Here is a 72,089-nt window from a genome sequence, read left to right as displayed (position 1 = left end):
ATCTCATATTTCTGAAACAAATAAAAATTTTGTTAAAATGAGCATGTTCTCCCACGTAACTTGACTGATCTTTAATACATCCAGTTATTACCAAACAAACAAAAGGAATAAAGATAACCTTGAATGCCAGAATCATAATGTATCTATCTCGGACTCTTTTTCTTGCATATCATGTTCCCATTTGACTTCCATCCCAATAATATTAAAATAAATAAATAAATAAATAAAAAATTAACTAATATTTTATTATATTCAGCCTCACCTCTGTCTCTGGAAAGGTGATGGAACAGCTTGTGATGGATGCCATCTCCAGACAATTGGAAGAAATGGAGGTTATCAGGAGTAGTCAGCATGGGTTCACCAAGGGGAAATCATGCTCAACCAACCTGGTATCATCATATTATCATAGTATCGTGCGAGTTGGAAGGGATCTTAGAGATATGCCTTCTATGAGATATCTTAGAGATAGCCTTCTATGATGTTGTCACTGGCTGGATGGATGGGGGGAAGGCAGTGGATGTAGTCTACCTTGATTTCAGCAACGTATTTGATACTGTCTCCCATGATATTTTTATAACAAAGCTGAGGAAGTGTGGGATAGGTGAGTGGACAGTGAAGTGGGTTGAGAACTGGCTGGCTGGCTGGCAGAGCACAGAGGGTCGTCATTGCTGGTGCAGAGTCCAGTTGGAGACTTGTAACTAGAGGTGTCCCCCAGGGGGTGGTGCTGGGTCCGGTCTGGTTCAGCATCTCCATCAGTGACCTTGACAAGGGGATAGTGGCCACCCTCAGCAAGTCTGATAATGATACAAAGTTGGGAGGATTGGCTGACATGCCTAAGGCTGTGCTGCCATTCAGCAAGTCCTGAACATAGTATCACAGTATCATAGTATCGTGCGAGTTGGAAGGGACCTTAGAGATCATCGAGTCCAACTCCCGGGATTCGAGTCCTCTAGTGTAGCAGAGCGGCAGTTTTACCCCTTGCGCCACAAGGGGGATTCGAACCCGGGCCCTCTGGTGTTGCAAGCGGCAGTTCTAACACCGTGCGCCACCGAGGGCACACATGCTGGAGGACTGGACGGTAAGAAACCAGATGAGGTTTAACAGAAGCAAGTGTAGAGTCTTGCACCTAGGGAGAAATAATTGCATGCACCAGTACAGGTTGGGGGGTGACCTGCTGGAGAGGAGCTCTGCAGAGAGGGACGTGGGTGTCCTGGTGGATGACAGGTTGGCCATGAGCCAGCAGTGTGCCCTTGTAGCCAAAAAGGCCAATGGCATTCTGGGGTGCGTTAAAAAGAGAGTTGCCAGCAGGTCAAGGGAGGTGATCCTCCCCCTCTACTCTGCCCTGGTGAGGCCTCATCTGGAATACTGTGTCCAGTTCTGGGCTCCCCAGTACAAAAAAGACAGAGATCTCTTGGAAAGAGTCCAGCGGAGGGCAACAAAGATGGTGAAGGGCCTGGAGCATCTCCCCTATGAAGAAAGGCTAAGTGAACTGGGTCTGTTTAGTTTTGAGAAAAGAAGATTGAGAGGGGACCTGATCCAGGTCTGTAAATATGTAAGGTGTGGGGGGCAAAGTGGTGATGCCAGACTATTTTCATCAGTGTGTGGAGACAGGACAAGGGGAAACGGCCAGAAACTGGAGCATAGGAAGTGCCACACAAATGTGCGCAAGAACTTCTTTATGGTGAGGGTGATGGAGCACTGGAGCAGGCTGCCCGGGGGGGAATTGTGGAGTCTCCTTCTCTGGAGACATTCAAGCCCACCTGGACACCTACCTGTGCAACCTGCTGTGGGGAACCTGCTTTGGCAGGGGGTTTGGACTTGATGATCTCTGGAAGTCCCTTCCGACCCCTACGGTTCTGTGATTCTGTGAACCTGTGACTGAATCTGCATAAGTCTATATCTAAAATGAATTACATAGATTCTTATCTCTATAAAATCAAACATTTAGTACAAAATTAGCCTATATTTCCTGTTCTGTTTGAATATGTAGTGATCAAATAAGGGTTAGTTGGTGGATTTTTGTTCTTGTTTGTTTTTTACATGGATACAAAACTATAATTAATTCTGTTTCACAAGTAGAGCTAACACTAAAAGTTTATTGTGTTATGCATGGGAAATACATGCCCTTTTCTAGGTCTAGAGGTCTTTGCTGTTTAAGCTGTGGAATAAGAAACAACTGTACAGACTGCCCCCTTCCTCCCACAGCTTGGAGCTTGAAATGCTGCCACATAAGAATCTTTCTCATATTTTATATGGGCTGTGGTTCAACTGTCAGTGATCTAAGAAGTCACCAGCATGAAGGTTAAAATACAATATTTGGAATAAATCCATACGCAGTATAAAACCTGAGGAGCAACAGCTTGTCTATTTATGCCTTTTCAATACTTGCAAATGCCTTTAAGTTGTCAGGAAATATGCCCTTTTTAAGGCTGATGATCCCTGAAATTTGACCTTGATTTTTTCATGTTAGTTGTCTACTACTTCTCTTGGATCTACACAAGTAGGTCTAAGCAGGACTTACTCAATAGAGAACATTTCTTGGTTTTATTTTACCCCTTCAGAAAGATATGAAATCTGAGCGCAAACCAAAGCACATGAAACAGCCATCCAACCTCCCATTGCCCAGGGGATCATTTTTTGTTGATGTGTCACGAATACCACAAGAGGCACAGAAGAAAGAATCATTCAGAACAGCCATGAGAAAAAAAAGGAAGAGAGCCATCATCTTGACAACAATGAACCTAGTCTTCAGACGCAGGCCTGACAACACCAGAACTTGTAGGCTTCATATTCTTTTTATGTAGACATGCAGAAAGAAATAGAATGTGCTCAACATTTTACAGCATAGGTGCCTAGGACTGGGCTCTTAAGATGAGTTCACACATACGAACTCCATTTTCATGTTTTTTTTCACCTGCAGATTCAGTCTGAGAACAGTAGCAAATAGGTCTTATTGCTGCACAATGCTTGTTACATCCTCACTATACTATAAGATCAAGGATGCAAATACTTTTCTTCATGCCATCTGGATCATGCTTTGATAGTCAAAATATATTTTTGGAGGCACACCCAGTCATACCACAAACATCAGGGAGCTTCAGTGATGGCCAGCCAGACAGTGTCTTATCTCAGTTTCTGTGACTGTCCCTTGGATATCAGAGATTTAGCCAGTGGGAAAAGAGAGCATCTGACTTGCTCTGCAATTTCTCTGCGCCAGTGCTGGGGCTCCTAGTCTGACCTGTTTGGCAGTAAGCTCAATTAAAAGCTGGGTTTTTGTTGTTGTTGTTGTTGTTGATATTTTTGTTGTTGTTGTTGTTAATTTGTTTGGAGTTTTTTTGTTTTTTTGTTTTTTAATTTGTATTGTAGTTCTCCAAAGAGGATGGTGGTTTAGCCTGTATTTTTGTTGGAATATCCTGGAAATAAGTCCATGAAAGAGCTTCTGAACAGGCATAAATCTCAGAATTATGGCCTGAATTATTTTTTTTTTCTTCAGAAAATCAATCATTTTCCCCTGCAAAGGTCAAAATGTACTTGAATATGGCTGAAACAATACTTTTTATCCGAATACATCTTTACAGTGAAACTGAGTTATGCAATGAAGTTCTTAAGAAGGGAGACATGGTATATTATCTATATTTTCAGCTTTCAAGATGACATGATTAACTATGTAATTAGTAGAGTCATTAACAAAGCTGGAAGAGATCAGTCACAAGTGTTTAAAGCACTTTGATCCAATATAGCAGAGATCTTTGGAGGGTAATGAATGGGTATAGAGAGATGCTTACACAACCTTCAAGTTTAACTCTTATTCCCTCTCATTTATGGACTATGATGAATTTTATTTCTTTTCTTTAATTAGCCAGGTTACATGCCACTGAGGCATATCTGCAGGAAGGGAATCAGTGTGTAAACAATGTAATTTGATAGCAATGTGGGATATTCTAATTTCCTTCAGTAAATTCCTTAATGTCATTTCAATATCTGTAAACTAGATGTTGGAACGCTTTCTGTAGAAACAAAACTCTGTTTAGAGCCAGAAAGGTACCGTGTATTTAGGGTTCTTGCTTTCCAGAACAAGAACACAATTCTTACACAATTTCTTTTCACAAACTTTGCAATTATGATAAAAATGTAGTGTTCTGAGGTAAAAATTCAATTATAAACAAAATCAATACATTCTTACTACATTGTTTTCCCCAGCCAGCATCCATTATTTGTTGCATTTTAGAACCTTGCACCCTGCCATGTCCAAATTATGTTCAACTGCTGGTTGCTGAAAAGTTGAGACAATGAGGTCTAGGTTAGCTTCAGCTTCTTAACAGCGTTCCAGTTTGTACAGTCACTTCTTTTCACATCATTTGATTTCAGAATGGAAAGGTCACTGTTTACCAGCAGAGGTAGAAAAGCAGTTACATATTCCTGAGTAAGTTATTGAATATCCAGAAATACTATACAATATCCATAAAGCTTTACCTTTTACACTGCCTTTGTGAAACTGAAAATTACAAATGGATGTGTGGGCTGTGTGCTGTAACAAAAACAGAAAGGATGGATGGAGTTCTTCCTCACTCTAGACTGGAGTGGTGCTACCACACAATTTGCACCAGATTTTGCACTTTATGACATTCATTTCCTGTGGAAAGCAGCAGAGCCTGCGCCTCTTCTATGAAATTCTGCCCACTGATATATGCTTTCCATATAATGTACTACAATGACTCAAATGACAATCTTCATCCTTCCTACCCTGGGAGTCTGTACAACTAAATAAGAGAAAGATGTCAGGCTGAGCCAAAGTTGCTTTTTTTGCCACCTTTATAGCCCCCAAAAGCGTGGCAGAAGGGTTTGAATTTTCAACTTTTTTCTCAGTCAGTATTCATAGTATACTGCAACAGCAATGATGGGTTACATAAATAAATAAATTGATGTCTGCTCATAGGAAAAATATCTCTTTTATGAGAATTATTGATACTTTTTCAGACTGACATTGCAGGGGAAGTTTTATCAACCAGAAAGGATTTTCTTCAGCTGCTGCTGATGATCTCAAAGCAAATATGAAATTATGAAACTGACAAATGTTGCCTCACCTGCACTCAGAATACAAATTCTTTACTGAACTCTTGAAGGTACAAAGAACAATAAGTACCATACAGATATTTAACAGCTTTTTCAAAATAAAGGAAGACAACAAGTAGTAGAATAATGAAGGGCCTTGGACTAGATAATCTAAACAATTCTATGGTTAATATACCTCATATCTCCAAAAACTGAGGTACAAATACATGACCTGGCTGCAATGAGTCTCAGGTACAAAGGACAGCTGTGATATATATAATAAGATGATTTTCTTCTGCTGGTTCACGAAAGAAAAAAAAAAAAAAAAAAAAAAAAGTACAAATCAAAGCAAATCTTTAAAAAATATAGCTTGAAAACTTTTAGTGTCAAATGTTATTATAAATATATGACTAATGTGTCTATATTAATATCTTTAATTACATGCTCCATTTAGGCAGAATTAACTGCAAACTGTTCACCTTACCAGAGAATGATGCTGACAGCCATGACGGCCCTCCGTTTGGTGAAGCAATTCAAAAGCTAAAGTGAGTTGATAGAATGTAAAAATTGCTCTGTGTTTTGTGCTGCTGGCACCTGGAAACTGTAAAATCTCCTCTTATGTTAACTTACTTAAAGAATCAGGTAACTCTAATGCAAATGAATATTCAAGCTGGACTTACCAGCCTGCACAGTACAGATGAAGAGAAAAACAGATATAAAGCCACCTACAGAAATGCTGATGGACTTTTGTTTATATAAGTAATTATTTGTGTATCTTGGTACCTACATTCCTGAACAAAATAAACAAATAACGATAAAATAAAATAACGATCAAAATATCAACAAACAAGAAACAACCACTCAACATGTTCGTTCATTCTTTATTTCCAGGAAGAGAAATATCAATCTCACAGGTAGGATGTGCATGTGTCCTCATCTGATATATAAGTAAGAATTATTTATTCATCAGTTGCCACTGGCAGACTATTCCCTGCCTTCTTTCCATGGACAGATTAGTAATCATAGAATCAAATGCTGTAAAGAGATCATTCAGTCCAACCCGTTGCTAAAGCATTAAATAAAGAAGTAGCCAAAGAGACAATTGAATTTTGTATAAGCTGTCCTTTGGATACGCACAGTACCAGTTCAAATAAAGTCAGGTTTCCAGCAGATTATAAAAAAATGAGTTTGAGTTTTACATTCCACATATTATCTTGGGACTTGAAATATTTTCTTATTTTACACCTAAACTACCTTACTGAATCAGCAGAGGAGCAATACCGTAAAACATGCATGAGTGAATGTATACCAAAGACCATTATTTTCCACTTGGTGAACACAGTGCACCAAGTTTTACAACATACTTGACTACTGCCCATTTCCTACACTATATACCATAAAAAAAAAAAAAGAACCACAGAAACTCACTGAAAATGTACACATAGGGAAATAATGATCTAGCTAAATATTTGGCTAACTAAAGCAACATTCAGATTTGTGTTCCTCTATGCCAGAGAACTGTGGCAGCATACTCCCTCCTAAGGCTTAGATATCATACTTATGAAGACTAATACCTTTCAACACATTAGTTAATATCTGCTTCAAGGAACAATTTAACATTGATGACATTTTCTTAGGTACACTGTAGGAAGTATTTAAGTCTCAAGATGCAGCAAATAGTATATTGCTTTATTATTTTGATTTTGTTTTGTTTTGTTTTGTTTCGTTTTGTTTTGCAAGATGCAGGTTTGAAGGGGAAATGTCTGGTGCATAAGAAATTAGCTGGAAGGTCACAGCCAGAGGGCTGTGGTCAATGGCTCTGTGTGGAGGTGGAGGCTGTTCACGAGCTGCTTCCCCAGGAGTCTCTCTTGAACTGGTACTCTTTAACATCAATGATATCAGTGACAGGATGACATTATAACACAGCTAGCATTCCTAAGGGAAGTAGTTTAGATTTCCTTTGAATAATGTTTAAATCAGAAATGCTATATGATCAGGAACCCCTTCACACTCACAAAAATGAAAGAAGTTTTTGTTCTTAAAATAGATTTTACAGATGAAGCTAGTGATTTCCTTCTCAATCTATCTGAATACAGCACTCAGTGTTTAGACACCTTTGAAGAGTGCTCAAAAAACATCTGTTTCACATTTATGTTTCTATATAAAAACCTTGTATACATGATGATATACATGAAACAATAGGCATTTTTCTATTTTTCCTTGGTAAATTCCAACTAGTCCTATTCTGACCCACTTTTTTTCTTCTTTTCTTTTTTTTTTTTTTTTTTTTTTTTTTTCCTTCATTGATTAATTCTTGCTACAGATGCAAGAAAATGTCATCAAGTTTAACAAGAGTTAAGCTAGGTAAAGGCTTTATCTCATCAGCTCATAGTGAAATGCTCTTTAAAACTTCAAGTAACAGAGTATTTCTTGGAAAGAAAGATGATATATGCAGTAATTGGAAGAAAGAAAAGTAAAAAAAAAATAAAAATCACACAAAATATTACATGCCCATTATTTGAGCACGAAGGCCAAAATTCAGGCAAATTCTTAGAATCATCTAATCACAGAATGGCCTGTGTTAAAAAGGATCATAATGATCATCTAGTTTCAACCCCCCTGTTATGTGCAGGGTCACAATCCACTAGACCAGGCTGCCCACAGTCACATCCAGTCTGGCCTTGAAAGAGTAGTGTTAGCGGAGTAGCTAACTTGCTCTGTTGGAGGTAAATGTAAATCTCATTGAAAATGTGGTCCAACTACATATCAAAATGTTTTACCAAAAATTCTATTAGCGACTTAAAGTAAGACATCTGAGATAGGCTGACATTGCAAAATAATATGAGATCTATATTTTCTTTGAGTCCTTTTTATATGGCTTTCTAGAAAAACTGCGTGTAAATACTATCATTTTTCCAACCATATTCATATAATGCTTTTGTGTACACATTCAATCCTATAAAACAGAAGTGTGTTACATTTCAGTGGTTTTGTTAATCTGCATATCCTTTCTGTAACTACTGAGGCTAATCAATATATTATTAGAAAAAGCATTCTGACTTGGAAAAATGAAGAATGGAAAACCAACCCTAAATCCCCTAAAATAATAGTGTGAAGATTGGTAAGGTACATGTATTTCCTAATTTCTTCCAAAACTAGCAGACTATCAACTTTTTAGGATTACATGTTTTTGGTGAGGGTTACTAAAATAGAAAATAAACAGAGGATATAATTCTGCATAAATCTGAGATGAGATCTGAGGAACAGCAGCTTCACTGTGTAGACCAGGATGAGAAAGAATGAGGATGGAAGAGCCACTAAGAATCTGGTATCTGTTTGTGACTGGGATTTAAACTGAAAACTGCGGCCAGAATTCATACATATGACAATTTTGTGAGTCCATATGGAATTGACAGAGTACAATTGCTCATCAGGAAAAAATGTCTGGTTAGGAAGTTTTTATCTTTCCCCCAAATCACTGAGTCAGGTAAATGCATAATTACTGGCTTATTAAAATGCAAACAACTTGCCTGCTAAGCTGCATTTGAGTATGGTCTACTAAAAATAATTTTTGTTTGCAACTTTCTATTGACAAAACATATTTATTTACTGACAGTTCATAACTCTGTTAATTTTCACAAGCATCTGAATTTTAAAATTATTCTATTTTAATCAAATGTAGCATTACTAATACTTTCAAGAACCCATTTGTTAAAAATGCAATTTTAATGAAGCAAAAGTCAAATCATATTTATAAGAAATGTTTTTGGAAATGCTACAATTATTTGTTTTGATTTTAAACCTTTTTCTTTGGGAAGCTCTGAATTATTTTGGTTTTTTGTGGTACTCCAGAAATTATCCTCACACAAGTTTTTAAGGAGAAATCTGAATCAGATTTAATATTGACAGTCTATAGATGTTCTGGATTTGCTATGAAAATGTCCTTGCTCTTGTGTTTCACCATGGGAGTTTTTAATGGAGCCTGAAATATTTTAATTAGTTCAAACCTTTTTCTGTAACAACCTATATATGAAGGCTTCTCTGAAAGTAATGCTTCCTATTTTTTTTTTTATGTTGGCCCATGATGACAGAGGTATATGTTGGTGGTATGGCAGTAGGGGCTAAACCAATATTCTGTTACATGTTGTTGCTGTGTGAGAGATGGCAGCAGAAGGGCAGTCTGACAGAATGGTGTCTGACATGGAAGTGCCGATGAAGAAAAGGTGTGTCACTGAATTCCTCCATGCGGGAAAAATGTCATCCACTAACATTCATTGGTGCTTGCTGAACATTTATGGAGACCAAACAGAGGATGTGAGCGCAATGAGGCTGGGACCAGTGGGTGGTGCATTTTAGCAGTGGCAACAGTATCAGTGGATCACCTCCACCAGTGCAGATTTTAATAAGTGCAGTATGCAGGCTCTTGTTCATTACTGGTGAAAATTAATAGCTAATAGTGGTGACTATATTGTAAATTAGTATTTTGTAGCTGAGAATTTGCTCTTATTTGCTCTATCAAGTAGTGTTATTGTTCTCTCTGTATCTGTTGTAGCTCCCATGAAAATAAGAGGCATTATTTCAGAGCAACCTACATGATCTGTCAAAAGTAAAATCCTAATTATATTTCTATTTATTTAGTTCTATCAGATTAAAGAAAACCACAAAATAACCAAACATAAAACTTATTTTAAAGACTGATAATCATTTCATCATCACTTAACAAATATACCACAAAATTCATCAATTAGCTTGCACAGACATGAATGCAACTCTGTACAATCATTTAAATAACAAGGAGTGAGCGTAACATAATGTGTGGTTAACATAACATGTGGCAACATAACATAAAATGGAAGCCTCTGGACAACCTTGACTTACTTTCTATACTTTGCAAAGATTTTCAGGGTTCCCTTGTACAGTATAATTCAGAACAAAACTATGAAATCAGAATGTTTCTTTATAATTTTTTCAAACATAAAAAGGAAGCATTTTTGATGTTCTACTCAATTGCTCATTAGAAGCAGATGTTTCACAAAAGGCATAATGCAAAAATTCATTTGAGTTCTACTCATATACTGCTCTTCTCTGTTCAGTTTGATGTGCATTTAGATTACATCTGTACCCTATTATGCAGCATTACTTGATACCCAAGTACACATTCAGTAGCGTGGTATCTTAACAACTAGCAGCAAACTCCTATAGAGTTCACTTGAGGACAAATATTAAGATCATGTTTTGTGATGAAATTTGTGTACAGTTCCTAAAATGAGATAGTGATTGTTAAAAGGTTGGAATAGACTTCATAAACTCTGCTAAGTATGCTTATATCAAACTAAAAAGTGCTAGGTAGTAGATATTCCTTTCCTGTGGTGTTGACTGGTGTTTTTTTCCTTTCTGGCTGGATGTGTCTGTTTTTAGACCTCCTAGGCTAGATGTTTACATGTAGTTTTCCAAATAAACTACTCTTACAAAAATAGTATTAGTTACAGCAAACAGTACTAACAGTAATAAAATATATCTTCTAATTCCTAAATAATTTAAATCTCATCATAGTTTTCAGCACTTATTGTCAAGTAATGATGCAATAATTTAAATCAATGGATGTGTATTCCCCACACCAGAACGATATTTGCTGCTAAGGAAGAGATGCAAAAATTCTCTCTATTCTTTTTTTTTCTTCTTATTTTCCTGACTTTAGCATAGTAGTCATTTTGGCAAAAAAGAACCCATTTTGGTAGAAAAGTCAAAGTTGTTTTATGATGTGGAAAGTTACATCTACATCTTTCATTTAAAAGCATAAGACAGATTTTATGCCAGTTATAGTCAGTCCCTTTATGTAGCCTGTACTGCCTGTCCTGTTGAAGATTATTTTCCTTAGATTTTTTTATACTAAAATCTGCTGTGTATGGAAAATATTGCACATGCTATGCAAAAATCCAGAAAACTAGAGCACATTCTGGAAAAAACAGCAGTCCACATTCAAACAGTAATATTGCTGATGTTTTATGGAAACCAAACTGTGGGCGTGAGCCAGTGAGGAGGTGGACTGAGTGTTTCAGTGGCAGTGACAGCAATGTGAAAGACAAGCAGACAGTCATGCACAGCTGTCAAACCACAAAATGAAGAGATTCTCTATATTTTAATCCACAAAATTCAGCTGCTCTTTAAAGAAGATGTGCCTTGCTGCTTGGAAGTAACTTGTAATATGCAAGGTCACTCTTTTTGAGACCGGGAAAGATCTATCACTGAACTGCTATGCTAAAGAAGTTGCTAATTGAATAGCTTCTTACTATCTTCCCGTTTCCATTGTAAAGTTGTAACTCTGCTATCCTCATTCAAATTACCTAGTCTTTTTCACTATCAGCCATTTTATTTTCAAAATTCTGTTGGCATACATAAAGACAGTGTTGCTTTTCCATGTGGAAGACAGTTTCTGTTATCATTCTCACCATTATACATCTAGAGCAATTCTGGAGTTCTGACAGGTTTGAAGATTCCTTTTGTTTTTATTATTAAACTGTGAAAAGACTGTTATTGTTTTTTTTCATGTTACCTATCAGGAAAATGTGTTAGATCTCCTACATATTTGGGTAATCTGCACAGTAACTGTAGCTTCTAGTCACAGCACTTGTCTGTATTCAAAAAGTAATCTGCATTATCAAGGAAGCATTTGAAAAGAAGTTAACTGGTTCATTTTCTTCAGATTACATTTTAATTAGCCAACCCCTAATTTCCAGTGTTCCAACTTCTACCTTAAAGTTTTCTGTGTTTTTAAGAGTTCTGTTATATCCCTTCCATAATTTTGTAATCCTCACTGTATGGGAATTGCTAAGTTACAGCCTGAACCAATGATTGAGCACCTGGTGAAGGGACACAGCCAGCCCTAGGAGCACAGGCGAAAGCAATTCACCTGTGCAACCAAAAAGGGTGGAACCCAGTTCCTTCCTTAGGTCTCATTTAAGGGCTGGCTGCCATGGGGAAAGGTTTTCTACCTGGATATTGTGTCTTCTGAATTATTTAGTGAGCTCTGATCCGTGGGAGAGGTAAGCAAATCTTTCTTTAACTGGTTTGTGACCATCATCCTTTTTGGGTAACTTAGAACTGGTTATCTCCTGTCACCTTTATCTACACTCACATAGACCTGAAAGAGTAAATATGAAGTCCAGAGAAACCAATGGAATATTCTTTTTATTGGCTGGATCCCCAGATTATGTAAGATGGTTTCACAAGTGATAGTGGTATGCTTATTTCTTTTTCACTGTTATATCCGCTGAACAAATACTAACAGAAGCAACTTTGTGAGTAGAACTGACTATGTCACTAAACAAGGATCTTTTTCCTCTTGAATGATAGTATTATTTACAAGAATCCTTCATCCAGGTGCATCAGAACATGGACCTACTCCAGAAGATTTTCTTTTGTTTACATCTTATCAACATAATAAGCTGTCATAAACTGAAATCTGAAAATAATTTAGTAAATATTATAACAACATCAATAAAAGTTAATAAAAAGACAAGTGCCATTGGAACAACTAGACTGTCTTGAAATTGTTACTATACAAACTAATTTAAAACTTCTTAAGTTTTTTATAATCTTAAAACAAAGCTGGTGTATTTTTAGGGCAGTTTTTGGAAGGAAGAAGCATTGTATGTCCGTCCCACAGGACTTATGTAGCTAGTGGCTTTTATGTGCCTGTTCCTGTGCTTGGTCCAAGATTCTCTGGGTCTGTTCCACTGTTCATTACAGAGCACTTAGCCGAGGCTTGTTCTGTCAGCTCCTGGTGGTCTGATTCTGCCCCAGCACAGATGGCTGCCTTCACCCTTGTTATACAGTACATGAGACCTTGACACCATACAAATCAAGTTATTTTCATAAATCATGGGATGTGTATTGTCTCTAAGAACAGACAGGTTTTATTCCTGAGCTTTCAAACAAACAGATGAATAACACTGACATGAAATTTTGGACAGCAAGCAGCACATACAGAGTCATCATAGTGCAGAGTATTGTTTACAATTATAGGAGTGGTCACAACTTAAAAAGAAAAAGGTTAAGCTTCCTTATTATTATAATCACTGTGGTCAATATGATAGCTTTTGTGGTGATTTCCCAGTTTGAGTCACCCCGAAGCTCCTTAATCAAATCTTGCTATCTGAGAGGATTGCATCCCTTCCATTCTTAGCAGCCTCATTTATTAAGTAGATATATAATTTCAAACACACCATGGTACTTTCCCATCTGCAGAATGGCTGAGCTCATAGTCCCTGGATCTTGCCTGAAAAGCAGACTCCTTAAGCCAGGTTGCACAGGCAGGTGTTCATCCAGGTCTTGAATATCTCCAGAGAAGGAGACTCTACAACCCAACCTGGTTGCTTCTTGAGATGAAATCACGTGAGAGGATGTTTATTCATTCCCAAGTCTAGCTCTACTATTTTGCTATTCTAATTATTTATTGAATCCTCTTCAGAATTTCACAATCACATTTAGGAATGGAGATTTTTTTCTTATTTCCCAAGTGTTCTGTGACCATATTTCTTTTAATTTCTGCTTCAAAAATGTAATTTTCAAGTTCGTATCACACCAAAGAGAAGTATGAAAAGTAAACCCTGAGTTCTTATGGTACATCACTGGAAACAACCTTTTTAAAAGTTACACTTCACCCTTATATCACTTCTGCTTCACAGCTGTTGTCACATTTTCTCACGCATAGGAGGTCTGTTAGTATTGTTAGCATTGCCCAGTCAATAATGCTGAGGGAGAGAGAATCCTGCTTTTTGCATTGTCAGCAAAAGCAACAGCTATACTACAGGTGCTGAACTTTTGTTTTTTAAACTAGAGAAAGAAAGAAGGTTACCTATACTATAAGTTGATGTAAATTTCCAGCATTTTTTAAGACAAACACATTTTAAAAATTGTACTGAAATTTACAATCTAGACACGCTTATTTCCTACCTTTTTTTGATTCCCACATATTCTGTCTCTTTTTTATTAGAAATGTAGAGCTGGCTCAGCAACCTACATTGTCACATAAATTGCATTTCATCTTTAATGACTGTGACGTTACTAATGTTCATTCTAAACTTACTGAAAAAAAAGTTCTGTTTGATAAGACGTCTTAAAAACCTAAGTAACTAATATAAATAAATTTCTACTCCAAAACACTACTGAAGACTTAAAAGAGACTCTAATTCCTTAATATTCGAACTCTGACATTCCATGTCAGGTGAATACATTTCTTTAACAGAACTGAAATATACTCTGTTAGACCATCTTGGAAATATTACCTAGCTACCGGTCTGGGCTTGCAGTTGGATGGAAATAAGCAGCTGGAAGAGTCTCTTCCAGCAACCTATGCTGGTGCTCTGGTGCTTCATAGACACAAATCTGTCTGAGTTGGGTGGTCTTCCATAACTCGTCTAGAGTACCAGCAAAGGTGCTTGGATGCCATTGTATTGAATACTTATCTCCTAATTTTGCTTCCTGGGCACACAGTCCCATTATAAAAGCTAATGTTCTCAAAAGCCATGTGCACAGACAAATTATTCTGCACTCCTCTGGAGTGTGGTGCTTCTCTGTTCCTGTCACCATCCAGGGAAGCAAACCAATTACCAATCAGTTATGGAAAAACAAAATAACTGCTTTTTACAGTTTCATTTTCAGAGTCTCATAGAACCACATTTTATATGACAATGTAGTCTGCTTCAAAACCAACACATCTTCATTCAAAGTTGTCTAAGCTGTAGGAAAAAAAAAAAAAAAATAGGAAGCCTTGCTATTTAAATTATTTTATTATTATTATTTTATTTCATATACATTACTACATACTAGTAGGTGAACCAATTCCACTGGAAAAAATACAACAAAGCAGCCCATTCCTTGGTCATTTTCAGTGCTACTTTTAATTCTCTAGGAATAAATCATCTTCATTCCAACATAAATAGTTCATCGTTCATTTGCAAAACCAACAGAAAATCACGTTTATCTTGATGTCTCTTCTTGACATTCATTCATGGGTTGGTTCTAGTTGTTAACCAGTCTTGGCTCGAAATGAGGTTTATCATTTCCAATTGTGAAACACATGGCTGAATTTTCATGTTTATTTCAAATCATAGCACAGTAACTTTGGAAATAAATGTATTAACCCTTCAAGATCCACAAGAAACAATTTTCACTCATTTAATTTTTGAGTGACAAATTTATTTTGGAATAAACAGATATAAAACCTAGAAACTTTCAGCCACTTGAGTCACCCTCGTGATATCTCGGGAGTCTCACTTGGGGCTCCTCGGTCATAAGGAAGAGGAAGAGGTGGCATATTTTGATTTTAATTCTATGAGGAATTTTGCTCTTCTAGAGGTGTTCTAAATGCTTACTTTGCCATAATAAGAAGCAATATTTTTCTGTATTCCAGTGTCACTTGTCAAATAGATTAACTTAACTACTCTGTACAGATAGGATTTAGCATCAGTTCAATGCTATACACATGAAAAGTGTCATTTCAGAAATATAGAGAGGTACAAATGCTTTATAATTCAATTTCCAAACATCTCATACTGAGTATGTTTTTCAGAAGTTAAAAATGATGTTTTGCACCAAAGATTACAAGAAAAGAAGCAAAATCATGACTTTTAGCTTTCTAGACTGAATTACCAATAGGCTATTAGAAATAAAAAGGAGTCCAGCTGTCATAAAATATATCAGCCGCTACTGATAAACACAATTTAAACTGAGAGAAAAAAAGAAGCCTACTTGTTCAAATTACCTGTATGCTACCACAAATGTGAGCATAAGAAAGACAGTAAGGGAGAGAAATTTCTAGAAATGTGTTTTGTCAGCATTAAATAGTCATGAGAAAGAACACTGTGTATAATACAATGGCTAAATATGTCATTCAGGATTCTACTACATTTATATTCTGATAAATCAGCTGGATGACAAAAGACTTTCAGAACTTTAACACGTCTCTCTATTAAAAGTACTACTAGAGATTCCATGCAACTTCTTAACAGCCACAGCTTATCTTAGCTTTTACTAGTCAGAAGCATGGAAATAAGAAATCTGGATCTGTAAATGTTAGTTGCCTGGGAGTCTGAATTGATGATAGTTTATCCTTATGGAATATATTGTAATCGCTATCTATAAAACCCTAATCAGAAAAAAGATGTATCACTCAAGCTTTGTAGCACTGATCCCATTATCTTTCATCTGTTCCTGAACATCTTCAGAGCACAATGATTATTATATATGTTCTTGGCATCTGTAACAGAAACCTCTACAGCTGCAGTTATACATTACATGGTCCATATTGCTAGGATCTATTAGACGTCACATGCTGTGGCTCAGTGATTTCTTCATTATATCCTCTTTACTGGATACTTCTAAGCCTTTCTGACTGTCACCCAGCCCATCTATAATCAGAAATTGGAACATCTGCTCCTGCAATAAAATATTTCCTTTTGTCTAGGATTCCTCACTCTTTACGAAAGCACAAATAAACCCTCCCAAATACCACTGTACCAATTTTGTCAGCAGTACAGTTCTGGTGTCTTCACCTTCTACCTTAATTCATGTAAGGGACACGTGTTCTCATCAATACTTCTCCCTCTCCTAGAATTCAAATGTCCCATGATCTGTGGAAAATTCCCTTGATTTGTTTCCTGCAAAAGCTTTATCCCTTCTAATAACTGAAAAAAATAAAAAATAAAAAAAAAAAAATAAATCTCATGCAGCTTTTCATGCTTAATGCTCTGTCATTTTGGTGCTACTGCTGTTTCCCTCTGTGTAAGTAAAAGGATAACCCACCATCCTCATTTTTCTTAGAAAAACAGTTATTTCCAACAGCAAAACACTGTGAAAGCTTCAAGGCATACAGAAGGAGATGGCTTTCTTTTTCTTATATAAATAAAATAAAACTATGAATGAGTTTTAAAAAAATAATAATCATTTGTGCCCTTCTGATAGCTTATTTTATAAACATAAATTTTTGCCTAAACAGGATTTGGAAGTGTACTTAAAATATCCTGTGGTTCTGCTGTGATGGTTTTTCAAGGCTCATGAGTGGTTTTTGCATGGATTTTAACCCTGAGGCTAAAATGGAAGGCATTAAAAAAAAATCTAGTTAGACTTTCTTACCATCAAATACATGCATTTACAATTATTTTAATTAGTCCTGAAAAAAAAAAAGTAAAAAAAAAAAAGTGTGTATTAATTTTAATTTTAATACCACATTATATATTCAGGTAAACATATGTTCACTTATTTGAATGTGCAATTAGTCATAATTCCGCTTCCCCTTTTCTCTTTCGGCTTTAAAAAAAGATATCAAATCCCAAACACTATTAGTGTAATGCTATGATTGAGGAATTACACTTACTAGAGTAAAGAGACTCAAAGGATGGTTTCCAGAGCAACCAAAATTCAGCCAGCTTGCACTTTGTGCATCTCCTGAAGGGAAAGTCTGCCTCCTTCTCACAGCTGGACTGAATCCTGGCAGTTACCTCTGGCTGCTAAATGGCTCTGCATCTGTTTTGTCCTTTTGCAAACTGCTGCAGCCACATAGCAGCTGTTTTCCCTCTGCCACAGATCCAGCCACCAGCTGCTAGCTGGCTGGGGGTGGTCCAGATCAGATGTCTCTCAACACCCCTCATCTTTCTCTGGAACCTCTCTCAGGAGCTTTCTATGATGTCAAACAACAGCACAATTTCTCTCTCTGTCCTACCACATGCATGTAGTCATATTAAGACTCTTCTGTGCCACTTACTTGGATAGCATAATTTGTCCTGAAAGCCTTTAACCTAGTATCCTCATCTGTGAGATGCCAAGCTGTCCCCAGTCCTGCCGATATCCTGGGTTCTGAATTCCATCCAGAAGACATTCAGGAGGTAAAGGCTGAGTAGCTTCAGGGTCAGGGCCTTCACACTCTAATTGAGTCTTAACTCACAAGGGTGAGATATACAGGTGGAAGCAGCATAGAAGTGCAGAAGACTCCAATGTAATACACATAGGAGTTAAAAATTATACTATTCACAATAGTCACCAGAAAATATCCCACTCCCAGTTTCATACATCCAGCTCCTACTGAAGAAAAAGAAAAAAAAAGTGAAAAAAAAGTAAGACTGCATATCTGGAGGCTGAATTTTGTCATGTTTATATAAACACTGACTATTTAATTCAGTCTTGGTGCCAAGAGTTTTAAATCAGTTAACTGTTTTATACTGTAAATCTTCTGTACTCTTGAAACTGTATATAGCCATTCAAAACTGGCTGTAACATTGCCAAGTATTAAACTATTAATATATATATATGTATATATATAATATGAATGGAGGAATACTCTTCCACTAGGGACTGATACCATTATAAAATAATCTTAAAAACATATTAGAATTATGGTAATGACATTTCCATTAAATCTACTGAAGCACAAGGCCAAAGCCTATGAGATCAGTGGCCAGAATACCATCACGCCCTGCTTTTCTAATACTCTCAAAACTTATTTTGAAGTGTTGGGTTTTAAAGCAAACTTCAAAAAACCCTGGACTGCTGACAAAGCAATAGGACTGATTCTTTTTTGAGACAGCAGCAAAGGTCTTGATATGGGTATTTGGGAAGAATCAGACAATCACAGAATCATAGGTGCTGGAAAGAACCTCAGGAGGACCCCCAGTCCAACCCCCTGCTAAAGCAGGTGACCTACAGCAGGTTGCACAGGAAAATGTCCAGACAGGCCTTGAATATGTTTCCTCACTCTTTGTTCTGTCACTGGACATCACTATAAAGAGCCTGCCCCCATTCACTTGACTGCATCCTTCAGATTTTTATGTGCATTGATAAGATGCCTCCTCATTCTTTTCTTCAGGCTGAACAGACTCTGGTTTCCCAGTGTTTCCTCATAGGGAGATGCTCGAGGCACCAGAAATCTTTGTAGCACTTCACAGGACACCCTCTAGAAGTTCCTTGTCTTTCTTGAACTGAGGAGCCCAGAACTGGACCCAGTTCTCCAGATGTGGACTCACTGAGGCAGAGCAGAAAACATCTGATGCTTTCCACAAAGCAATGCAATGGGCGTAAACGTAGAAATTAAATATATAAACTGAAACAATTTCAATTCCTTCCTGTCTCTGTAGTGTTTCAGGCAGAGAAACAAAGAATAGAGATAATATGGAAAAAATAAAAATAAAAATAAAAAGTGAGCAGAACATCACTTCTCGTATTAATAAGGTAAGGAAAATCCAATAAGAATAACTTTCTAGAGAAAAGCTTTAGATTTCAGAATAAAATGTTTAGAAAAAAATATTTAGAACAAAAGCAGCTGAACACATTAAACCAGGAGAAAAAATATTAGCTTAGCTATTGCATAATATTTATAGCTCTAGAACATTCATACAGTATCTCTTAAATTAATCTGATTTTAGGAGTCTAATGAGGCTAATACAGAAAAATTTACTGTCATTACTTGAAACATCAACTTTTTTTACATATTGATGTCGTTAATAAGCATTCTGAATATTACTGGCTAAGTTCCATACAATTAAAAACAAACAGTGATGAAGAGTTTACTCACCATAGAGAGTTTAATGTTGTCTGTATCCTATGTTTAACAGTGGTCCAACGTCCGCTCCCAGCTGTACAGAATCACGGAGTGGCTGAGGCTGTCAAGGCTCTCTGGGTCCTTGTGACCCACTCCCTGCTTCAGTAGTTCCACCCAGAACAGGGACCCAGGACCATGTGCAGGTGGCCTTGGAAGAAAGGAAGAGATCCCTCAGGCTCTGAGCAATTTGTGCCAATGTTGGTACAGCACAGAAGTGCTGCCTGGTGTTAGGAGGGAGCTGATCCCTTTGAGTCTCCTCCAGGCTTAGCAGTCACAGCCCTTTCAACCTCTCTTCAAAAGAGATGCTCCAGTCTCTATATCATCATTTTGACCATCTGTTGGACTTTCTCCAGTATGCCAATGTCTCTCATACTTGAGGGCCCAGAACTAAACCTGGTACTTTAGATGTGGCACAATCAGTGCTGAGCAGAGTTTATACAACTGAAAAAGAGCATAATGTCATAACAAGAAAAAGCTTATTTGATTCAATGCTTTCTTCCTCATTGCTACAAAACTTTTTGATATCAGGTCTCCTTTTTTCTTTCATTTTGCCAATAAGTTTGCAGGTTCCTGGAGTAAAGAACAAGCTCTTTATTGACTATGTAAACTTTTATGCTCAATACTGCCATTTGATGTTAAATAACAAAGTTCAGAGAAGAGAAAAAAACAATGAAGATCATCAGAAATATTTTGCTCCTGTCTTTGAGATCAAAATTTGCTTGAGATTTTGTTTGTGAAAGCAGCTAAGCTCTCTCATTACCTATAGAACTCAAGAAAATCTCTTTAGTCAGAATAGACTACATCCATTGAATGCAATTACATTATAGTTTACTTGTATAATAGTAGACTTGTTTGACTTCTTCACTAAATCAAATGGTAATGTCCCTTCTCTTGTAAACACAGCCCTAGCATTTCAGACCTTTTGTGCTAAGAAATGAAAGGATGACAAATTTACATACATATATGGATATAATGAAAGCATTTTCATTTTATGTGATATTAGTGAAAAGCATTATTAATAGCAATACATTAATTTCATGTGTCATGTCAGAATTTGTGTAAACATTTGCCGAATGAAATGCTTTTGATCTTTAAACTCTTTGGCATGTTCCTAAAAGAGTTTTCATCAATACAGTTTCGTGATTTCACTGGGACTGTACTAATCTAGATCTAGTTTTTCCAAGGTGTAACACTGTACTGAAAAAAAGCAAATAACCTCAGTTTTTTCTATTATGGTTGGAAATACAGCCAAGGGAGAACAGAGATCAGAACTTGATATCATGACAAAATATATGTATGACTAGAGGGAAGGCATATTTCTATTTGAATCTATGTCTCCTAGATTTCAGTGAATTTTGATGTCATGCTATCAACATTATTTAAATTATCCATGTAATTTGTATTCAACATAGATGGCATCAATAACTGTTAAATTCAATAATAATAAGCTTCATGCGGACTTGCCACTGCTGCGGACCTTCCAAATGCAGAACCATCTGGAGAAGATTTATGTATACACAGTACCTATTTTGTGTTTCCTAATATGTATTTGAGGATTTAAATACCTGAACAAATACCTCTCTTCCTCCAAAAATAAATAAATAAATAAATAAAATAAAAACATCTGCTTAATTCACTTCTGTTCACCCCATGGTGTTCATTTAGATTAGTGCTGCTACAATAATTTAGTTCCACCTCATAAGATAATGAGTATAAATTTTATTTCTGTTAGCTGTACTGTAGGATAAATATCTTGAATGCAAAAGTGAGAGAACAGAAGAAGCTATTCATTTGGTAAGATTTTAAAGTAATTATAATTTTAAAGTAATTATAATTCTTTCTCCTCCAAACCAACCAACCAAACAAACAAAGGTTTTGGCAAGAAACACTGTAAAGCAAATCATTACTAAATTTTCTCCTCCTTCCAGTTGAGAAGACTGGATTTATTTATTTATTTATGTTTAACCAAGTGATGTGAATACCACTCTGAAAACCAGTTCTAACTTCAGCTCAACTAGGTACTTTCTCTACAGTGATAGAAAGGACAGATGCGAATCACAGAATAATAGAATCATAAATGAAAGCTTTTTCTGGCTTTTACTTCTAACATTTGATTATTAGTGCTCTGGAATACTCCTTCACGAGTAATGTGTACATAGAGAACATAAGAAGTCCTCATGTGGTTTGCTAGCTAATACATGGTGAATTCCATAGTCTCCTTCCAGTGATTTTCTGTCCTTCCAGTCAGGACTGATACACTCGAGTATTTTGCCTGATCAGAGTCATAAGTGATCTGTGCATTCAGGTTCAGATTTTGAAGAAACTACAAAAAAAGGTTTATTGATGAATACAAAATTGCTTGTGGGAGAATGTTAGCTGCTCCTCTATGTGCCTCTCAGAAGCTTGTGCAGGTACAGTACCTGCAGCAATATCCTCCATCCATATGAAGTTGTCTCAGTCTGTCCTGATCACAAATATTCAGTAAAGGACAACCAATGTCATTCATGTCATTAGTGCAGCAGGATGTGATTAATTCCTTGCAAAGAAATCCAAGAACTGAGTTAATTATGCAAGTCAACCGAACATATAAAATGTCAGAAGATATGACTTCCTTCCCTTTTCATGTATTTTCTCCATTATGTTTGACAGCATGTTATTTTTTCAGCCTTCAAAACAAGTATGAGGGGCACACATATGGGAGTCATTCTTAGTTAGAATTCTGATCCAAATGTTCAAAGGATGGGATTCCATTGATCAATATGTATATTTGCAGTGGACATCTACCTATGAACTAGTCATACATCTTCCTTCTGTTTTCAGAATAAAGAAACTGATACTTCTGAGATATGGTACATACCATTTTAATGAAGGCATAAAAAATAGGCCTGGTAATTGAGTTGTGAATTTCCTATTTTTCTCCATTGGCTCAGAAAAGAATATGGAGGGATAGCTCACCTGTGGATGAGAATCCGTATATCCAAATTCATATCTAGTTTGATGAATCTTGCCAAAAAACAATCAAGTGAAAATCTGAAGTCATAGATAGAAAGGAATAGGATGAGCACCCGCCTCTCCAAAAGCAGAAAAGAAACAACCACCAAGATGCAGGGAAGCATTAAGAGCTAGGAAAGAAGAGATGTTAACACTGTGCCAACTGGCTCTGCAGAAAAATACATCTCTAAGAAGTCCTACCAGTTAAAATGATCTTGTTGCCTTTAGATTAATGTGATGTGATGAAAATATCTTCTTTCAATATGCCAGAAGTAATTCTATTTATTCTATAATCTTGGCTTTGTCCTATTTCTATTTTTTTGATAGCTATACTGTTCTGTAGGAGTCTTCTTCCTCTGCAATATTGGTTTACATGTGTTGGCAAATGAAATGCTATTCAGATTAACACTAGCTTTTTTGCATAAAAAAATTGCTTCAAATATAAATATTTCACTGCAACAATGACTGACTCAAGTATAGTAAAGAGTGATCAGGGATCTTTGTGTTCTTTAAAGTTAAATATTCCTAAGAAAGAAAACTAATTTATGAGCTCACTGAGCACTCTAAGGAACTACTCATCTGAGGCTACAACAGTCTGCTTCAGACCTGTGCTCACAAAGCTGGCAAGCTGAGGGCACCTCTTTTCTCCTCAGTTTCTAATCAGTGTACACTTTGCAATGTTTTGTCTGTTAAAATGATTGTGCTATTTCATATTTCTGTTTCATCAGGAAAAATTATAATGTAATACTTTATAATCCTTACTACCATTTCACTGAACAAGTAAAGCTGTTCAACTGCAACATAAATAAAGAAAATAAAATAAAAAATAATGTTCTTTATGTCTGCAAGGTAGAATGGTTTTATGTTCTGAATGTATATAAAATAAAAATAATTCAAATCTTAACAAAAATTTAACAAAAAAAAAATAAAATCAAATCTTAACATTTCAAATGACATAGAAATCCTTGCCATTGCAGGATGCTTTTACCATTGTATTACACCTCAAAAGTATAATCTTGGGAGTTAAGGAGATCAAGCAAAATGGCAGTGTGTCCATATAGTAAATAAGACCTGCATGTAAATACGTAGAAACTATATCCATAACAAGCCTGCTAGCAGGGTGGTAAGTATGGTATAAATGTTTGTGCTTGTGAATGTTTTCATAACAGTGTTTAAATATACAAAGGCTTGAGTTGTGTTCCCAGCGCTGCCTCACTGAGTGTTTAGCCATATGTAAACACATCAAACAACATAATATTTGCCTTTATATTGCACAGCATCCAAACCATCTTACACACAGTGCTTTCTCTTACTGCAATCAAAACTATTGAATAGAATGCTGAGGTCTTTTTCTTACCTTTTAATCAGGATTTCACATTACAAAAGGCATTCTGAACTTACCATTTGTTTTAGTGTACATTAGGTTTTCATAGAGATGGTTTGAGCAGAAGTGAAGCTGTGCCAGCTCAACTTCAATCCACTTGTCATATCTCCAGAGTGGTTTTCTAAGCAGAATGTGATTTACTGACTTCTGTGAGCATCTATAATTGTCTGCTGCTTGAGGTATATAGCAATTCAGTCTGCCTTCATGTAGCAGGTCTTCCTATGCAGGGTGTTCTTTCTTCCTCATGGAGATACAAGATGGAGAAAAGAATACCAGATAAAAAAAAAAAAAAAAAAAGCAGAAAATATTTTCTTAGACTACCAGTTTTTATGTTGAAACAATCTTTCTATAGATGCCTGTGGCAGATTTAGTTTTGTATCCTGTCATTTCACAGAATCCTACTTTGTATTTTGCATCAAAACATTACTTTGTGTTATGCAATGCAGAAAATGTCACTGCTAAAATGCAGCATTTTCCATAATGACTATTACAGCCATGTGTTTCACTATCATTTATCTCTTATCTATGTAAGATCCTGCTATTTACAGACAACCTGAGAAATTACACTTCAGAGTTGTTTTAATTATGAAATGTGTAGAAGAGACACTGGATGCATTTACCAGCCCAGGAAGAAGCAGTGGAAAATGTGGGTAGTTGCTAGGCTGCTTTATGACATCAGCTCAGGAAACTGTGCTGATCAATCACGGAAGAAAACTTCTTATCTCAAAATTCTCCCACACAGAGGCCCATTTCAGTACCTGGGGCTTTGAAAAAGAAAAAAAGAAAAGAAGAAAAAAAAAAAAAAAAAGTACAGAACAGCAAATGCTAGAGGAAACAAAACCAATTAAATGCTAATATTCTGTTCTGGGTCATGGATTTGTTTTATGCAGTCTAGCAATAAAGGGTTGTAAAATTTCAAGTGCTGAGAAGGTACTTTTTAATGTTTTAGGTTATACCATGCTTGTTAAATTAAATTCACATTTTCTAAATGTTGAAGCTTGAGATATTGTCAGTCTTGGGATGGATTTTACTGGGTGTGAAAAGGCTGTAATGTTTTCAGTGTAGCTACATCAGTTCCTGTAGATGGAGGCATTTTTAACACTTTCGTGAGTTCCTCTGATACATTCTAGCCTCTTCCTCTTCCCTCTGAGAAATGAATTTTTGTTACAGGATCTAAGAACATTAACAGACCTGCTAAATTCATCTCCATTATTCGTTTGAATGTTTTATGACTAAACTATGTCATCAACACAGATTATCATTGCCAGCCAGTGTAATATATCCAATAGGGATCCAGTAATACTGATTATATAAACCTAAAACTTGATTACTACGTCTGTTCAATTCAGCACTACCAGTAAATCCCTTCACCTGCTAAGCAAAGGCACTTTACTGTCAAGTAGTACCAGTGGGGGGAGTTAAGAGATGATCTGCTGCTAAGAAACCATGTCACAAGGGTCGAATCAACTGAGTCAGAAAGTGCAGTAGCAAATCCAAGGACGCAAGTGATCAATAAGTCCTTCCATGGCAATAGATTCTTATCTAGGATTTCATATGGGAAAGGACTTTAATGAAATTTGCCCTAATGCAGTTCTCCTTCATTCTTCACAGAATAATAGAACGGCTTATGTTGGAGGGGACCTTAAAGATCATCCAGTTCCATCCCCCTGCCCTGAGCAGGGCTGCCACCCACCAGCTCAGCTGCCCGTGGCCCTACCAACCTGGCCTTGAGCACCTCCAGGGATGGGGCACCACAACTTTCTCTGGGCAAGAGGCTCTCTTCTCCAGTTTTTCTAAACCATAGGGACTGGGTGACCTTGAGCAATTCCTGATGAGTTCAGGTTTAGTGATCACAGATATTCTCAAACACAAATCCTACAGATCCACATCAATTGTGCAGGTATACCAAGGAGGGAGAAGAAATAATTCCCTATAATGTGAAAGACTGTGACACAGTGTCACAGGATGATGAACGGCACCATTTGGAAATTCATCCCTGTAATTAAGTCAAGCAATTCTGAATATGAATTGACCTTTAAAAATCGTCAGCTATTTATCAAATTTCAAAGAAAAGACTGAAATTACTGGTATTTATAAATTTAACACAATTTGCATTTAGGCAGCAGCAGCTTTAACAGCAGGATCGAAATACATACACTGTTAAATAGGCAAAACAGGCAAGTGTGATAATAAACCAAGGGAAAAGAATAGATCCAGAACATAGGAGTTTTGTTAATGAGATACAGAGATTTGAAACTTGGTATGTATGGGAGATTGGTAATCACAGCCTGAACCTCTGATTAATCAGCTGAGGCAAGTATGGGGTCAGCTGGGGGAGCACAGGTGAGAGTGATGTAGCTGTGCTCCCGGAAGGGGTGGAGCTCGACTCCATCCCCTCTGAGACCTCATTTAAGGGCTGACTCCCGCTGAAGCAGTATCTCTTGGAGATTGCTCACTGGTGAGGACTGCCCCAGCTTCTTCAGCCAAGGCACCACCACTGGTGAGTTTTCGTTTACTTATAACTTCTGTGCATTTGCTACCACTGTATATTTATAACTAATACATTGGTATGAATTCTTCTAATCTTCTGCCTCTGTGGTTCTTGGGATACATGCTGAGGGTGTGAAGAACTATATCCATCTGTGGAGTAGGTAGGTCAGGATGTTCTGAGGCATCTGGAAATTGCATGTCCTGAGAAATCTCATAGCAATCTCCCCAATAACAGCCAAAGCTAATACAGGGCAGTTAGAGAACTTATAAAGCAATCCTAGTTTTTTAAAATCTTTTTTATTTATTGTAACTTAAGAAAATGATTTCTGACATAGATGTCAAGCTAGAATATTTCCTAAATATTTCCATCTGAAAGGAATGAGTCTGGAAAAAAATGAGAATATTAAATTTGGAGGATTAAAGGGTAGAGGGGATGGTGACTGTTGTCCAGTGTCCATACGCAAATGCACATGTTATCATCTTGTGCTTCTGTCATGGAAAATAGTCTTGACTTCCTAAGCAAGAAGAAATGGCAGCTAGGTACGTTATGTCACCTACCCCTGGAGGTATTGTAAAAATTCTAAAAACTTTTACAAGACTGTTCCTAGCAATAGAGACAGCTAGAGTGTGACCGCATGACACATAGTATGTTCTATCAGTTGGATATTTATATGACCAATCTGCAATGAAGACATTACAAGTATTTTTGTTGCTATAGTTACAAGAGTCTCATGGGCCATATATTGTGTCACTTTTGTCTTGCACTTATTCACTAGAGAAAGCAGCAATTTCATCTATTATTTATACAATTACTGTTTCTTTCACCTCTTTATTTCCATTCTGAACTATCACAGTCACTTCACTTTTCTATGGTTCTTTGACGGTGACTTACGTAGTTTCAGATTTGACAAATATGAAAATGGTAGATACAAATCTTCATATGGTATGCGAATAAAAATTCCAGACTCTGTTTTTTTTCTTTTTATTTTTTGATAAATACATAATCAATGTAAACAATATTCTTATCATTATTTTCAATTGTTTTCCAAGAACAGAGCATTATATTTACAAACGAACACATTGGCGAGAGCATGTGGAGTAAATTAGAGGAAGTACTTATCATATTTATTATATTAGTGTCTAGTAATTCAGCCATCCTTTGGTGTAAAGCTCGTTATTATTCCTCAGTAATCATACTGATTTAATGCTGGTTTACTGACAGTAGCTAAGATATACTTGTCCTGCATATGGTATTGTGGGAAAGTAATGAAGATAAGGAAAAATAAGAAATTGCCTCTTAGTTGGATTTATTATTACAGTCTTAAAATATTTTAAATACATTACAATTAAGTTGCCCACAATACTGGCAAAAACAACTGCCTAGAAAATAAAATCAGAATTACTGATCACAAAAAGTGCTCCACATATTTCAACACAGCATTGCAAGCCTTTTGCCTTCTGCAGAGTGAGTAAAGAAAAAGTACCATGCACTTGACTGAGCTTTTTGTGCTGTGCAATTTTGAGGCATGTGATGGGAAGACAGGGGGCTCAGGAATGACACAGTATGCAGGCACTATGGGAACACAACAGGAACACATCTGGATTCAGCTCCAAAGCCAGAAGTTTGATTGGTGCATGCCTGAAAAGGGACACAAAAGTCCCCCCTCCCCTCCTTTTTCATGTACTTATTTTTTAATCACAGTGTCAGGAATACACAATCAAGAATCACTTCTACAGATAAGAATGGCATTTATTGTTCATGCAGAGGACCATTCTCATAGCTTCACTGTAGCCTCTCTGGGCAAAGTGATAGTTTTTTATCGAAAGTATGTTATTGGTTTATAAAACTATCATCTGCTCTGATCTTTCCATTGTTATGGAAAGGTATGTAAAAATGTATCAACAAGTAAACAAACAAAAAGAACCACAAAGTAACGATAACCAAACCTAACAATGGTGGTATTTGATTCTGAAGAAGGCTAGTAATTTGTTACAGATTCTTGATGGTCAGAAGAGCATAGGCTCCAAAGGACAAGGCATTACAAGAAAGCAAGTTTCTTTCTGTGAGCACCAAACCAAGGTATGTTGCTGTGCTCCACAGAAACATAAATAAAACTGGGTAACCATCCCCTCATGCCCACCAAAATTCCAAGGACCTGCAGAGGCTACACACCCATGTTGTGTATGCTAGATTCCTCCTACAAAATGAAAAAGCATTTTAAATGTGGATGTGAACACTTAGCCTTAATTATGGTATGAATAAGTAATACAAGCAGTGAAGGTGAGGCAGCAGGACCTTCGTAAGGGCCTAGCAGGTCTACTTCGGGTTTCTGGGGCCTCTAGGCGTCACTGTGCTTCAGCAGGACTGAAGATTATGCTTCCCTTCACTCCCCCAAATTATAAGTAAAATCATTTCTGTCATCTTACTGCAGCATCTCAATAGCTGGAACTTCTTTATTACCATCAGATAACAGCCTAACTCAGTTCATTTTTAATCCTTCTGTAAACAAGGGACCAATCTCTGCCATGAAATTGTATTCAAGGATCTTCTCCAAACAGCCTGCTGCTCCTCTATGTTGACTCTGCAGCACAGAAGGAGGCTGGTGCCACCCTGCTACATCTAATATTTCATCCCAGATTTAGGCTGTTTGAGGAGTTTCCTTTCACACAGATGTTTGTGCCTATTTATGGACTTTATTATCCCATTCTGTCAGATTTACTGACATTTAGAGCCACTATAGCTGGAGCAATATTGGCAACTATGGAACAGGAGGCTGACACCCAGGACAGTTGCCACTGCACAGACCTCTTCAAGTAAGCTGCAAACACATATTGGTGTCTCTTACTCATCTTGACACTAAGCTGAAAAGAGCTATGAGGGCTGCTAACCTCAGCATCATCTCCTTTCATGTGTGAGTAATGAGTCCATATTCCCTAGGGGGAGATGAATGCTAATGGCCTGGAACCAAGAGGTGCTGAGCACTTAAAAGCATCTGCCGTAGTCATCTTCTTGTGCAGAAGCCACCCTAACAATTACAGATGCTCTTTCTCTTCCTAGGATCATGACATAACCATGGTTCTGTATTTTTCTGTAGTTAATAAAGGACTTCCATTGTCTTTTACATAAAGGGAAAGTAATAATATAGTGCTATTTAGATGACTGCTCTGTGCTACTCAGATGGGCTTGCCTGTTGCACTTGGCTTTTTTTTTTTTTTTTTTTTTTCCATTGTGGCTGTATCAAAGGGCTACGAACAGTTCACCTAATGCTGTGAACACATACTGTGAATTTCCAAATATTTGTTGAGTTATGCCAAAGTTCAGCCAAATGCAATCATATGTCTCTTGATAGTTCATGGCAACCCTTTGAAGTGTTGATTAAGAAACAGATGCCTTTCTCTAAGACAACACTGATTAAGATTCCTGAGTTCCAAGAGGGACAGCTAATAGTTTTCTATATAGATTTGCTGTATACTCTGCATCAAATAATTGATCTCCTATTGAAGCAAAAATTATTTTGAAAAGGATAAAACTTTTTTGGTCGGAAGTTTTCCCTTTCAGTTCAAGACGATTTAATAGCATTCAACAGCATTTAACATTTTAGATAACTCATAAATGTTAAAAAAAAAAAATAATAACTTTAAATTGTTATAACATATTCAACAATTCTTATTCTTTGTTATTCTTTCAGGAGAGAGAAGCGGGAACAGAGAAGCAAACTGCTGTCTTATAGCTGCCTAGGAAAAAATGAAAAAATAATTAGGATCAGGCTGAACATTTTTCAGGATGCCTTAAAAGAGTTTGGGATTTCACATGTATCTATCATCTTATTGGAAATGTCAATATATAAAAATTGGAAGATCCAAATTTCAGGACTCGAGGCTCTTTCTGAAAGATGTTGTCTTTCCTACCTCTTATGTTATTGCCTATCATTTGAATGATACCAAACACTTTTACTCTTGAGAGAGGAAGATTCTTTTCCAATCAAATTGTCTTAGATTCTTAGCCTACATGGTGAACAGTTGATCAAGCAACACTGCAATATTTTAATGTTTAGTAGCACTTCAGAGAAATTGAGTCAAAAAGACCAAGGGAGGACTATTTTATTCTGTTTCCTTTCAAAATTCTTACATTCAGTTTATGCTAGATGTATTCACTAAGCTTAGTTAAATATTGTACTCATGAACCTTTAATAGTGGAATACCTTAGTGGAGAATTTAGTTCAGATCAATGTACTTATAACCTCTGCTTTGCCCAAAACCCATAAGTGGGTTAGTGAGATTTGTGCAGAGCATTATGTGTATGTGGATGAAGATCTTGTCACCAGTCTCAACAAGTGTCACACAGGCCCATACATATACTGCTATTAGTGGAGTTCCTTGTAAGGAAGAGCTCTGGACTTGCCACCAGAAATCACTCACTTCAGTCAGATTTATGGATACTCAGCACTTCCGAAAGTCAATTCATTTAAATCAGAATTTTATTTTCCATTATATCTTTAATAGTAGCATCACTTTGTGTGACTTTGATAGCACACTGGGAGTAGATTTAGCTTTTGGCCATATGACCTACTTTGGAAATATTTTCACAGTCAATTATCCTTTTGGCTTCTCTATCATTTTAGACTGTAAAGATTTTTTATTTATTTATTTTTTAATTAAAAAAAATCTACCATAGGAAAGATTTTTCTTTCTCCCTGGCCACAAAACTGCCAAGGAATTCTGACTATATGAGATGAAAAAGAACTGACCCAACATCATAAAGACTTCAAGTCACAAATAAGGTTTCTCTATTTTTATTGAATCTGAAAATGTAACCTTATTCTAAATCATCCATTAATGAGAAGCTTCCACAGAGGTCAATGGGTGTTTCTAAGCACTGAGTCTTTTGAAATTGAAGTTATGTATTTCCATGCTTGAAATACTGATCCTGACATAGATTTCTGATGTGAACAGTTCTCATATGATATGTGAGATCTTGCAGGTGGCAGGTGAGAAACTGTTCATTGTTGCAGTATAACTTGAAGAGAAATCAACTTTTTGGGGAAAGTAAGTTATTAGTTTCAACACTGCAATCAGAAATCAATTTGATCATTAAATGTGTAACTCAGAGGCATAGGCTAGAAAGTTATAACATATAACCCTCAGATATCTTTTATTTTTCTTTCTCTTGAGTGTTGTAATTTTCCTCAATAAAGTCAGTAACTAGTATGCAAATAAATATAAATTATATGAACCGATGTGAAGAGAGCAATAGGTAAGTTATTCAGCCAGAAAACACAGACAAGATCACCATGTCTGGCACTCTTTGCAGTCTAACAATCTAAACCTTACTGGTACTTATCCATCAGTGGTCTCTTAACAGATTCAGGCATCTCCTTCTCTATTCACTTCCCATTCTGTTTCCACGTGTTTGACAGAGAATCACCCATTCCTATCCTCTAAGTTGTTTCCAGACTCCAGCCTGAAAAAAGCAGTTTGTGTCATGTAGCTGATGTCAGACAACTTCTTAAATCCATTCTTGTTTCACCTAAAGCCTCCCTTTGAGGGGGAAAAGTATCAGCATGGAGGAAAAATAAAGATTTAACTGCAGTGTTTTGAAAAATGTTTCCCATGGTTAATTGCCAACTGAAATAAGAACCTACAGATCACTTCCAGCACTCCAGCTGCTGGATCTAGTTATGTGCAGGTCTTCCAGGCTCAAATGCACATCTAAGTTTCCCTCCTCCTTGTCAATATTCAGCAGCTTTGGTCAAGCTGAGAAACTGCTATCGTGTGTTTTAGTTTTAAAGATGGAATGACCTATTTTTCTGAAATGCTTGTCAATCTGTGTTGATTAGGATGATTAATTTAAACGACAGAACAGGCCTCAGACCATGACTTCAGCTGCAAGACAGGTAAACTTCAGGCAAAGGAAGAGCTTTGTGTAAAAAACGCTTAGTGTCTCAAGGAGCTAATTGGGTTAGACAGAAGTCTTCTCATTGTATCATATTAATTTAGATGTCTATATTTTCTCCACATGTTGCTCTGTGGATACCAAAGTGATTTTTATTCAGCATTTGTTCAGATTCTCTATGGAATGCAACAAATACAGGACAATTTCTTTGTCCCTTGGAGCACTAAATTAAGCTAAAACAGCATGACAAAATAATGTTCTTTTCTAGCAGAGCATTATCCTTAAGCATCTTCATTATCTTATTTCTCTGTTGTACTAAACAATGGCCTCCTATTTTCTGAGCTGAATTCTACCATGGAAACTAAAATGTACACCAATTTGAGTTTAAGGATATGTTTTGACCACTACTGATGTTGCCCTCTGTATGACCCAACTGTTACAAGACAGAGGATTAGACGTCTTATAATTCTTATTTTAAAAGTTAAAATTGATAAAATGGACCAGGTCCTGCATTATTTGTGTTGATCTTTGCTCTTTCCTGCCTCATATTATTTTGTCCACTTGACATTATTTTGGGCTGCCTAAAAAGAAATGCAGTTCTAAGGAAAGAATGCAGCTTGGGTGATTTGTTGAGATGTTCATGTTAGTTCTTATCTTTCATTGTTAGAAAAAAATAAATAAATAAAATAAAAAAAATCTACTTGTTTGCTGTTATACTACATGAAGCTTGACTTTGTCTCCAAGAATAAATACATTCTTTAACTGGGACTGTTTGTCTCCATCATTCTAGCAACACGCTTACTATGCAGAAGAGGGAGCACATATATTAAATATACACACAGAATCAATTTTACTGGTGTTTCTTCAAAGAATAACTTGTCTCATCTGTAGACTTATATACAAAGATCATTGTTCTAAACTTGAAATCAGATGGAATGTATGATTTCTACAATATGGGTTCTCTATTTAGAATGTTTGGTAGTGATTCTCTTGACTTTTGCAATAAAATCTACAAGGAATGGATCTTATATGAGATTTCAGCCATTAAAACAGCATCATCTTACATTTCTACATCCAGAAATTCCATGCTGTTGTTCTATGGATACTTTTTGTACATAAAGAACTGACAAAGCTACTTAATTTTCCTGGTCTGAATTATAGGTATATCATTATTTTTTCTTTTCAGTTTGTTTATCTCACTTCAGATCAAGCTTTCTACCCAGCTGCGACTAGTTAAAGATTTTGCCAAAGGTCATGAATAAGTACTGTGCTTTGGTACACAAAATCCCAACTCTAAATGGATACTTCTTTCATCCAGTGGAGAAGGTATATCAGAAGGTACATACTCCTGTTGTTTTCATTACCTAAGTTCATTTAGCCATCTGGCAAACAATAGAAGCTCTGTCCTTCTTTTTCCACAAATGGGCTTTGGGAATTATGTTCTTAGATTTAGATACCTGGTAAAAGAAAAATCTTGTGGCAAATTGTAACTTTAAAAAGTCTGACACAAAGCAAGCAATATATATTTTTTATTTTCTTTGTATTCAGATACAAAATAAATTAATAAAATGTTAGGAAAAAAAACCTAAATGTATTCTGCTAAACAATTGTCATAGCACCCACTATAAAATCCCACTGGGGGATAAATTAAAGTACGTCTTAACTATTACTTTCTCTCAATCTTGACAAAGGGAAGTGCAATACCCCAAGCCCCTTCAACACATGAAAGTTAAATTCATGGGCTTGCATACAAATAGCAGGCAATGAGTCATAAAAATGATATTATAATTTCACTTCTATGAATAGAAAAAGCAGAAGTTGTAGCATTTGTGAACCTTTTGTAGGGTAAAAAAAACATGCAGATGAAGTAAAAACAAGCAACCCACAGAGCTAAAATAATCTGATGCAAGACATCTGAAGAATATTTGCATCTTGAATTCATAAGATCTTGTATTTGTCCTCCACTGTAATTCCCAATTTTATACTGTATTTTACTTTGGCTGATTTATTTTCTTTACTTGTTTTTTAAATGGTCCTGCAGCATATTTCCCAGCATTTATACAACATATATGGAAAGAAGCAAACTAGAAATTGTGAGAGTATGCCATTTCCAAAAGAATTGAAGATAGAAAATAAGCATGTAATTAATTAACAGGTGGAAGCAAGGGTGACACTTCCTGGAACAGTCAGTTAAAAAATGAATAGCTAAAAGTCATATACAGTACAGTACTTTGCTTACAGAGCAGACATTGACATAACTACTGGGAATTAGTACTAAAATTGTGGAAAGATGCGGGTGTTGGTAGAAGTTGCTTATGAAGCAACTGTTCTTGAGAGTTATACATTAACAGAAATTCACATTAGCATAATCTCACATTTTCTAAGTTGGAAAGAGCAAGACAGTGTTACAGTGGAATTCAATTTATTTAGAAACGAAATCAACCACAAAATTTGTCTATAAAAGCTACTTACACTCTTGAGTCATATTATTGTAATTTTATTTAGAGAGAAAAAAAGAGGAAAAAGAGAAATTTCTCTTTCTTCTGATATGTATGGAGCCCATAGATAAGTTACACTGGGGAAAATAAATAAATAAACAACAAAAAAAAATATTATATTATAGTATACCACCACAATTCCTTTGCCAAAGCACAGATGACCCAGTGCATAGAAGAGGAATACCAAAGAAAAATGGTTGGTATTACTTGACTCTAGAAGTTAACAGCTCAGGAATTAAAAAAAAAAAAAAAAAAAACTATCTCAGCTGCCTTTCAGCACATAGAAAAGAGTAAAATGGGAAAGTGAAGGAATCATATATCCAACCAAAATCTGGCAGAATTAAATGCTTTTTACGTAGTTTATTCTATAGCAATTCTGACCTTGAATTTGCAAAATAAATTCTTCATAGGTGAATAAACAGTATAAATTCAGATTCTCCGCATCATAGATCATACTGTTCTATTATTTCTATATATATTATATGACAAGAGTAATCTCACTGCATAAAAAAAAATGATCTTTGCATTAGCATGCATATACATAAAATGCAAGACCAGTCTACTAGTGCAGGACATCTTTCTGTAAAATTTATGAAAGACAAAACTTTCAAGATTAACATTCTCTAAGATGTTGACTCCTCAGAGAAGTGAGTAAAAAGAAAAAATCGAGCAACTTCTTGCCAATATCTGTATCTGAAACAATAAGTGATTTTTAAAGAGTTTTTGTGTCCAGAAGAATGAAGCACTATACTGCTGACTCACTGTTGATGTCGTGCAACATGCGCCCAGACACTGAGTGAGATGTGGAGAATATTTTGTTGCAGCCCAGACACACCCAGACTTAGCCTGGAATGTGGTAGCAAACCCCATCCATGACCATTCCAATGAGCATGCTAGCAAATCCTACCACACATACAACCATATACAAACCAGTACTACTGTGCACGACTCTGTCTGAATTAACATATTAATGCAGGCTCAGAGAAAATTGTAGTCTTAACTAATGACAGCTTTTGGGATTAACTCCATCATCAAACAGTGCATGCAGTATTTGAGCTTTGTCAGTGGCATGCAATGTTAGACAAGAGAAAAGTAAGTGGCAAATTATGCTGCCTTTGATTTTCCCTAGCAATCCTATAAAAACCTATATCTTTAAATAATGGAAAGAGTGAAAAAATATACAGTCTTGGAATTCTGATTTTAAGTTTAGATTAAATATCAAATAATTTGAAGTGCAGAAAAAACCCCACACTGAGCCCCAAGTGAAATAGACACAGACTGAAAAGCTCCCTAGGATCTAAATGCTATTTATCTCCATGAATAAATACAATACAGAAGATGAGACAGAAATCTTTAAATGGATTCTGGAAATGACTTTGAAACTAACTTCATAAACTAGTCTTTATTTTAAATAGATAGCACAATAATTCAGAAACCTTTCCAGCATGGAACAGAGTAAAAATCAGCCTTGTTTGTCATAAAACTGTTTTCTTTGCATGAGGGAGCAGGGAAAATACAGTTTAAGCCTCCAAGCACGTACAATTTACCTGCAAATATTAATGCATTTTCAGTGCCTCAAGAGCCATTGAGCAAGGAGGCTAACAGTGATAAACAGACAATTTGTGTCATCATTAATTTTCAAGGAAGTTTTAGCCAGCAGATTAAAAAACACATAGTGACTCAGTTGTTAAGTAAAGCTATATGAATGCATGTTTTTGCTGCACACAAATCAATCTAATGCTGTATAATATTAGACTACTTTATTGCACAGTTACTAGCTTTCAAGGAAGCACTGAGTTAAGCAAATATTTTCCTCTGAATGCATACATAACATGACACATGAAATTTCTTCGTGACAAACACCTCCTTCATTCACTATCTAGCTTCTTAGTTTTGAAAATAGACACTCAGAAAACTGTCTCTCCTGTACAACCAGTGACTAAAAGGATTCTGTAAGAGGGAATCCATAGCAAAGAGGAAAGGTTTTCTGTTGATAATAAATAATTCAACACAGGAAAGATGAAATCAATCCAAGAAGAAAGACAAGAATTGTTAGGTTTTTGGGGTAGCCGAGCAATGTAATGAAGAAGCTATTCATTTAGGATAAATATCAAGCACTGAACATGAAGAAAATAATGGCAACCATACATTATTAACAGCTTCTGGATTAGCTTCTGGCCCTCACGGAAAAGAAATATTATATTAACTACAGCAGTTGAAAGGATTAGATAATAATGGAAAAAAATCAATCAAACTGGAAATAAGCAGAGAAGAGTGAACAACAGAAAACATGACTGTGATACAGTGAACTTGTAATATACCACTCTGAATGCTTTACGTCATTGCCTCTCACAGTCTCATCTCAGGAAAGGATATTGAGCAGCTTGAAAAGTTGAGAGGAGAGTTACAAGGCAAGACAACTACATGGAGAGAGAGACTACATCAAGTGGGATTCTTCTGCTTTGAAATATGTAACTGTGTATTCTACAAGAAATGCATAGGATATCACCAGTAGGTTGGAGACACAGAGAATGGCATTACTTCTTACAATATAAAGCTAAGAGACATCACACAAAATTAGCAGGCAAAGTAAAATTAGGGTCAAAGTAAGGAAAGATCTATTTTCCAAAGAGCACATGGTTCAAGTACAGAATTTATTGTCATGGAAAATAGGAGACACCACAAGTTCAGAAGGTCTTACAGTTTCCAGATCTTGGTAGATCACTCTTTGAGGAAATGGATCTCTGTAATAACCCACTGCGGCCATACGCATTCTTCTCTCATGATGAAACATTTGTGTGCACCAAATGAGGTGTTTCAGATGTTTTGGTTAACAACTTTATCACCATAGCCTAAAGGTATCACTGTGTGAAGATATCTGCACAGTAGAGCCCAAAATAAGGGTTATGAGGGGATGAGGCAGCTTCTGTCAGCTATCAGTGCTAGGAGATGTGAAGCTAGTGTGATCCAGGGAAAGATAACTGCAGGAAATTTGCTGATTCAGTTTGCTGATTCATACAGCTACTTGTGCTGTGCAATAAAGGGTGCAGTTAAAGCAGAACGATGCAGATTGAATTAAAAATTTCAGGAACACTTTCAAACAAGTTTTATATTTCTCCTGTCACAGAGTGCAACAGGCAATTTGACAACTTACATTTCAGACTAGGACAAAGATATGTGAGATGCTTCTTTGATAATGAAAGTGGTTTAATTATCACAGTATCACAGTATCGTGCGAGTTGGAAGGGACCTTAGAGATGATCGAGTCCAACTCCCGGGATTTGAGCCTTTCTGTGTAGCAGAGCAGCATTTCTGCCACTTGCGCCACAGGGGGGATTTGAACCCCAGGCCTCTGGTGTTGCAAGCAGCACCTTATACCACTGCGCCACCGGAGGCACACAATTCTGATTCTGCTGGAAATAATATTTTAAAATTCTCATAAATCACTGATTTTGAGAAACCTTTACTCTGAAATTGGCATGGTTGTATCATAAAAGTTCTTGCTGTGAAGGCTGTACCAACTTGCACTTTTGACCCCTTGGAGAGGAGTCCAGTGTTCTAGCCTAATTTTCCTCTGAAACTGAGTTTGAATAAAATGCCAGGCTATAAATTAGAAGAACTGATTCTCTACAAATGGCAAATTCTATTGCAGAAGTGGTAACCTCCAGTAGAATAGCTAGTCTGAGAGCTGGGAATGAGTGTGAGAATGTCTTAAACTACTGCAACAAGACTCGCTAATCTTTCAGAGACCTTGGAGGAACCAGCTGACAGGCTGAATGGAGATAAGTCACCCTTCACAACAATACGGCATTTAGCTTCACAAGCTGAGGACCAAGATGCAATCTATTCCCACTGTAAAAAAAAATTCCCTGGAGCTATCAGTTCTGAACATTACACAAGCAATGACAGTGTTAGATCAAGGATATTTACCACAGCCTGGTTGAGGCTTGGTTTAATGGTGGAGAAATGGTCCAGGAGCAGGATGGTATACACTGAAATGAGGGAAGGCATTTGTTTCCTTTTGCCACCCAGTTCTTGGAACCAGGAGAGAGCTGCAGAGAACGTATCTATGTATGTTCAATGTTGATAATGAAGATGCTTTATGAAAAAGCAAGGAGAACTACTTGTGACAGTGGGACTGCTGTTACATGCAGACTGTTTTTTCTCAAGCACACAAGCTTGCTCAGTGAACCTGAAGTTTAGGAGGTGCCATGTTCTGCATGGCAACTTAGAAAAGCCAAACACCACAGAAGTATTTTGGCTCTCCCACATGCTCATCTCTCCCTCCAGCTAGCTGCGAATGGTTAAGAGTTCTGGTCATTCAAGTGTCAAGTGTTAATGCTATATCATGTGGTTTTGTCATGCGTCCATGCTCTGCTAACAAAAAAAGTGACCTAATCTCATCTAAAACAGAATAGCATTTTTTTTTTTTTTTTTTTTTTTTTTTTAAATAAATGTCACAGATGGCAACAGCTTGGATTCATGATGTTGTCAGCTATCATCTGCCATACACTGTTACCATGAACATTGTCAAAGCCAAACTGCAAAATTAGACCCCTGAATTCACACGCACACAGGAACACGTATATGGCATATGCATATGCATATTCTAATACTGATTTCTATATAGAGTCTTTGCTTCCAGTACTCAGTATATTGATAAATAGGAATTCCCTAGATGTAAAATCTTATTCTAAATTTATGTACTTTAGACTCTGATTCCAAAATCTTTAAATGGCTTTCCATTAATTGATTCATATTTTTGTGGTATAACAGAAGCAGGAAGCATGTGAAAAGAGAGAACGGCCCACTAAATATTTAATCAAGCAGCAATCAACCGTAAGGAGAGTTTTTCTGAGAAATGATGGTTTCTTTGTCAATTTTTTTTTATAATTATTTTTCCAAAGATCATTTAAAGGCAAGAATAATTTTCAAAGGAATGCTTTTTACAGATATCTCCAACAGCAGAAAGGAGCTGACAGGTCTGAGTCAGTATATTCAGAGTTCTGAAACAGCCAAACTAAAATGACTTAACCAAAATTTGAAGTGTCTAATCAAAGACTATTGCTGCACCAAAGTACAGATGGGTAGCAATATTTTTTCATATACATGTATAAAATTTCTGTTGCTCATTCAAAAGTGATGGATTTTTATGTCTGTACCTGGATGAAACAGTCACTATTAACAATATAGCAGAATGCCTGTGTGAGAAAATGGGCTATAACTGCTATATTCTCAGATGATTTGAACATCTACCTACAGATAAAGCATGTCCATACATACAAGAGACATTCAATTACCAGTTTCTTTTGATCTCCAAGGTACTTCCAGGGGAAATAGTCATGGGGCAACGTATAATCAGAGAAAGATTTAAAGATGTTATATCAACGTGCAAATGAGGTGCTGCACCAGTCAGTAAAAGTAAGGTGTGTGAGGGATGAGGAGGAGAGTAATTAAATGCATAAACACTTTGTAGGAATTTGTAATAACTCCAGTGATCAGATGTCAGTGCAGCCAATTAAATGAAGTCCTCTGTTCACAGTGTAATTCCAAATGCAAAGGAAATACTGTGCTAAGTATGCACACAGACCCAAACAATCATCGGTATGAAGAATGTAATAATGATTTGATATGTAAAAAAGATGTAGTCTTTCTATTATTCTTGCCTGGAACAACATGTAAAGCATGCATAATAAAAAAGCACATAGGGTTCAGAGAAGAGTGATAAGAGTAACTGAGTAAGAAAAAGCTCTTGCAGAGTTTGAAAAGACTAAGAAGGTTTCCAGAGTATTTTAAAAGCAAATTTTCCTAATGCAAGAGTTACAGAACATTCTAAAGAGAGAGAGAGAGAGAGAGAGAGAAAATATTTTATCACTCAGCATGGGTGCAGCCAAACTGAGGAACTCATTACATACAAAGTTATTTTTACTAGAAGTAACAAGGATTCAAAAAGCAATTAAGGTTTTATGTGTGTACAAGGAGTTACTATAATATGCTGCAAGAAGGAGGTCAAACCATTGCATCAGGATCTAATCCTTTCTAATCATCCCCAGCTCAGACAAGGCTAGAACTGGGTTGAACCTTTGTGAGGTATGCAGTCCAACATCTATTTGCAAGAGGGCTTGAATATCTCCCTAATCTAATATGGCCCAAAGTCAGAAGAAATACTTTATTTTCTGTCATATCACATTTAATAGGACCTACCCATATTTTTTTCAGGACTTTCTGAAACCTGTTTTAAGCTTTCTACATTTGAAAAGGTTGTCCAAGAGGAAAAAACAAATAGCATAAAACAACAAACAAAAACAAAACAACACACCAAAATCACTCAACCATATATTGGTAGAGGTTTCTGTATCATAAAAGAATTTCCTCTGGGAAATACATAAGATTTATGCACTGCAACAAGCAACAACCAATACAAACTTGTTTTCAATACATCAGTAGTCTAAATGAAATTTAAGAACAGTTTTGTTCAAAATAAATTAAAAGTACTAAACAACACCAAAATTAAATTAAAAAAGAATAGAGGTGTCTCTTTGAGTCTAAGCAGCAAGTTGCTAGACAGTCTGCTGGCACTCCTTCCCTGAACACACATATGATCATAAAAACGAATGTGTTGGCTGCCTACATTCATGTCTGTGTTTTCAGATGGCACTCAGCCTATTCACAGATTGGTTGGGAGCTTTGGTATAGGAATGGGTGCCAAAGTATTTTGAGTTTAGATGGGCAGCTTGCGTAAATAACATTGCTGATGCCATATCATTCACAAAAAGTCCTGTGAATGTGCCAGAAATTCATCACACCAGTTGGCATTATATTTTGTTGAAAGAATAGTCTGAGTTAGACAGGAAACAGAAGGTGAGATGTATCATGCTGCATAGTAGTAATTACATGGAAAGCCTACTTCATCACTGGGTTCAGTCCTGGAGCCAAACATGCCTAGGGATGTGTAAGCTTCCATTGCATGACAAATGTTTGCACTGGAAAGCTGAATCATCCTCTCCAAACAGTATTACTGTCTTCATCTTGTGCTAAAGGGAGTGCTGTGGGAACTGGTGGAGGTGATAGCCGAGCTGCTGTCAATCATCTATCAGAGCTTCTTGGTGACTGGTGAGGTCCCAGAAGACTGGAGGCTTGCCAGTGTGACTCCCATCTACAAGAAGGGTTGTAAGGAGGACCCAGGAAACTACAGGCCTGTTAGTCTGACCTCGGTTGGAGGAAAGGTCATGGAGCAGATTGTCTTGAGGGAGACCACACAGCATGTGAGGGACAACTGGGGGATCAGGCCTAGCCAGCATGGGTTCACAAAGGGCAGGTCCTGCTTGACCAACCTGATCTCCTTCTATGATCTAGTGACCTATCTGGTGGATAAGGGAAAGGCTGTTGATGTAGCCTACCTAGACTTCAGCAAAGCCTTTGGCACTGTCTCCCACATTATTTGCCTGCAGAAGCTGGCAGCCTGTGGCATAGAGAGGTACAACCTTGTCTGGGTAAGGAATTGGCTGGAGGGCTGGGCCCAGAGAGTGGTGATGAATGGAGCTAAATCCAAGTGGCAGCCAGTCATGAATGGTGTTCCCCAGGCATCGGTGCTGGGGCCTGTCCTCTTCAATATCTTTATTGATGATGGCACTGAGTGCACCTTCAGTAAGTCTGCAGATGACACCAAGTTGACTGGAAGTGTCAATCTTACTGGGGGTAGTGAGGCCCTACAGAGGATGGAGAGCTGGGCTGAAGCCAATGGGATGAGGTTCAACAAGAACAAATGCTGGGTCCTGCACTTTGGCCACAACAACCCCAGACAGCACTACAGGCTTGGGTCAGAGTGGCTGTGTAGAGGAAATGGACTTGGGGGTATTGATTGATGCTGGGCTGAACATGAGCCAGCGGTGTGCCCATGTAGCCAAGAAAGACAATGGCTTCCTGGCTTGTATAAGAAACTGTTGCCAGCAGGAGCGGGGAAGTGATTGTCCCCTTGTACTCAGCTCTGGTGAGGCCACACCTCAAGTACTGTGTCCAGTTTTGGTCCCCTCACTGCAAGAAAGAAATTGAAACCCTGGAACATGTTCAAAGAAGGTCAACAAAGCTGGTGAGGGGTCTGGAGCACAGGATTTATGAGGAGCAGCTGAAGGAGATGGGATTGTTCAGTCTGAAGAAGAGGAGGCTCAGGGGAGACCTTATTGCTCTCTATAACTAGTGAGCTGGGAGTCGGCCTCTTCTCTCATGTAACTGGTGATAGGACTAGAGGGAATGGTTTCAAGCTGCACCAGGGGAGGTTTAGGCTGGACGTTAGGAAATAGTATTTCTCTGAAAAAGTGGCCAGGCAGTGGAATGGGCTGCCCAGGGAGGCAGTGGAATCACCGACCCTGGAGGTGTTCAAGGAACATTTGGATGTTGTGTAGAGGGACATGGTTTAGTGAGAACTATTGGTGATGGGTGGATGGTTGAACTGGATGGTCTTGCAGGTCTTTTCCAACCTTTGTGATTCTGTGATTCTGTATCTCAGAAAGATTTTTAAAGTGTGCAACTGCAAAGAATTATTTATATATTTCCTGTTTGGATGCATTCTGTAGAGGAATGATGGGGGAATGGACCTCAAGGAAATTATATTAGTCATAGGATCATAGAAATGTTTGAGCTAGAAGGGAATCTTAAAGGCCATCTAGTGCAACTCTCCTGCAATGAACAGGGCCACTTAGAGCAGAACAAGCTGCTCAGAGACCCATCCAGCCTGACCTTGAGTGTCTCCAGGATGGGGCATCCACCACATAGTGGTGTCCCCTCCTCTGTCAGGCAGAGGTACATGCTATCCCATAACTACATTACATGAAAACTCCTTTAGCATTTGTGACATGATTTAGTAGGAACTGACTCAGTTAATAGGTAATCTGCCATACCCTATTACAGCAGCTGACAATTCTGCTAGGAAAGCAAATAAAAAAAGCCCTAATCAAGAGAAGGTGACTCCTCTGGCACAGACTATGGAAAGGGAGGTTTAGGAGCAGGAGAAACCGTGTTGCAGGATTTAACTTGTTGGTTGAAGAAGGAAGACTGGTGAGTGGAGCATAGGCAGAAGAAAGACAAAAGCTATTTAATTCTTCTAACAAAATCACACAACTAGTAGTATTTTGAATGTTTCTCAGTTTATAGTTTATACTTTATTTGTATTGATTAAATTATATTTTTCTATAAAATTAGCTATCTGTGAATAGGAGTGGGCTAACATGAACGTGTATAGTTGCAGCAGGCAGTGATGGTATTCATTTCCCTTTTTCTGTTATTTTTTCTTCTCTGATAATTCATATTCTCTCTGATATTTTGGGTTCCATTTTATCGCATCCCTCACTTTTTCTGAGATCAGATGAGATGCAGCAAAAATTTCCTCTTTTAGGCAGAGACAGGAGAGAAATGAATTTAAGTATTTGAAAACATCCAACCTCTTTTCTGGATATTATTCACTCTGATTGTTATCCTCCTTCACTATTGCTGTGCTTACTTTTTCTACTTTGTCATATTCACAGCATAAAACTCAATCTTTGTGATATTTTTTCTGGCTTGGTTGGTTGGTTGGTTGGTTTGTGTAATTGTTTGTTCACTCATTTGTTTGCTTGTTTTTCTTCCCAGACAACAAAGAATTTTTCATAAACTCTGTGACAAGTGGACGTTCATGACAATCCTTAAAATAATGCTGGTTCTCACAACTTGTCTTTGTGATCTATGCACTTGATACCAAAGAGCAAGACTTGATGTTAGACCTTGAGTATTCATTGTTAACTTAGTGGGAGTAGGATCACATAAGCAGCTTGCTTCAGTACTCCCACGATCACTGGAACAGAACTGTGAGAGCCATTTTTGTATGCAGAACAGTGCCTTTTACTATTTCTTTGTATGGAAACCTATTTCTCTAATGATTGTTATTTGATGCAGCACAAGGAGGATATTTATTAAATGGAAGTTTTGGATGAGTATGGATAAGAAGAAGGTCTCATTTTATTAGGCAGGGTTGTGCTACCCGCTTTTCTTTTTTTTTTTTTCACTGCTGAATAGAAAACCAGTAGTGTTTAACATACATCTTTTTAAAAACTACATGAGCTATGTTCAATATTGTTTAAGGAAGAAGCACCTACGGATTTAGGAAAGAACAAAAAAATCTTCCAGTCTTATGGTCTTCTCAGCAGTTAGAGATATGAAGTAGGATAGAGCTTGAATTTTTTCTGGGATGAGTGCAAAATGAATTACAGTGGCTTGCTTGTAAACTCATAATTATGCTATTTATTTAGCTACAGGTTATGTTGTCCTATTTTCAGTGGTGGAGGCAGCCATTTTTCAGAGCACACTGTAATTAGCATGGTTGACAACTGATTTGTCTGTCTCCAAGTCTTTGTACTGACATGTGATGTCTATCTCAGAGACGTGATCATTGTAGCATATGATTTATGTACCCTTACTTTGCATTTAATTGCTGTGACACATCACAATCAAAATCAGAAACCAAAACTTTAATCAGCCTCAACGATATATTCCCCCACAAAATTTATCATTTTTGTAACATTTGTGCATGGGGAACAGTGCAGAATCTCAGAAGTGCAATCCAAATGAATGTGACTGCTAATTTTTTAACTTGCTGTCTGAATTTAGTGTAACAGCTGATGTATAAAATCCCAAGCACTCCCAGCAGTGAAAGTGCTGTTTGCATGAAGACAGGAAGCTCCTGAAAGCCATCTCTGCTGCCAATAGCTGCACGGCATTAGTAGGGGCAGACTCCTTTGGTCCCACTGGGACGTGTTGTCAGAACAAGTAGGGCTCAGAAGCTGTTGTACTGTTACCATGTCATGTCTCCAGCTGATTTGCCTTCTGGATAGCTAGAACCATACACAGTCAGTCTGACTTTTTTTAGCTTTGCATAAAATGGACTGAATTAGGTCTGAGGTACTGTTGGTGAACTCAGAAAGATGCACTGTGTCTAAGAGAAAGAGGAGAGCACTTTGTCCTAAGCAAAGCTGGATAGAGCTCTGCAGTTTTTCTTTCTGTGAATAATCAGTAGCAGTATCAAGAGAATGGGAAGCAGCTATATGAATTGTGAAGTAAATTGGGATGTGATTATTAAAAAAATAAGCCACTGATAATGGTGATGTCCTTTAGACACAAACACATCTAACAAAGCACAGCTTCATGTAGGCTGGCCTGATGTGTGGAAGAAACAGAGTTGGTAGATGAATTAAAATAACAACACAGCGTTTCAGTTTTCATGCAAATATTTTCAGTTTACTTTTTCTGGTGAGTAAAAATTGAAACTGATGAATTTAATCTAAATAACAGGAGGAGCCAATTAGTAAAACAGATAGTTAAAGTACCTACGCTGGTAGAACTACGTGTGCTAGTCAAAACCAAAGCTGATCAAGTCAAATTAACCCTTTTCAGTGATTCAGTAGCAAGATTTGTGGCTAAAATACAAGTGGACTGAAGTGTACTTGGTATCGGGAAGACATTTAATGAGATTCCATAGAGCAGTTTTGATGAGAAAGTAGAAGAATGTGGTCTTGAAGGTAGATACCTAGTGAAAAGAAATCAAGCACACACATGCAAATCAATTCAATTCTTCCCATGGAGAATAAATATTTTTAAGTGGAGAATCTGAAATTCACATCAAGGATGTAAATTAAGACTACCACAGCATGTTTCAGTTTTCTAGTCTTCAAAATGAACTTAATGCCAGAGCTCTGAAGCTGTGTAATGCTGATTTCTGACAATCAATGCGCTTGACAGAAGGATATCTTCATTTTTCATGAAGGATTAAACCAAGTGTACAGATTTAAAGAGTTTTTCAGGGAGGCTATGTGGCCTATTAGATAAAATATGTTTCTGTGCCGACAAAGATTGGCAGTTCCAGTTTCCTAAAAGCTAACCACTGATATTCCACTTACTGCAGCAAAACCAGAATTTCTTCTGAATATCCTGTGCTCTCTTGCAGAAGTTTAAATCTGAATACTCCACAGAAATGGAAGAATCTCTGAAAAGAGTCACGTGAGTATTAACTAAAAAAGAATTAAAGCATAGAGAGCAATTAGAATTTATTCTGCTCTCATTTGTGTTGATGAGCCTTAGTTAGATATACTAGGTCTATTAGCTTAAAAATTACTTTTGTGGACAAGGGCACTCATGTATGAGGATTGTGATTTAAATCTAGAATAGCTTCAGTCCAGGAAAAGGCATACAGGAGCTTCTGCCGGATTTGTTCAATCTGTTCTAAAGCCACAGGTATAAGTAGGATCAGGACTGGGTCAGATTAAAATTAATTCAGAACAATAGGAAGGTTTCTTTTGCTGTTGTATCAGATCTGCTGTATTGAATATTATAAGACATGGCTGCTTTGTAAGGCTGTGAAGCTTTTTTTTTTTTTTAATTTTTTTCTTTTTTTTCCTTTTTTTTGGTCTTTCTATGATAGAAAAAGTTTAGACTTAGCTCTCTCTCTTTTTAAAGAAAAAAAGATTATTTTAGTTCTAACTTTTTTAATTGCCCCTGAACAGGAACAGAGAACACTGACACAGAACGTTAACACCAAGAAGGTGAAATATTCAGAAACTGAGAATGACATTAGAGGCTGTCCGTCAACTCTAACAGCTCAGTGTTAGAGCCCTTCTATTTTGCCTTATTCTATAATTTTATGTAAAGTCCGTAAGCGCAGAATGTGCATCATTAGTTACTGTACTCAGTGATTAGGACTGGCTCCTTTACTTATGCTCTCTTGGCAGAAATGAGACATAGCTGGTTTCATAAGAAATAAGAAAGACAAAAACAATAAGAGGGCTTTTTCCCCACTGATAACATACAGTTTCTAGTATAACAAGAAATGGCTGGAGCAGAACGTGAAAAAGAAAAGTTGTTGGCCATTCTGCATTAGTTCCAAAGTCTGCACTGTGCCAACTGTGAGTTAAAGGTGAGTTAAATCTGAGTGTTACAGATGTATCTATCTAATTCAGTCATCAGACTGCAGACCATTATTTTTAATCTTTCAAAAGATTAAAAATTATTTTCAATTACTATAATGCTTGCCTGAAATGAATCTTCAGCTTTGTGTTACTGAAGTTAGATAGAAATTTAAGAGAAATATCCTCCCTAGGAAAACAAGCCTTTAGTGGCTGACTTAGCTTTGTCCTTTATCCTTTATTTTCTCTTACCTCTGTGGGTTTTGGTTTTATGTTTTTGTTTGTTTCTTTCTTTGTTTGTCTGGTTTCTATTTTTCTTCTGCTTTGTTTGTTTTCTCTTCCTATAAATCTGATGTATTGAAGCTGTAACTGCTAGCAGGAGGCAGAACACAGTATCAGCTACTGAACAAAGTCTGGACTCACCAGATAACTTAGTGTGGAGCTTCTCAGTTATTCCAGCAAGAACAGATTCTGGATACATCTGGCCAAGATGGAAAATTTTTGTATGTTTATGTATGTGTGCAACCTTTCCCTGTAATTATTTGTCAGTCTACCTCTAGTGCCAGAGAAAGAAAAAAATAAGAAGAAACAGGCAAGAATAAGAACAGTTATGAGTATACAAACATGTGGGACTTGAACCCACTTGGGCATGATGCAGGGGGACTACTTTGCAAGGGGGTCAGACTCAATGATCTCTAGAGGTCCCTTCCTGCCCTTACAATTCTGTGATAATGTATCTGTGATAATGATGTTTGGTTTCCTTGTACTGGGATGTTGAATTAGACTAGAGCTCCGATCATTCAAACAAAACAGACTAGGGTGAAGTACTTGTGCTACCCTTGCCCTCCAGCAGTGGAATGAATAGTCTAGCCTAATAAATTCCTTTCAAAAATATCCTCAAAAATAAGATTTACTCATATAGTCTCATTAAAATTGAAATAAAAATGAATCTTATAAAAAATAATTTTCTTTTACTGATCAGAAAACCCTACTAACTTACCAGGAAATAGATATGGAGTGTCTATGGAAAGTCATTTTTAGTTAGAAAAAAAAAAAACAACAAAAAAACAACCAGTAAAAACCCTAACTTTGTTCTTTCAGTCCAGTCTGTCTTCAGAAAACACTGAATAGATGTCTAAGCTTCAGCCTTTTCAACAGGAGTAAAGTGTGGATATAAATAACAGACACTGACTTGGTGAATTATAATCATGAGAATGATGATCCTGAAAGAAAAGAAGCAGAATAGTTTTGCATAAGAAAACTATTTTCCAACAGGTGACAGAAAATAATAGGTCTTCCACTGGCATTATATGATTGCTACTGAATGTACTGTGTTTTCAGCACAAGGAAACAGATGTGTTAGTGAAGTCCCTTTTGTCGGCAGTTTCTCTTTCAGAGGCAGTTGGTGCATAGGTGATTTTATGCACAAAATTCCATTTTACTTTCCTGATCCCAGCTCCAAAAAGCACAGGGGAAAACATGCTATTTTAAAACCATGTTGGAAGACAAAATGGATGGGAAAGAAGATGAGGAGTAAGGAAGGATTAAGTGGATCTGTAACATTTAGCACTTTTTTTTAATATGTCAATTATATCACTAAGCAGGATGCAAGTAGAGAAGTTAGATGCTAAATCTATACACTAGGAGGAATGATTTTGATGAGAAACCTTCCCTGTGAAAGTGCTGCATTTTTAGGAGGTAGTAGTTGAAAAGGAGGAAGGAGAAACTCCAGGCTGACTGGAAGAAACTGGCAGAGAACTCTGCAAGTCACATATATGATTTTCTGAGTAGGCCTGGTTACAGATTGTAATCACTTAAAAAACTTTCACAGGAAAAAATGTACATTGATTAGCAATCTAAGGTCTCTCACTGATGCACGTGAAGAGAAAACAGAAAATTCAGACTCTGTGCTGCACATTTTCATGTAATTACTGCAGCACATTAGGGGGCAGATTTTCAAACTTGTGCTAAGAAATTACGCTTACTGACCTTTCTTCAGAGTCAGTAAGAACTGCTCAGTTGAGACTTGGTGCATTGCTTTCAAAATGTATTCACATGATTCTGGGAAGGTTGAAGACTACAATTTTTCTCACCTTTCTTTGAAAAGTTTTTTTTTAATTCTTTAAGAGACTTTTCTCCTTCTGCTCTGTAGTTCTCAATTGATCCCCCAAATAAAGTACTTGCTTCAGAATATTTAATCTCTTTAAATGTGTTTGCAGTGCCCTTCCAAAGGATGTTACTGAGTCTACAGGATTTTTGTTTTCTCCAGTCATGGCCAAACAGATTTTTGCCATTGCGTTTTTTTTCCTACCACCAGCTTATGAGTATTTCTTACGTTTGCTCCAAGACGAACATCTAAACTTATTTCTGAAATGACTATCCATACTGTTATATTAATGCTGTTGAAGCATTTGAATTGAACTTGAGCTATTAAAAGTGTATCAGCATTTTCAGTACAAACCACATAATAACTGAGTTGCTACAAAAAAACCCCAAAAAAACAAAAAAACAAAAAAAAAACAACACAAAAGACCACCAAAAAACAAAAACACAAACAAAACCCACCACCACAATACCACATTGCAACATTTACAATGACATAAAGATTATATGAAATTTAAAAATATGTAAAAAAATAGAATTAATGACTTTTTATACTATTCTCTACATACCTCTTGCAGTAAATAAAATCATGTTTCCCACAGATTTTCAAACCCATCATATAAATAAGAATTATTGTAGTACTTTTGTGTATTGTCCTAATTCATTTGAAAATAATACAAATAATAGAAAGGAGACGTTTGCCAAGGTGTTGAGGAAGTAATATAAATCATAATGCCCCAACTATTCTACTGAGAATTTAACAATGAAGGTGTTTCCATAATATAAGATGCTGCAGAACTGACAAGGAACAAGAAATAAATTTAGCTGGGTACTGTATAAATAGGGTGGAAAAAATATCAAACATTTGCCCATTTTTTTAATGTTTCAATTTGGACTTAACGTAAGGATATCTCATCTTGCCATTTTAAGCCTCTAATTACAGTTTGGCTTTGGCCTAGCATATAAATCACAGTCCGATGAGACTTATTTTTATACAAGAAGGTATCATGCAGGGAAAGATCATTCTCTATGCAGTACTGGCTTTGCTCTACTTCCTCAGCCTATCATGATATGAAATTTTATTGAACTTCAATCATCATTTTGTATTTTTTCACATATTTAAAAGAATAATAAAGGCCAAATATCATACTACTTCAATTAAAGGGAGAGAACATGAATCATTCCTACCTCTACTGCCTTAGGAATCTAGGGCAGCCATGATAAAAGTCTGAAATTAATGCAAAGCACACTGTTCTATTTATGAAATAAGAAGAACGCTGCATTTTTTAAAATATATAAATTACTTTGAATGTTACAAACATATTAAAATAATCCCTCGCATGCTTCTTTCAAAGACAGATGATTAGCGATCACAGACTGGGAACTGCTCTCCCCAATGCACATTGAGGATGAAATAATCTTTACAATGAACATTTCAAAAATTACGGAGATTTATTGCAAACTAGGTATTTTATAAGGCTATTTTTAATTTTTTTTTAATTTCTAAGGTCTAGCAATCTGTGACAGAAATACATTCCCACTGCATTGTAACACACTCTGGGGACACATCAGCGTCCACCAATCTACGCTGGTGTGCAACGCCACTTTACAACGTGCAGAGATACTAGCTTGGGCCATGTTACTGGCCCTGCCTCCCTTCATCTTGTAAATAACCTCAAGCAAAGTATGACAGATTTTTAAAGAGACAGATATTTAAGAGCCCAAGATGTTGCAAATCTCATTAAATAATGTTAGAATTTGAAAAATTGAAGCCTAAGTGACTTGTGCAAGTCAAACTGCAGAAGGTACTACCTCTCTCATAGAGATATGTATTGGCGCTATAAGCTATGTCCAAAACAAGTCTACTGGTAGGCAGCGACAACACAGAGAATACTAGAGACTTGTGCAGTTCTGCATCAACACCTGGAGAAAAGGGCATTCAAAACGGCTATAGATACCTGCATTCAAGTGCTTGAATCATTGATCAAAGCCTGTGACAGAATAAATGAGAGAACAAAATTCTCACGTGAACAAAATTCATTCTGGTTTTAGGCAACTTTCATCATCATGGCTAGAAATGGTTAGGAATAGCCTAGAGTATATTAGTTTGTATCTTCCTTAGTGTTTTCTATCAATTCAGCTTTTATGTTTTAAAACACTTACAGAAGTATCCAAGCCTGAAGGGGTCTAGGACTACTATCAAGATATATTAACCTTTTAATCTCACAAGACCTGGTTTGTCATTTCAGTCTTTGGGAAAATTATTCACAAGTGTGAGAAGGATGGCAGAACATATTCCCTACTTAGGAAGATGCAGACTTGCTAGCATAGCTAAGCCAATCCAGTTACTTTCATGCTTCAGTATTTCCACTGAAATGAATGTAGTATTTATCTGCTGAAAGCTTATAAAGTCCCTCAATTTCTGTTGAAGTTCAGTAGTTCCAAGAACATTTTTGTACAGAAAATATTAAACTTTTACTGAATTCTCATTCTGTATTAAAGTAAATAAAACATTTTGGCCTTCTTCCTGAATTACTCATGAAAATGAAGCTTGAGATAAAACTTAAAAACAGCAGCGGGTAGCACACATGCATTTGGTCACAAATGAGTCTGCACCAACTCGCTTACCACTAAACTGAATCCTTCCTTGGTGTGTAAATGATTAGCGTGAGCACCACAGCAGCAGAGGAGAGTTAGAGAGGTAAAGGTATAATTATATCAAATCTGTATCATTCACAAGTAAAACAGTTTGTCTGCAGCCATTCATTTTTCCATTGAATTTTTTTCCCAGTCATCAAAATATCTGTCACAACTGTTGTGACAAACATATTTCCAAGGCAGACAATTCAGACCTAGATGGAATGCTGTTATATAAACTGTTCAATAAATACTTAAGAAAAATAAATAGTACATAAATCTGTTCCTGTTTTCACATGATTTGTGAACAAAGGAGGACTAGATATATAACTTGACAAGTAGTGATGCGATAATGCCATTTCTGATTTAGTGAAGCACTTAAATTTGTGTATAAACTGCCACATTCTCAGGACTGATTAACTTTTAAGTTAAGCACATGCTTAAACGATCACAATATCAAAAGTAACACTACATTCCTACTGAAATGTAAATTAAGTGTGCTGCTTTGTACTGGTTTTTCTTTTCATTTTCTTGGTTCAATGAATTTCTCTGACTGAGTTAAAACCTGGTGGCTTCAGTGCCTATGGAAATAAGAAAGTGGGTTGGTGCTTTGCTACTAGAAGATACTTGATTTACTTTAAGATAAACTTCAGCACAGACAATTCAGACAAAGACAACAGCATGTCTCTACAGCTCTGCACAGCAGAAGCAGGAGAAAAAAAAAAAAAAAAGTCTTATACTTCAGCTCATGACAACATGCATATGCAAGAAATTGGAGTAGTTATGGTGATTCATATTAGCTAAAGATCTTACCAGCATTTCCTCTTCTAATACTGACTCAATTACAAATTCAAAAGAGCATGTAAAAGAAATATTTAGTGAAAGTAAAACAATCAGATAAATTATTAATAGTACAGGGGCTATTAATATTGTTTAGTAACACTGGCTTACTTTCTAGACATAAAACTAAATGCATATATAAATCTACTTGGGCCCAGGATTAACAGTCTCTGCAAATGATTTTCAGCTTTTGTCTATTTTCAATTGGCACAATGGATTAAGTAATTGTAATAGCTACATACTTAAATACAGACAAGTACAGACAAGATAATGTCTGTACTTAAGAAAAAGAATGTGGAAGACATTTCTCAAACATTTATTTTGAATACAAAACTTCTAAGCTATCAATAAACCAGCTCTAGGTTTAAAATGGAATGAACCTTTGTTTCTTTCTCTGTTTGGAATATCTTTGGAAGTTTTGCATGAGCATTTTGGTACTGTTAGGCAGGTTTGCATATACTTATTATGCCTTCTAATCAAATAATGTCTACATGGCAGATTAACAGAGAGTTCGTTGCTTTCATTGGTAGTCAGTTCTGCCCAGAAACAATGTAGTATTTCCAGATATTTTCCTTTCCCATGGATTTCAAAGTTCTACACCTTAAGATACTTAATGCCAAGCAAAAAACTACTTCAAAATTACATACCACTGTTCCCTGTGTGAGATTCCATCACAAGACATGGTTGTCCAAGTCTGTTCTCTCAGTAGGAGCAGACAAATTGATCTCAGAGTAGGGCTCATTCAGGTGATATATCTGCTGTGAAATTTCTGTAACTGGTTTTGGCTGAGTAACTGACAGAGTGAAATCTTCTTTAGCTATTTAGATAATGTCTGACATTTGGAACACCCAAGATCTTCTCACTTAGTTGCATGAGGGCAGTGCCTATGCCTATAAATGTAATATGATACAACTATTATTTTACACAGGTAAAATAAGACTGAAATATAAACAATTCTATATCCTGTCATTTTTAGAGTCACATATAAATTACAATTCTCAGTCTACACTAAACGAGATAGTTATATATTTTTGCTATACTGGTGCATCCAAAGAGCCACAAAAAGCAGATGACAACGCGCACAATCTAAGGACAGTGTGAGTGACAATTAAACAAAAGAGGTCTATACAGATATACATACATACAGCCAATGTATCTCTAGAAGCATAAAATACTCCCATGCAGTAGAAAAAGGTAAAACCATGATAATCCCATAAGTAATTTTCATGGTGATAAAATGTGTCTTTGTCTTCACAGAATCACAGAATTGTTTGGGTTGGAAGGGACCTCAAAGCCCACCCAGTCCCACCCTGTGCCATGGGCAGAGCTGCCCATAGCAGCTCAGCTGCCCAGGGCCCCATCCAACCTGGACTTGAGCATCTCCAGGGATGGGGCACCACAGCTTCTATGGGCAGCTGTGCCAGTGCCTCACCACACTCTCAGCTGTTTGTTTGTTTTTTTTTTTTTAGAGTTTGGCAGTGTAACATCTCCTGTGTGGAAGATAATTTATTTGGAAAAAAATATCATTTTTGGATGGTGAGCTTGAAGTAAAGACAACAATATCTTTAGTTCACTGTACATAGAAAACCACGGTTGGGAAGAGGATGTATATTTTACTGGAAGCCCTGCTTTGGGTGAAGGAAGCAGCATGTAATTTCAAGCAAAAGATCAGAATTGTTTTTTAATAGTTAAGGCTCCCATAGCATGAACTTCCTGAGATGATTTTTTTTACTGAGCAATGACTCCCTGAGGAATTTCTGGTCTCCACAGTGGGTCAGAATGTGCTTGGTGTGGATCTTTGGTTTATCAATGATTTCTCCAGTAGAAAAATTCTTATCGGTGGGACATTAACATTTTATACAGTTGGACAAAATTTTAGTGAAGAACTGTGATAGACTTAAAAAAATAATAATACTTAAGCAGTATAATGAAACCAGCAATTTTCTCATCACTGCTTGGAAACCACTAATTTAGTCACTGTGATATTATATCTCTCTACAAATAACAATAAAAAACATCATTTAAAGTGGGTACATATTTTACATGTTAAGAAGTACATCTTCTGTAATGAATTGAACCTGTATCTGTCCCCTTTATGTCAGACCTAAATGAGGTTAGTATGATTTAATCGGAAATGAATCAGTAAGCATTTGCCCAGTCTCATTTTATATCTGTCAATAAAATGATGCTACAGCCACTTCTAATTTCCATGGAAAAGTAATATATTATCATCTCTGTATAATAAAAAATCAATTTATTGCATGATTGTTAACTTGACCATTGCAAAGTAAGCTGGCACACACTTAAGAAAGTGTCAAACTTCTTAGTGAAATGTTACAAGCCAAGAGACTTATATTTAGTTCTCGAAAATAAAGTGACTGCACTCTATTTTATGCAAGTATTCATTACTTCATAATTGATGGTTACAGCTGAAACAAAACAGGAAAGATTTATGATGATATACTAAGTAATTTTACCTGTCAGGTACTTATCTCAGAAGATACCCTCTCTTGAGAAAAAGATACAGTGTGATGAGAACAAGGCTCAATTTTTCTTTCTTGGTGCTCTGGGCTGACCCACCTAAATCAGCAAATGGACATCTCTGCCACATTCTGGCTAGGTCTAGGTTATCTCCTAGAGTCACAGGGTGACTAAAGAGTGACTTCTGCAAAATGGATTTGTTAAACTTGCAGAAATGCCTAGTTTTAGAGTGTTTTGTGGCATTTTATATAAATAAGTTTTTTGCTACAGGTTGTTTTTGACACCAGCTATACTGTTGCCTACTGTCAGAAGCAAATATTATTTTGCATCCTACACAGGTATGGGAAAAACGTTACTATGCTTTTGTTTAAAATGCTCACACTCTTTCTCAGAGTGGCCAGAGTACTCAAGATGAATCTACAAGTATGTGGAATTTGACTCAAATCTTCATACGAAACTGAATACTTAGCAGTGTTAGAAAACTTTTCTTCTTTCCACACAGCCAGGTCAGCAACATCTTGCTTAGCTCAGATGATCCTGATGTAGCCCTTTGATTTGCCTTTAGATATTTTTTCAGTGTTCCCACGATCACACATACATCACAGTGATGACTGAATTTTGTCCCTTCATGAGATTAAAATCGCTGACATTTATGAAAAGATATAATTCCTCTCTCTTTAAACTCATAATGATTTTGGCAGATTGTCTGTCTACTGCATTCCAGCATCACTGTAATTGCTGAGATATGAGCCAGAGAAAGACTTGGAATGTTGTTTTAATGACCATGACTTACTGATATAATGCAGTATTAACCTTTAGCTATAATTATAGAAACAATGATTTATTTTCAATCACTCTCTTACATTTTTTCTAATCAACTTCTGAAAAAAAAAAATAAAAAATCTCCTTTAAATCTTTAAATGTTTCTACTTATTTGTTTTTCTGGAATCATTTCTTTTCCTAAATGATATTCTGATCCTAGTAGGAGGAAAAAAAAAAAAAAAAAAAAAAAGTTATTTCTTGACAGGCTATTGTTCAACAGGTTAATTTATCTAAAGAAGAAGCCTAGCAATCTTGTACATGGGCAAGTTTTCTTCTGAATGGTTTACTGCTTTATTGTAAATCTCTGCTTTAGGACATTTATTGTCCTTGGGGGAAAATAAATAAATAAATAGAAATATAAAAAAGGAATAAAAAATGTTCTGGTTAGTGCTATAAATCAATCATCTGAAAAGCTGAACCTAAATGCTTTAAATTACTATGAATTTAATGCTCTTATTTTCTTTGTGCAGCTGCCTGCTGTATGTCCTTCACTCTCTTCCTTTGTAGATTGAACAAATTCTCAGCAGACTTGCTACAATCCATTAAAATTTATTGCAAAAAGCTTCCTTAAATATGTAAAACTTTGCATTATTCTGATTACATTAAAAAACACCAGCAAGGCTGCTCATAATAATGAACTTTAGGACCCCAAAGCCATCTCTATTGACCCATTTTAAATATGAAATAGAAACAGTCATTTTTTAAATAGTTCTGCAACAACAGATTTCCCAGACAGCCCTGGTGCTACAAGAAAATAACCACAGGAGGTTTGAGTGTACACACTACGGCACACAGAGGTTACAGCCCATCTTGTGTTCTCTGCACATGCCCTGAGCTTGCTGGACATGAGCCAGATCCCATTTGGAGGCCATGTAGCTCCAGCAGTGTGCCAGGGCAGCTGCAGGCAGGAAAGGTCCCTGATGCATTTCTGCTCTATCTGGGTAGGCTGTATTTTTCACACTAAAAGCCACTGTATCACCTTGCAACAGACAGCCAGTACTCTTTGCCATGACCCCACCATTTCAGGTAACAACTGTAGAGGCGAGGACTTCTTGGAGAAGCATTACCCTGGACCATTCTTTCTTCTCCACATCTGGCCTCTGTTACACAGGAGCCAGACTTGTTGTGGATCACATCCTGTCTCATATGTTATATTTTCAAAGTTGAGCTGTGCATTTTCCCCTTTTGCATACTGGGCTCATCATACATAGAAGAGCAGATGCAGGGCAGCCCTGTGCTGGGCTGGTCCCTTAGTTCACCTGCTATGCTTAAGAGCTGTTAAGAGGGCATGTGGACACAGGCTGGGAAACACAGATGTGGTGCTCAGTGATGCCACACAGAAGTGGTGTGAGATTTAGACAAGCAGAGCAGGCAGTATGAAGAGCAGGAAGGTGGAAGAAGAGTAAGGGAAGGACTCTTTTCCATTCCCATCGTGGTGTCAGGAGACTGTGAGATTAAAGGCAGCAGGAAGAACTATATGGGAGGCAGTGCTGCATGCTGAGGGCAGTCTGAAGGAGATGGAAAGGAGAAAAGGAGACTGTGTCTCTCATCCCTAAAAGAAGAAGAAGATACACTGCCAGAAACTCTATTTGTAATACATAGCTAGAGAGACCAAGGAATATTTTTATATTCTTGCTTGACCATTCTTCTTAAAGAATCACAGCTTGGCTTGTATTTCCAGGGACACAACTGTCTGAAATACTGATAGCCAAGTACACAGACTGATCGCCTGGTAACTGAGCTGCAATACCTCTGCATGCACTCTCTTCTCAGATCCTGCTATGTGTTAAAAATCTTGTAGGCTTATGTGCAATAGCAACTCGGAAATACAAAGATTAGTTTTGGTTCAGACACCCAGAATGAAACTCATCAGAGTGTTTTTCATACCTTCTTACTAAGACATTTCAATCTTTACTCAGGGTTTTATAGCTTCAAACTTCTCTCCAGAAGAAAAAAAAAAAACAACAAAAAAACTCTAAATCAAAACAGTCAAAAACTGCAACAGTGTGTGGTGTTTGGAAAAGGCTGATATTGCAAAGTTCACCTCAAGTACAAATGGTCCTGAAGCACTCCACTTAGTAAAGAAATGCAGATAAAGTTTGAGATATAAAAGGAAGCTTAGTACCTTAACCTGCCAGCTGTCCCGCTGAAAGGGAAACACAGAAAATGCACTTTTAGCTGAAACAAGTAAAAAGTTTTTATTCCCAAAATAGCTGTAAAGAGGGAAGAGCACAGCAAGATGTGCTGATATGCAGTGTTCCATGTCATTCTTTAAGAGCCCTCCTGGAATCTGCATCAAGTGCCAGTCTTTGCTTTGCTTTGCTTTCATCTGTATATGTGTCTGACTTATTTGAGGAGAAAAAAAATCACACCAGCATCATAAAAATTCTGTGGAATATTTAAAAATTTGTTTTCTTCCACTCACTGTGGTTTTCCATGCACAGTGATCTTTCTGCTGTTGAAGCAAAAGTAAACAGACATAACTGTTTAGTGCTTTGTAGCACCATGAGCATCATCAGACACAGAATAGCACATTTTTTCTTGTCCTTGTAAGGGGCTGAGTAGTGGTAAGTCCTAGCAGGATCAAGGATGAAGCTGAAACACAAGCAGACATTTTCATTCACTGATATGATGAGATGCAACAGCAGACTGAAAGACAAGGAGCTGATCGAGTGCAGAGCAGGCATAGAAGAGAACAATATTATCACAGGCCAACGCAAGAGTCAAGATGCATACACAGGATGGAGGCAGGATTTCTACAATTACCAGAAAGGAGATGTAGGGCTGGGCCTCTTCTCCCAGGTAACATGAGGTAATGAGAGCCAATGGACTTAACTTGTGCCAGGGGAGGTTGGATGTTAGGAAAAACTTCTTGGAAACAGAGGTGAGGCAGTGGCACAGGCTACCCAAGGAGGTGGTGGAGTCACCATTCCCGGAGGTGTTCAAGAACTGTGCGGATGTGGTACTGAGGGACATGGTCAGTGGGCATGGTGCAGATTAGTTGGCGGCTGGATGTGATGACCTTAATGATTCTATGATTCCATGTCAGATGTGTCAGATGTGTCAGATGTGTGTCAAACTCAAGATATGTGGAATGTCTCAGCTCAGGGAACACACAACAGACTATGGAAATACGCTGGGCTCTGCTTGAACCTCTGTAAAGCCCTTTTGCAAATATAAATAGCATTTGAAAAAAACTAAATTTGAAAGAAACACTCATTATTAAAATTGTAATAGTATGTGGTCTTACCAAAACTCATAAGTGTATTAGGATTTTATAAAAATCATTATCAATAATTATCTCAGATTAAATGCAGCTATGCTCTAAAATTTCTCAGTGCTTTCCCAATAATTTATTTTGTTGATTGAAATATTTATATGTAAAAAATATATTTATAAAATATATTTAAAAATATATTAGAGAAAAGATATATTTAATAAAACTGAAAATTATTGAGAATGTAGATCTGATGCTTCCTCCTTTTCTCTCTCACTCTCTGTTTCACTTTCCAGAAACAAGAAGAAATTTATTGCTTTTTGAAAAGGGCAAATTACTGCAATATTTCTTCATCATGATGGTTTCAGGATTTCTATTTCATAGGAAAAAAACCCAAACAACATACACTTAAAGAGAGTGGGTAAAGAAAGGACTTCAGAGTTATTAAAAACAGATTTAAAACATATGCAAGATACCCTGCACACAGCAGGGGGCTTGGAACTGGATAATCTTGAAGGTCCTTCCAACTCAATTCATTTTGTGATACTTTGGTTCTCAGGTAATGCCATCATTCTCTCCTTTGAGAAAAGTGCTTTCAAAGGTGAAGAGAGCTTTCTAAGTGGATTCTTTTTAGCTCTTTTTACAGTTGCTGGACATTTATCTCTAAAAGCTCTCTAAACTTGTTTGATATGTTTATTACTCCTGAGTGTTTTATTACCATCAGCTTTTGCCTACAGTATCCTCCTAATCCTGAACAGAACATCTGCAACACATCTCGCTGCACTGAAGACATTCTGCACTGCTTCACCAGTGTATGGCCTACCTCAATGAGAAATGCATTCCAAGTCAGAGTTGGCATTTATTTTAGCTCACACCTACTGCTGAATGAGTTTGTCTTTATGCTGCGTGGACTGTAAAGTGTGGTGACCCCAGCAGTCATACTCAAGTCAGCCAGCAGAACTTGGCAATGTACTATTTTTGGTCATTAGGTCCTCTCCTGATACAGTCAACAAGTGTCATCTCTTCTGTGACACGAAGCATTTATTAGTAGCTTATTGTAGATTATAAGAACAATTTGAGAAAATAAAAGAACTCAGTCAAGATTAAGTTTCATTCGATTTCGACCATCATGAAAGTAAACTGCTCTGAAGCTAAGATCCTGAACCACCACACAGTTTGCATGTTTATTCCTGTCATCTAACTACCATATATCCAATACCCATTATCTTTTGATTTTTTTACTCTTTTCAGACTTCATGAACTATTTTATGTTGGTCTTTGACGTGTTTTCAGTCTCCATCAGTATTTCTTTGTCAGCATTTGAACCTGACTCTTATTGTACATGTTACAGTGCAGAGAAGGCGTTCAGAGGGCTCATAATCAAGAAAAGAGAGAACAGAAAAATACAAATAGAAAATTTGGAAGGAACATTTAGTAACCTGTCAGAAGACAGTATGACTTCCCATATAAAACAAATAATTCTGATCAATATTTTACTATATTTATATCTGTTTTAGTGCCAGCTTTCTGAGAAGTCACACATTCAAGTATAGAGCCTGCGCCGCTACTGCTAACGAAAACTGAATGATGATGAAATCTGTAAACCCTATATACTCCTGTGTTCTAGACTGCTTTTACCCTCAGGAACAGTGCAAAGGTTTATCTAGAAATAAATTTTTAACAAATCAGCCTTGCATTGTATAAATATAACAGCAAAGGCTTAGCAAGGAGGTTGTGTAGCTCAAGGGCTGGCAGCGGGGAGCTTTCAGGGGAACACCAAATAGACAAGTTGGCACACTCATTTTGTAGAGAATATACAAAAGGTTTGTCACTGGAATTTAAAAGAGGCAGTATCTGCTTTTTTCCTTGCTGAGATACCTCAAGACCTATTGCAAATATTTAGAGTACTAAAAGTTCTTCAAAAATGACAGAACTAAATTTGCAGTATTAGCTTTCCTTATTTCCCAGGGCAACCTTTTACCTTAGATATCCAATATCTGTAGCTAATATTACAGATTCTTCAAGAAAAACACCTATTTGCACAGCAAAAGGACAATGTACAATAGTACACTGTTTTATTATTGAATCATAAAAAAATCAACAATGGTTTGATTTCTAAAGCAAATGTAAATTACAGAGCAATTATTGTTTTTTCCCCAAATAAATTAAAAAAAAATACTAAAATATTTATTTTAGCTAAGAAAAGATTACTGAATGCAGTAGTTTTTATTCAGCATACCATAAAGTTACCTATAGTAATTGAATCATAAAGAAATGTTATTTTTTAATACTTAGATAATTCAAACAGAAATCATTGAGAATATCAATATATTTCTTCAAGTAACTTCACTTAAAGACAAATCTAACATAAAAATATTACCATTCTCCTAAATTTGCTTTTACTGTTTGCTTTAATCTCATTGCTCTACCAGCAATCTTTGTATTCCCGTATGCTTGTATCCCCACTGCAAGGTAGCAGTACTGTGCTTGCTTGCACTTTAAGCAAAGATGCAAAGCTGGGCAGATGCTGTATTCCCTGAACACTCGCATTTCTAACCTGATGCAGTGCCTCCTGCTACAGTATTGATCAGAGAGAAGGCACAGAAGAGCAATGTTGAGAGGATTCTGAGCATTTTATTGTGCTCACGGTGCATTTGCCCTGTGGCCACCTCCTGCAGCCACCTCCACATTTTATTGCTGTTCTCATGGTGATGTGGTCTGACTCTTCCTCGGAAGACACAAACGGTTCTTCATAGAGACTCAAATTTTTCTGCAAGGGCAGATGACATTTCGTAGCCAGCTCTGTCTGTGAAGCAATACAAAGTGCCATAGAGATGATGTACAGTACTCATTCACTGGAGACTTCTTGTTAATTTCCAAGGCTTACCTCTCTGAAGCATGCATGCAGCCACTGACACCAAAAACCTTGCACACAGGAGAGAAAGAGCTGCCAAAATAGATCTTACAAGTGTTCTTAGGAATATAAGACTCCTTTGTTTCTTCCTGCTGCTTCTATTCAGATTCTTCAGAAAGCTGATGCATTCATGTTAGTGCTAATACTTATATTTGATTGAAATTTTAGTAGTAAAAGGCATTAAAAATATAATGAGGAAAAAGCAGAGAAATGTTTCATGAAAGATGAGAGCCAGTACAAGGGCAAACTGGCATGGAAGAGACAATAGCTGTTGTAAAAAGAAATAATGAAGACGGCTGACAAGCCAGGAAATGCAAGTAAAATGGGTAGCAGTCAGCCACTTGGTCACTGCTGCTTCAGGCACTTTAGAAGAAATATGAGCATCAAAGACAACTCTTGTAAAGGATACAGCTGCTCAAAGATTGGAACATATAGCAGGGGAGTATATGCTTTGATAGCCTAAGACTGCAAGTCCCAGAAGAGGCTATTCAACCATCGATTTTATTTGAAATATTTCCTATTAGCAGACAATTCCTTGTGCAGTAGCTTCTGATTCAGATGTGTGATGTAGATAAGCTGCACTAATGGTTGGCCTTCCAGCTGCACTAAACACATAAGGTTCCTTTTAGAAAGAAATAATAGACTTTATTCAAACCATCATACTAAGCAATGTGATGGTGATATCAGGTGGCTCATAAACATAAATTTTAAATGTATCTATGCAATCCAAAGCTTTTTAAAGCATGCCGGCCTTGGGTATGCTGCCCAGTTTCCAACACAAGATCATTATGTACTGAAAAAGGATGATGACTGAAAGGATCAAGAAGATAAATGATGCCATTCAAAATTTTGACTACAACACATTTTACTGGACTCAGGGGAATGTTTCTCTAAAAGATCTGAATTTAAATTGAAAATAAAAATCTACAGAATTAGAAAAGCTGACATCTTTCACCTTGTTGCAATCTAATAGCCATAGACTGTAAGAAGAGAACAGATGCATGGGTCAATGTATACAGGTAGGTTGAAAATGTAACGGGTAGCACCTCTGCCACTGCAAAGCTATCAAGGCTCACAAGATACATACATTTCCTAGGAGTTTCCTGAGGAACTCTTGTTGGTTGTCCATTTTTTGTCCCTTCTTACACCAGTAGACTGAAACAGTATAAAAATTGGCACCACAGCAGCAGAGGACTTTGTTCCAGGAAATTAAGAGATTTTTGTGCCAGAGATCAGAGCTATAATGTGGGCAGCTCTCAGCAGTAGAGCTGTGAGACCAGAAACAAGACAGATGCCAATATTGGCACTGCCACCTTTATAGACTGCAGATGCCTTTACTTACTGTCAGAATGAATGCAAATTTTGTTCATAGTCACAGCTTTCTAGAATATGAAGTTCTAAGTAAAAAGACTAAGCCATCAGATCTAAGTATGCAAGAAACTCTGTGGTAAGACTGGGAAGAGTTGATTCCATAGGGAGCTTTGCTAATGATTTGAAAGTTACATATCAGGTGACTCTACAATATATCCTCACTGTATCCTTTAAACATGACCCGTGTTTCTTCAGTGTTACCTCACCTGGGGAAAAGATCTCTCAGTCCGAACTACATACTGCCTTGCCATCATTGTAATCCCTTTGGAGTTCATTACTCAAGGAAACAAAAAATTCTTCTTGACCCAATTGCAAATAAACATATACCTTGGTGGAATTAAGTCAGTAATTTACCCCTCAGCCTGTACCTGGAGGCACATCCACCTGCTGTTGCAGAAGGAGAAAAAAATCTTGACTTTTACCTGGGAAATATTTACCAGATTATTCTACCAATTTACTTCAAATTCTTACAGGCTTTTAATTTTTAACCATGGGACAAACTTCTGTTAAGGGATGCAAGGGCAGCCTCAGGAGGTAGTGTGGGTCTTAACCTGTACAAATCAATGAAAATGTGTCTCTGTGTTTCAAATAAGCAAGTTTTTTGTTTGTTTGTTTGCTTGCTTGTTTTTCTGATTTCCAAGCCAAGACTTACTTTCAGGTACTGCAGGAGAAAGAATGTACTTGAAATTTCTTTCAATAGTGCTACTATTTCAGTGTTAACAAAACAACAATAATTACATATCCTTTCATTTTTATCCCCTAGATCTTAAGCAGATTTGGATCATAATTCCCATTTAACAAACTGAGGCATATATGGGCCTATATTTTATAACCAAAATTACAGACAAAGGAGGGATAAAAACAAAACTGCATCCCAAACTGCAACATCCTAACTTGATGCCATACCACTGAGTACACTCTCTGCTAAAAGTACCTGACATAAATATAGTGGTTTAAAACATGCTAACACAATAAGGATTATTTCAATACAAGCCCCATCATTCCCTGTTGACCACCAGCTACTGCAAATATTAAAAGTTCTTCCACTGTCCAATTTTCAGTTCTTAGAGTTAAATGAGCTTGTCCGCCCCAGTGCAATTGAGAATACCTCAGAGACATGTCTGATATGTTGACTTGTCTGACATTTACTATGAGCAAATACTTCTTTTATTCCCGTGGAACTATTGGGGCTGCAAGTCTTTATGTTTTAGAAGTCGATGGGATTAAAAAAAAAAAAAAAAAAAAAAAAAAAAAAAAGAGAGAGACATAAAGTGTTGGTATAGACTTTAAAGTCAATAGACTGTCACAGCTGCGTGCTGAAAATTGTATGTATTCAGCAGCTGCTGATGTTCTTATGCAGCAACTGATGTTCAAGAGCATACCGGCTGTAGCAATGACATATAGCACTGCATTGACTGAGAAACTACTGGCTTCGCAGCATTTCACAAAGGTCATTTTAGGAATGGGAGGCTAAAGCACACAGACAAAGAGTGGCTTTTCCCCAAGAGCCTCCCAAATGTGCCGAATAGGAAACAATCCAGAGCTCTTGATTTCCAGTCCAGGCAATTATTCATTAGGCCTGACTGCAAAGCTCAGCATAAAAACATGGTTTTATGCACTCCATGATGTTGATTAACACAAATACAGCTATTCTTGTTTAATGCTTTGAGGCTTTGAGATACTGTATCACTGTTACTCTTGATAGCTACCCGAGTGGTGAAAAATACAAATCAATAGTTACTTCTTCCTGCTGACAAAAAAATAACCTTTTTTGTTTTTTTTCTTGGCCTGTGCAGCAATACAACAGCTCAGTACATATATCAGCAGTTGTAGCAGAGTCCAAAATGATAGATAGTCTTCTATTAAGTTCCCTGCTTACAGAGCTGAGAAAAAAAAAGTATATTTATGCTTTGGAAACAAAGACTCATGATCCTATTACACCAAAAAGGAAGTTTACAGAAGCTGTGTTGACTGACTTCAGAAACACAGAACACTGTGTTATGGCATGTAAAGAAAGCAATGCATTACAATGCTCAGGGTGAGGTGAAGATGTGGATGAAGTATACACAAGTCCAAAGGAGAAAACAAAGTGGATCATGAGAGACAGTATGGCTTAAACAAGAGTCCTGCTTGGGAAATTTATGAATCATACCAAAAAAAAAAAAAAAAAAAAAAAAAGTTTATGTAAAATAGCTTATGCTTTCCAAAATTTGGTGCAAAACACTTATGATTCATCTACAGATGTTATATAATCGCTGTACGTTACCAAATGAATTGACCTAAGACTGTGTGTTTACTCATATTTTCAGTAATTTCAAGATGACTAACTACCTCCAATTTGCACCTCAAAGGGATTCCTTTTTTTTCTTTTCTTTTTTTTTCTTTTCTGTTGTATGCGCACATCTGCTCTGCCTGTTTTCTCAGTACTGCTCAACCTCAAGAAACTTCTGGTTCCACCAAAACAAATATTTGTTTTACTTTTTTTTTTTTTTTTTTTTTTTTCTCTTTCTTACACTGGGATTTTTCATCAGACAATCATCAACCTATTTTTTAGAACAAAAACAGAAGGAGGAGGAGGAGGTAAGACTTGGCCAGACATACAGTGACTAGTCGCCTCCAGATGCCAAGCACTGAATTTGATGAACATTTGTTGTGATCCAGTATGGCAATTCACATGGTCATCAGTTAAAATGATATTGCTGTACTGACAGACATGCCTGAATACAGCAATTTTAATACCTTTTTATTTGTGCTGGTCTATTTGACAGGGTGCATTGTGGATTCTGCACATATTAGCATCTGAGTCTGCCAAACATTTCTTCATTTAAATCTACCATTTACTGTCACTGATTAATGGGCTGTTATTCTTCCATGACCTGGGACTCTTCTTCCTTTAACTTCAAACATTGTCTGCTCACACATTTTCTCAAAAGCCATTAGTAGAATTTTGCATCTCTGTTCTATTTAAATTTGGAATATTTACACTTGAATTAACTTATTTTCCCATGGACAACATTCTATTTATTCATTGTCTAGAAACTACCTAGACAAACCTTACAATGATTTTCATGTTGTATGTTATTTATATTAAGGCATCCATGCACTGGTAGGTCACATTCCATTTTTGCTCCTTGTCTGGAAAATACAGGAAATGATTCTGTAATTTTCTGGTTTGCAGTAATTTTAAAAGATAATATTTCACTAACAGTATCTGTTACTTGTGGTCCTTCAAACTCCAAAAAATTGAGTGTCATTTAAGTGTTGATTGTGGTGAACACCAGTGCAGGGTATCCTGGTGAGCACCTTGCATTTGTGGCTGCTTAGTAAGATAAAATAAATGTTACCAGTGAGTGTAACACAAAGGATGAAGATCACACTGCTGGCAGCATAGCAGAGTTCCAGAGGAAGGTTAATTAAGGGCAGAACTTATTGTGACTTGCTCCAATAAAAATTATTCTCTCAATGAGTTTGGACAGCTTCTGAACATTGTAATGTATGTCTTTGGAATTCATTTGTTTTTCCTTTCTTTCTTTTCCTCCTTTCTTTTTCAAAAAGACCACCCTTCAAGCTGGTTTCCTTTGGGGCAATTTTGGTAGTACACTAACACCTGTAAAAATGTCAGGGTAGCATAAAGATTTTTAGATATCCAGGATCAGTATATCCCAGCCTTGGCTTCTTTAATATAGTCTGCTTCTCAAAGAGAAAGGTATTAAGCATTTTGCTCATTCATCAAGTATTTTTGAAAAACAAGAGGAAAAAGAGCTAGAGTCTGGTTTTGGTTTCCACTGCATAGCTCAAACACTGTGAAAAGCCAGTGTCCAAGTGATACTGGGCAGAGAGGACTGCTAACCAGAACATAAAACGCTCAAACTTGCTGTCCTGGGATTATAATCACACTCAAGTCACTCACACCTAGTAAACTCAACAAAGCTTCCAGGTTCTATCATCTCAGAGTAATGCCAGTTTTGTTCATTAGGAGAAGCTTTCTGATGAGTAAAGCCTGTGAATAGAATTCCCAGCAGAAGAAACAATGTTTTAGACAGAGTTACACCAATCTGCAGTTACTTGAGGTGATAGCAATACCTGTGTACAATGGTAGACATGTTTTTTGCTACTCAACTGAGGCATTCTGAGTTTATAAATAGCTCTTGTGGGCAACGTATTCAAAGTGGATCACACACATACTGTGTAAGAGTACATGCACAGAGCTCCTGCAAACATCACCCTGTGGAATGGCTTCTGCACTCTGCCAAATCAGTTTTGCAGGGGGGAGAGGGAATTGTGCTGAAGTCAGTGAAGTAACACTAGCAGCAAGCCAGTGTAACAGAGAGGAGAATTAGGGTTCTTGTCTCTCACAAAGACTGCGGCATTATGCAGTTTCTTTTTCAGCCACTTTGCTGCTTCTGTGTATGTGAGATTAGATGCAGGATTAACAGAATTCCTGAAAAATAAATAAATAAATAAATAAATAAATAAAAAAAAATAAAAATGAGAGGAACACATCTGCGACTCTCACAAAGCACAATAATGCCAGAAAATGCTGAAAACAAACACTTTATTGGCTGTGTTGCCAAGATTAGCACTTTAACATACCACCTCCCAAAGCTGTGCAGTCCTTTGTGACTATAGAAATTATCTGGGTCTGTCCTTAGATGTGTGTGGTATCTTTTGATACTCAAAACCAGACCTGGTAGCTCTGGGGAAAGCTTGTTCATTCTCCATAGAAGCATTCTGCTGGAGGAGATAGATGAAACCTTTGTGAGAAGTACTAATATAAAGAATTTCAACACAGCTAATTTAGAGAATTATAGTTTAGAAACTTGTGTTTTATTGTTGTACTATCCCTTTTAAGAGCACAATACATGTGGGTTAGTTTCTGCCTTCACAATGCATCTTGTTATACTAAAGGATTTGTCTCATATATCATACAGTGCTGTGCATCTGGATCTTTTGCTGCTTCCAGTCTACTGTCATGCTCCATTGTAAATTACACAAAATATGCAGCCAAGCTCATTACAGGTACCCCACTGGCCTCCTAGAGAGGAACACGAATCTCATGTCCTATTTGCCAATGCTTGAATAAAGAACGTGTCTGTCTTTTGTTTTTAGTTTAACACAGTCTTCTTTTCATTTCTCCATTTTTTTCCCCATATTTTGGTAAATTTAAACATCCATTAACCACTACAAGAAAGACACAGGTTGCAAAATATAGATACCATCCTGGCATACACATCCACAGGAGAGAAAAGTCTATATTTATATGCCTACACACTGTCATTCTCAAGCTGTTCTCTATGCTGTTTAGCAATCACTGAGATTCTAGACCAGCAGCTTTTGTAATCCCTTTCTTTACTCTTTCTATTGTTGTAACTAAAAAAAATACAAAATGGCATTTCTCCAGTGACCAAATTAAGAACAACTCTACTGCATTTTGTCCAAAGCTATTTGTACCAGTGGTATTAAAAATGTTCTAATTAAATACAAGGTGGCATATTATATATCTTATTTCTAATATATATCTTATTTCTAATTTTGGAGAAGTGCTCACCATACTATTATTAACAAATGAAAATGAAGTATTTTAAAAGCTACTGCAGTCAAATCCATTTGTGGCTGCACTTTTATGAATAGTCTTCATTTTCTTTAGTACCGCTTGATGAAATTCAGCCTTCTTATTTTCATTCCTAACAAAATGGACAAAAAGCATAAAGTTATGCAATGGTGACATAAGGTGTCAGCAGCAAAAGATGTTAAGTGTATTGCCTCCAACATATCTTGGCTGCCAGACATTCAGGTCCTTTACATGCAAGGTCAGAGATGGGCACCACAATGTCTCAGCAGACAGGGAACTTTTTAAATTTCCAGCAGGAAATGTACATTAGGAATGTACAGACTTACCATTAGGAATGAATATATTTTTTATCTGACTTGTCTAGCAAATTGCTCCATTTTGCCCAAGCAGAGTACTGCTTTTTCTGGTAGTTCCAGGTTATGTTTCTGTCTGAAACAAGGGCTCCCACAAGGGACACCAGCATTGTGACCACCTGGCAGCTACAGCCAGGGCTTGGAGCTCCAGCTATTCAAGGTTTTTGTTTTGTTCTGTTTTGTTTTTTCCAGGTGTGATACCTGTGATCGGTGAATGCTAACAATTGGTAGGCTTGTGTTTCTCCTTATTCCCCCAGTATATAAACACTCATAAGTTACTAAGTATCACAGGTGTGTTTCTCCAGCAGTTTACCCCTCTAATACCAGCTGCTGTCAAAGGACTCCAAGTGGCAGGAACTCATCAGGAACAAGATATGGTGTACCCTACCAAAATTTCAGTGACATCTTTTCCATCCTACACTGCAGCAACAATGCTGGAGAAGTTGAACCTGACTCCTTGATCTGCAGACCCAATTTAAAAGGGTTTTGACTGCCTTGACAAGGATAAAAAAGGCTTCATGACTGCATAAATCCAAGAATCTGCGCATTACAAGACCAGGATACATTTTTTTTACAGTAAATTATAAATTCCTATGTTTGTATTATTTCTGCCTTTCATCATGGAAACTTTTTGTTTCTGAAAGAATAGTACCTCACCAGTCTGACACAGTAAATTTATCCATAAAATACAGAGACATTCATTTATTGTGTGCTTTGTATTGTTTACCATCTGCCTTTACTGCTTTTCTTTAAGAAAAAATAAAAAACACTTTGAATAATCACAGAAACTGAACTTCCATTCCACTATAGTTATTCTCTGTAGCCACAGACTACAGTTATGAGTCTGCATGCTTCATGAACACATCATACTTATATTTCATTCTTCTCTAACTGCCAGCTTATTTATAAAAGCATTTACTTGAAGTTTTCACAGCGATTTCCTCTTCTGAATCAATTATCCTGTATCTTGTTATCAAACGCTTGTACAGAGAGATAATCTATTCACATAATAAAAAAATCGATATCTGGCAAGTCAGTATTAAAGCTGCATTGTTTCTACATGCAGTATAAACTGTACATGAACTTGCAAGAACCCAGAGTTTTGTTGTCTTTTCATTTCATGTACATATATAGGAAACATCTGTGTGGAGACATTATGCAGTGTTTTAATATGTGTTAGATGAGACCTTAAAGTAGCCTTTCTGATGGTCTAAATTAGCATAAAGTATCACAGAATCACAGAATCACAGAATTATAGGGGTTGGAAGGGACCTCTAGAGATCATCGAGTCCAACCCCCCTGCCAAAGCAGGCTCCCTACACCACGTCGCACAGGTAGGCATCCAGGCGGGTCTTGAATATCTCCAGAGAAGGAGACTCCACCACCTCCCTGGGCAGCCTGTTCCAGTGCTCCGTCACCCTCACCGTAAAGAAGTTCTTGCGCACATTCGTGCGGAACTTCCTATGCTGGAGTTTCAGCCCATTGCCCCTAGTCCTGTCCCCACGCACTACTGAAAAGAGACCAGCCTCGCCACTATAGCTCCCACACCTCAGGTATTTATAAACCTGGATCAAGTCCCCTCTCAGCCTTCTTTTCTCAAGGCTAAACAGACCCAGTTCCCTAAGTCTCTCCTCATAGGGGAGATGGTCCAGGCCCTTCGCCATCTTTGTGGCCCTCTGCTGGACTCTTTCCAAGAGATCCCTGTCTTTTTTGTACTGGGGAGCCCAGAACTGGACACAGTATACTGATTAGAGTATACTGATTAAAGTATAAATGCAGCCCGTGCTGTATCCCTCATCTGAAGTTACAAACTCTGCAAGTCTGATGTGCCTCCAGCATATTTCTTCTGTTATATCATGTACTTCTTGGCCAGCTGTGGCAAAAGATACAAAGGTTGTGATTAAAAATAAAGATCAGATTACTACTACTTTTGTGGAAAATATTAAGGCTTT

The 72,089-nt window shown here is 36.9% G+C and overlaps 1 long non-coding RNA gene across 1 annotated transcript; it reads right to left on the bottom strand.

Annotated features, from left to right (window-relative positions):
• Nucleotides 1–14,861: 14,861 nt before the first annotated feature.
• LOC140248798 (uncharacterized) lies at nt 14,862–24,261 on the bottom strand. The gene is made up of 3 exons (XR_011902889.1): nt 24,038–24,261; nt 19,619–19,793; nt 14,862–18,132 (listed from the first exon to the last, which is right to left on the bottom strand). It is a non-coding gene; the product is annotated as an uncharacterized lncRNA (long non-coding RNA).
• Nucleotides 24,262–72,089: the final 47,828 nt, after the last annotated feature.

This window comes from Excalfactoria chinensis, chromosome 2 (genome assembly GCF_039878825.1).
Source record: "Excalfactoria chinensis isolate bCotChi1 chromosome 2, bCotChi1.hap2, whole genome shotgun sequence".
NCBI classification, from domain to species: domain Eukaryota; kingdom Metazoa; phylum Chordata; class Aves; order Galliformes; family Phasianidae; genus Excalfactoria; species Excalfactoria chinensis.
The sequence above is the reverse complement of the archived record's forward strand: the minus strand, read 5'-3'. Positions and strand labels throughout refer to the sequence as shown.